Source organism: Carya illinoinensis, chromosome 7 (assembly GCF_018687715.1).
Source record: "Carya illinoinensis cultivar Pawnee chromosome 7, C.illinoinensisPawnee_v1, whole genome shotgun sequence".
Lineage (NCBI taxonomy): Eukaryota > Viridiplantae > Streptophyta > Magnoliopsida > Fagales > Juglandaceae > Carya > Carya illinoinensis.
In genome coordinates, this window is record NC_056758.1 from 27,830,431 (window position 1) to 27,897,966 (window position 67,536).

The 67,536-nt window shown below is 35.4% G+C and overlaps 3 protein-coding genes, 1 non-coding gene and 1 pseudogene across 8 annotated transcripts in view; 3 read left to right on the forward strand and 2 right to left on the reverse strand.

Annotated features, from left to right (window-relative positions):
* The window catches only part of LOC122316536 (U1 small nuclear ribonucleoprotein C-like), a 5,699-nt gene extending 1,919 nt beyond the window's left edge, over positions 1-3,780 (forward strand). Inside the window, exons 4-6 of one of the 2 annotated variants that reach the window (XR_006244266.1) lie at positions 782-1,037; positions 1,875-2,172; positions 3,278-3,780. Coding sequence is in view for 1 of the 2 variants with exons in the window: in XM_043133136.1 (XP_042989070.1) it covers positions 782-1,037; positions 1,875-2,119 (501 nt within the window). In the remaining variant the exon portion in view is untranslated. The remainder of the gene's footprint in view (positions 1-781; positions 1,038-1,874; positions 2,173-3,277) is intronic. The other variant, XM_043133136.1, reaches the window with a different exon arrangement.
* A 15,630-nt stretch (positions 3,781-19,410) lies between these two features.
* LOC122317607 lies at positions 19,411-19,518 on the reverse strand. Its single transcript, XR_006244535.1, has one exon. It is a non-coding gene; the product is annotated as a small nucleolar RNA R71 (small nucleolar RNA).
* A 15,605-nt stretch (positions 19,519-35,123) lies between these two features.
* Positions 35,124-39,863, forward strand: LOC122314744 (short-chain dehydrogenase reductase 3a). Of its 2 annotated transcripts, none has more exons than XM_043130314.1 (3): positions 35,124-35,467; positions 35,941-36,015; positions 38,788-39,863. In XM_043130314.1, exons 1-3 carry the CDS (start codon positions 35,448-35,450, stop codon positions 39,590-39,592), a joined length of 900 nt encoding a protein of 299 aa, XP_042986248.1. In that variant the 5' UTR covers positions 35,124-35,447; the 3' UTR covers positions 39,593-39,863. The 2 variants fall into 2 exon arrangements, with proteins under 2 accessions (XP_042986248.1, XP_042986249.1); XM_043130315.1 differs by having other exon boundaries at positions 35,125-35,467; positions 35,944-36,015.
* On the forward strand, positions 35,953-38,032 carry LOC122314746 (annotated as a pseudogene).
* Positions 39,864-41,525: 1,662 nt separating the features above from the next.
* On the reverse strand, positions 41,526-47,845 carry LOC122314743 (bifunctional 3-dehydroquinate dehydratase/shikimate dehydrogenase, chloroplastic-like). 3 transcript variants are annotated; one of them, XM_043130311.1, is made up of 10 exons: positions 47,449-47,838; positions 45,569-45,677; positions 44,890-45,111; positions 44,303-44,643; positions 43,883-43,946; positions 43,178-43,286; positions 42,564-42,713; positions 42,327-42,475; positions 42,072-42,234; positions 41,526-41,975 (listed from the first exon to the last, which is right to left on the reverse strand). In XM_043130311.1, exons 1-10 carry the CDS (start codon positions 47,820-47,822, stop codon positions 41,803-41,805), a joined length of 1,854 nt encoding a protein of 617 aa, XP_042986245.1. In that variant the 5' UTR covers positions 47,823-47,838; the 3' UTR covers positions 41,526-41,802. The 3 variants fall into 3 exon arrangements, with proteins under 3 accessions (XP_042986245.1, XP_042986246.1, XP_042986247.1); XM_043130312.1 differs by having other exon boundaries at positions 41,526-41,932; positions 47,449-47,833; XM_043130313.1 differs by lacking the exons at positions 41,526-41,975; positions 42,072-42,234 and having other exon boundaries at positions 42,327-42,471; positions 47,449-47,845.
* Between the last annotated feature and the right edge of the window lie 19,691 nt (positions 47,846-67,536).

The window sequence follows — 67,536 nt, forward strand, 5'->3', positions numbered from 1 at the left end:
AAGTCCTCTGCATTCATCTTCCCAAAAGAACCAGCAACTGCTATCTTGATTCTTCTACCATTTAAGTCAAGCACACGCACCGATCTGCCTTGTGCTGCATGATCTATGATTCCAGCATCATGGAAAAGCTCTTTTATCTTCTATGCCATCACTCTCATCCTCAAGACCACCTCCCAGTGTGTCCAAAGCCTCGTGGTTGCCTTCTAGTATCTCCATATGGGTTTCTCACTGGTTCTTGTCACCGAATAGCTTGTACAGCTTGCAACAAATATTCAAGCATACACCTAATCTCATCCATTTTGGACTGCTGGCCTTGATTTCATCTACCCTGCAGCCTTTGTAATTAGCACGAATATGGTAAAGAGGAGTAGATGGACTGAACTATGAAGAATAAAATAAATTTTTTCTAGGCCTGAAATTAATCTGTTTTGTTATGACTAATAACTCATCCTTTATCTGAAATTTCATCTATTAGAATCATATACTTTATTAATTCTAGAATCCTAGCTCTTCATCTTTCGTAACACAAAAAAATCTTAACCAACCAACTTCATATGCCACATGCTAACCAAATGACCTTTAAAAAGAATACTGAAGACAATAGTATTTAAAAAACTACTGATATGATAATACTTATAAAAAAAAATACTGATATAATAATATAACAATGTAACAATAAAAGACTGATCTTGTAATAGCTAATGGGCTGGATAAATAGACTAGGGGGGCCTTCTTTGATTTGGACTCAAATGCTCTTGCATCACCGTTGAAATAAATTCAGGCAAATGTTAGAACATACTATCAGCAATTTGAGGAACAACAGACCCAAAGCTTGATTGATCAGAGGATTAAGGAACATCTTGGACAAGCTGCCGCATTCCAGCAGGTTGGTGCTGCTTACAATCAACATCTACTGGGTCAGAGGCCCCGGCTTCCTGTTCTACCTACACCTTTAATGCCACAGTTACCTGGAAATTCACCATTAATCCCAGGGATTAGGCCACCTGTTTTGCCCAGACCAGTTCCTGGAGCTCCAGGTAAGGAACATCAGTATATTTTCTTTTTAATGGCACCTCACTTGTTGTACATGCATTGATTCAGGGGTCTGTGCATTTGCATATTAACTCTCATATTTTGCAGTGTTTGGCTTTGTATGTGCCTGCTATCCTTTCTTTTAGTTCAAACCGTTTATCATTTATCTGAGTTGATGGCTTTGCCACTGCTAGTTGATATTATTGTGCATATATGTTCTCTTCCTTCTATTAATTTTCTGCTGCTGTGTAAACTTATTAAAAAAAAAAAATTTCTGCTGCTGTAGGTCATGCAACTTTCATTAGGTTTTACATAGTAAATAAATGCTAGATGGATAAGAACATTGGTGATTACCTCATTATGTGTCTGCATGTTTTTCTAAGAAATCACCAACCCTTAGGGGTTAGCTCTAGTGGTAAGGACCTTGGTCTTGGTGGTATGCTCCATTCATGTCTAAGGTTTGAATACTCTTGGATGCAAACAATTTCTAGGGGCCATCAGACTGGGGGAGTTTCCCCTTGAATTACCTAATGTGCACTTGCAGGAAAACTCCTTGTCGAGTGCTTGTGCACCCCAGGGATTTGTTAGGGGTTTTTTCTCGGACACCCGGTGCCAATTAAAAAAAAAAAAAGAGATCACCAGATTGTTCTCAATCAACAAACATTTTTCTGTCATGGTCTCCCAGGTTTATGCAATACAATTCTGAAGCTAGTAACCTCCATATTTGTGGTTAATGGTTATATCTTCATGCCACCGCCTTTGATCCATTTGCAAGACATGCACTCTTTTTTTTTTTGTAATTAACGATGTCATATATTCAATATTTCTCTTCCGTTTGGTAGGGTACGGACCTTCTCCAACAATGGCACCTATGATGGCTCCACCTGGTGCTCCTTCCTTACCTGGTCAGCTAAATGCTATTCCAAGGCCAACCACAACAGTTCCTGGAAGCACACCAGCACCTGCTTCCAATGGTGCCCCACCTATGGTCAACCTGCCAATGTATCAGGCCAATCCAGTGGCATCAACAAGTGGAGGCTACGATATTCTCAATGCCAACGCTCAAACTTCTGAGGCTAACCATTAGGCTTGACAAACTGGTTGGCTTTGCTTCTATACCTAATGTCTAAATGAAATGAGGTATTTAATGTAATTCTAGCATACAATGGGGTCTATGGGGCATGAAGCATGTTGAAAATTTATCTGATACAAAGAAATGATCAAAATTTTCTGCATGCTGTACATATAACTCATATTTACCAATGGATAGGGTGGGGCGGTGCTTGATATTTTTATTAATACCCTTGAGAACCAAATGTAGAGGGATTTCAACAGCACTTTGGTCCTAGGCCATTACCAGAACTCTAGGAATGAAGTTTATTCATGTAGCAGAAATCACTGAACAAAGATAAGTGTGAGGACGAAGATTAAGACCCCATTTGGATGTTGATCTGAGTTGAGATGAATTGAGTTTTTTATGAATAATAGTGAGTTGAGATGGTAGAGTGAGTTTTGTGGGGCTCACCTAAGATGAGCTTTGATGTGTTTGAATGTTAAGATGAGTTTGTGTTTGAATATTAAAATGAGTTTAGATGTATTTATGGAAAGTTGAGAAAGGTTGTAAGTCTTGCGTGTAAAGAGGTGTTGAGTTGAAAAGGATGTGAGCCCACATGTAAAGAGGTTTTGAGTTGAGTGATGTAGTGATTTGGGAGTTGGGTGTTTGAATGCTAGACTCAGCTTAAAATTAGACTGAACTGAATTGATCTCAGTATCTTGCAACATTCAAATGGGGCCTAAAAGAGGACAGGGTTTTCACATATAAAAAAATTATTGTGGTAGAAAAGGCAGAATGAAGAGATGAATACAGGAGGGACTCTAAGGCAGCGTCAAATGAAGTTTCCACATTGTTTTGTTTTTCCTCACGGTAACTGATCCATGTTTATTTACTTGCAAAACATAATTACTCCATGTTTTTAAGTAAATTTTTTTTTATTCTTGTTTTTGTTGTTTTGTTTTGTTTTGATAAGTACAACTAATTTACCTTGTTTTGATCTTTTTCTTTTTCTCGCTAGTTGTGTATCCTTTTGCATACTTCTTGGGTACTACAGTTGCATCCCTCTGTGCATTCAATAAATTGCAGTAATTCATTATTTTTCCTTGAGAAAAAAGGTACATCTGTATGATGCCTCGAGTATTATACCCTATATATGTGATCGTGACATCAGTGATATGGTTCTTGACACAGGCTAACAAAGGGAGCCAAGAAATTATCGTGATTCTCACTATGTAATGCCCGTCAAGAGCTTTTCACCTGATGCTGAACGTAGAAATAGGCGTGCAGTCTCATTTTTGTGTACATTAAAAATCCAGTGTTCGCTGCCCGGAATTCTTATCAAATTTAACTGGCTCTTATTCCATGGCAGAGAGAGTATTGCATGAAATATGTATTTGGAAACCAATTTAGAAGCAAGTGCTAGATGAAGGATGAGACAGGTAGTTTTTGGCCAATCCATATTATTGGAGTGTTCGGATTTGGTTTGCGTAACTTTCCTTTTCTTCTCTCTCCAGTCTCCACAATGATTTACTGGCTCATCCTCTTTGTTATTTAGGGATCTATAATAGATTGGAAGAACCGATATAAGCAAGGCTGGGGTTTTTAAACTCTCTGAACTTTCTTATATTTATTACTGCTCTGTCAATTGAGCTTTATTTGTGGCTCCCTTATCAATTTAGAACTAATTTTGAGAACTTGTGGCGAATTGGCATAAATTACGCATGAGTCTTTGTCGTGAAAAGTTGTGACCTGACTTCAAGAATAGAAAAAATGGCTACTTTAGTCAACACCTGCTAGTCCTGGTCGCCCATTTGGGGAAGATGACAAATATTTTAGGACAAACCAAAAGTATTTGGGTTCAAGAAATGGTCTAACCATTCAGCTGAAAATAGGATCATTAAACCGACTGTTTGTTTAGTTAATATGATATGCCTGCAGAGCAACTCCTCTAGACTACAGAAAATTATGGCTGAACAAGAATCTGATTCCAAATTTGACTCTACTTCGGCTCCGGTCCAACTCCAACAAAACGGAGTCGAAGGTGGTGTTGGATCAACTTTGATTTTGACTTTGTCCTTGGGCTCCGAATTTGACTCCGATGTTATATAAATATTATAAAAATATTTATTTATTTATATATTTATCATATATATTAGTATAGTTATATAACTAGAATTTAGTTAAACTCAATAATATAGTAGTACGAGCTAATTATTATAAAATAATATACTCATATTATAATATAAATAGATTAATGATAGTTTAGTCTATGCAAATATCATAGTATTACTACCATATATAATCAAGTATAGAAAAAAGTTAGACACTAATATTTAAATAAGTTTAATATAATAAGTTAATAACACATATACTAATTTATTAAAATATAATAATACGTAATTAGACACTAGAAATAAATCTAGTTGAGAAATAAGTTACAAATAAGTTAGATATTAGTATAATATTATATACTATAGCATAATAATATGAAATTAAACACTAAAAATAATATGTAATATTATAGTATGATAACATGTAATTACACACTAATATATAACTCTAGTATAAAAATAAGTTAGATATTAGTATAGAAGAAAATAAGCATTGAATGATTTAGTTTTTATTTTTAATTTTTTGGAAAAATTAAAATTTGAAAGTCCACAAAAAAATATTTTTTAAAATGGACTAAATATGAAGTTAAAAAAAGGCCTAAAACTAAAAGTCCAAATCCGACTCTGCTCCAATAAGTCGGATTTTTTTTGTTTAAAAAATCAAACCAAATAATTTTAAATATAAAAAATGTTTTCTATTTTAATTTTTTAACTTTTATCTAATCAACTATTTAAAAGATGATTTTTAAGTGAAAGATATTTTATATTAAAAAAAATAAGCCTTCACGATGTTAGAGCACTAGTAGTGAGCTCAACAAATTTTAGCTAAAATTTAGTCATAAAATTTACTTTTACAAATTTTAGCAAATCACTTTTTACAATACCAAATAATAGGTTTAACAAATCTTTCACTATTCTATTAAAATATTGATTTTGAAATTTTTATATATTTTAATTCTAATTGTAATTTGAATATGATTATATTAAATATTATGGTTGCATTACAGTTTATTGTTGTATTAAAATTTATGGTTGTATTATTGTTGTATTAAAGTTTATGGTTGTATTATTATTGTATTAAAGTTGATGGTTATATTATTTTTATATTAAAGTTTATGGTTGTATTATTGTTGTATTAAAATTTATGGTTGTATTATTGTTATATTAACGTTGATGGTTATATTTTTTCAACGGTCATATTTTTTCAATAATCATATCATATGAGTTGGATATATTTTTTTAGTCTTATTTTTTCCAACAACTATATTTTTAACAACTATATTTCTCCAATGGATAATTTTTTTAACGGCTATATATTTTAACGGTTATATTTTACCAACGGTTATATTTTTTAACGGCTATAATTCTCCAACGGTTGTATACTTTCACTATAAAATATAACATTTCCTCAACAATTTTATTCACTTCAACTCAAGTATCTCTTTGAAACTTTTTTTTTTTTCCATTTTCTCTTAATGGATCGTTCGCTTTTTCACAAAATGACACTTAATGATTCAAATTCTGACGAATAGTTTGAGATAGCGAGGCAACTTGCTTTGGAAGAAGAAGGATCAAGCTCACGTGGTTCTTCTAAAAATGCACATAGATTCATAAGGCGCGATCAATTGCAAGCCCACTAAAATCTATTTCGGGACTATTTTGCTGATTCTCCAATGTATCCTTACAAATATTTTCGAAGGGGGTTTCGGATGAATCGTTCTCTATTTCTTCGTATCCAAGCTGTAGTAGAAGCCCATGAACCTTATTTTGTCCAAAGAAGAGATAATTCTGAAAGACTTGGTTTTTCTTTCCTTCAAAAAATAACAGCTGCTCTAAGGATGCTTGCATATGGTGTCACGGCTGATTTTATGGATGAATATTTGAAGATTGAAGAGACTACCGCCTTAAGAAGCCTAAAAATGTTTGTCAAAGTAGTTGTTTCAATTTGTTTTTTCTGAAGAGTACTTAAGAAAACCCAACAATGATGACATTGTTAAATTACTCGCAGTTGGTAAGAAACGTGGATTTCCAGGTATGTTAGGGAGCATCGATTGTATGCACTGGAAGTGGAAGAACTGTCCAACTGCTTGGCATGGTATGTATTCTGGTCATATCCACGAACCAACAATTATTTTAGAAGTAGTGGCTTCTTATGATCTATAGATTTGGCATGCTTTTTTTGGGTTACTGGGGTCTCATAATGATATAAATGTGCTTGATAGATCATTTATGTTTTCTGACCTTGCTCAAGGGCATACTTCGACTGTTAATTACACTATTAATGATCATTTCTTTTCTCTTTCGTTTCTCTTTTTCTGCTTTACGACCTATTGGTTGTTCCAAATTTGAAGATGCAACATGAAAATCCTCATCTTCGCCTAGATTTATTGAATTTGGTGTCGAATCATTCGAACTTGGTTTCTTCTTTGGCTTCACTATGTCCATATGTTCCACCCACTTTGGATGGAATCTTAACACTCGCTAACAATGATCAAAGTTAAAAGACTTATTCTCTAACTCCAGGAACATAACCTTTGCCTTGCCAATCTACATACATAAAACACCATGGTTCTAAATAAGTAAGATGTTAAAAAAAAAATAAAAATAGCATGTTAAAAAATAAGCTGAAAATGTGCAAAATAAGTAGCATGTTGAAAAAATAAGCTTAAAAGGTGCAAATATACCTTGTCTTGCTCGTTAAACCCACTTGGATGCATTCATTTGACTTGGGCCAAGTAACCACAAAACTTATGCGTAGCTTGTTGAATCGTCGACCACCTATTCATTAGAGATGTGTAGTTGCGTACAGAGTCAAATTTCTTGTTTTTCTAAAAATATTTATGAATTCTTTTCCATAACATCGTGTGCTTTTGATCTTTTCCTTGTATTGCATCTAAGGAAGTTTCAAGCCATCCCTCCACAAGCAACAAATTTTCCTCATTACTAAAATTATTACCTCGTTGTGTTTTTCGTCCACTTGGTTCAACTTCAATAACCTCAACTTGGGGTGGAGAGAGTTCTTGTTCATTTGTAGCACTCATCAAAAAGTCATTGTTATTTAGAAGATTTGTGAAGTAGGCATCATGGTGAGTGGATGGATCCATTCCTAACAATAGATGTGGGACAAGGAACTAGATACCATCCATCACAAGAGAGTGGAGGTCTTTTACAATTGGAATGTGGTCCACATGAATCACCAAGAAAATGAAAAAAATAAACTGACCAAGAGAGTCAAAGAATAAAATGAAAAGAGTCAAAGGAATCACCAAGTGAAGGTCTTTTATTCAATACATTATCTGAATAAACCCACTAATAACATATTCTGTCAAATGAACTTCATATAACAAAAAGGATGGCCTGGGAGAATTTGGATGGCCCACACGTGAGAGACGATAGCCTCTGAACTTCATATAACAAAAACGTGTAGTCCAGTAAATTATAAAGGAGTGTTTACGGTATAATTGGCCTAGGATGCAATCGGCTACAGTTCTCTCCCCAACGTCTCTCCCTCTCCGACGTGAAAAGTAGCAAAGAAAAGAATTAACAACTAGAAATATCCTCTCCCCATCTCCCTCTCGGTTCGGTTTCAGTACAAAACCTCCACAACAAAGAAACACAGCAAGATGTTTTTCATCTTTGATTTTATCATTCTCAATCACACCAAAATCACATCAAGAAATTCAATCAAAGGTTGAGAATGATGCATCAAGAATTTCTGAATTTATGAATTGCATCAAACAGAGAAGAACATCTAGAAATTCACATCTAGAGAAGAAAAATCGCATCAATTAGAGAAGAAAAATGCATAAAGAAAAAATTGCATAAAAAAAAAAACAGAAGAATCAAACAGTGATAAAAAATGGAGAAGAATCCAACAAAGCCTATTTTCTAAGGAAAAAAAAAAAGAAACCAAATAGACAGAAAAATGGAGTTCGGTGTGGCTTACGGTGCTCGTTAAACCCACTCGGAGTGGCGTCGCCATTCGGTGCGATGGTGGGAGACGATGGACTGTTGTCGTTTGGTGCGATGGTGGGAGATGATGTGTTGCTCTGATTCGGTGCGTGGGTTTTGCTCAAAGTGAGGGAGAGGAAAGGGCAAAGGTAGAACGTTTTTCTTCGGCTACGTGTGAGAGAATGAGGCAGCGAGAAGTAATTTTTTAGTCCAAAAATAATATTTGGCCAACCCCTTTTACTCAATAAATTTGGCCAGCCATATAGTTGATGGTTAAATTTACTGTTCATATGTTGAGCCTATTGTAGCACTTTATTTTACATTTTAGCTATTCTTTGGCTATAATTTAATTTTGTTAAGCCCATTACTAGTGCTCTTAAAATCCCATAAGATTTCCACAAATTCTGAAAACTTAAAAAACCATCTCCAAATAATTTTCTAGTTTTGAAATAACAAAACATATATCGCAACAGCCACACGTGGTTACTAATTTTTAACTTTGCATTTACTTTTGCACTGCATTTAATGCAATAAGCATGGAATTTAAAAAATTACTATGACCATGAATCTTTGTAAATTATAGTCTATAGATTGTATCCTTCCTCGACTAGCAAGAGAAGTTGGTAGAAGCAAAATGTAAAGGATGAATAAGGAGGAGACAAATGAGCGAGAACCTATGTAAGTTTACACTCAGTTCAGTTCGATTCTCTTCTCTCTCTCTCTCTCTCTTCCCTGTTCTTGGAGAGTGACAATCTCGAATTCAATCATTGAAGAGCCCATTAAAGTTGGTATCAGTAGTCATGATAGAAGGTACTCAATCCTTTGCACAGCTCAACGAGGCAATGATTCACCTGAGGCAACAATAATGAAAACAAGATAAATAGATTGAAGATGTAACAACCATCTTGATATATGGCAAGCATCTGCTTGTGTTTATACGAAAAACCAAGATAAAAGATTTACATAAGTCTTATAGCAAATTTCTAGTATATTGATCAATGTTTTAATGGGTAATGGAGATACAACGAGAAATGGTAATGATACTTAAAATTTTGGAAGAAATGCTAAGTTGCATGAAGGAATTGGGGAAGTACATCATGGAGAAACATTTGATAGGGGTATAAAGTTGGAATCTCCAAGGTTTAATGGCAAGAAGCCTTCAGCTTGGGTGTATAATCAACATTTTCTATACCACAAAGTCCCACTTGATCAAAGAATTTTCATAGCCTCTTTTAATATGGATAAAGAGGCCATGATATGGTTTCAAGATGCTAATGAGGTATGAGCTTTTCACTATTAAGAAGAATTTGTATAGGTTGTCCAAGTCAGATTTGGATCATCTCCCTATGATGATCCAATGAAGGCTTTAATGAGATTGAAACAGGTTGGTATTGTCACTACCTATAAAACTGAGTTTGAATTGCTTTCAAATAGAATGAGTAGCATTTTTAGAAGAACAAGGTTAGTTGTTTCTTAAGCAGGTTAAAAGATGAAGTAAGACTCCATGTTAGGATGTTGAATCCTACAAATATGAATGATGCATTTGAATTGGCAAAAATTCAGGAGCAATATGTGTGGAGCACAAGGAGGGAATGGAAGAATGCATCCTTTGATGCTAGCCATCAAGGATCAGTGTTGAACATGTATAAACCTGGTTAAATTGGATCTATATTGGGTACCTCCTAAAGCACAACCTATTTCTAAAATGCCCTATCAAAGGGTTACTGAAGCCCAAATGCAAGAACGTAGAGAAAATTATCTTTGTTATTTTTGTCAAGAAAAATGGTATCAAGGCCATAAGTGCCTTAAACCAAAGTTGTATATTTTTTTGGAAGGGATGAAATTACTTGGGAATGATACCAATGAAAAAAAAATTGAAAATTGAACAAGTGACAGATTATGCAGAAGGTGTAATGGAAGATTATGCTGAAATTGCCTCAATTTCAATTTAGGCAATAATTGGGACACCAAGCCCTAAACCTATGAGTGGTTGGGAAATTGAAGAAAAGAAAGGTGATTATACTTGTAGACACTGGTAGTACCAATAATTTTGTGGATACGACAAAGGCTTTGAAGTGTAGATTGTTAGTACAAAAATCTAATCCTATGCAAGTTAGAATTGCCAATGGAGATGTGGTGAGTAGTGAAGGAAAATACAATGTAGTAGCTATACAAATATAAGATACAACCCCCAAGTGAGGGCTATCAATAAAATTGGAGTACCGTTTTAATATATATATATATATATATATATATAATAAGGTACTACCTTCGTTTCGATCTATTTACACTATAGTTGGGTGGTTGTGATGTTGTATTGGGGGTACAGTAGCTATTGCCACTAAGTCCTATTCTTTGGGATTTTGGAGAATTAAAGATGCAGTTTACTTACAAGTATAGTTTTACATGTTTGAAGGGATTGTCTTCCTCATGTAGTATCCTGATTGATGATGTAGAGTGTGATGCCCCCAACCCCCACTTGGGATGGAACAAAACTTGAAGCATTGGAACATACTACACATGGTTACATACCCTCGTTTATGATAGTTAATATGCGATGCATTCTACTATGCAACTAGTATTATGCAATAATCACAGTGTAAAAAATGTGACTATTTAAAACTTTGTGCCAGAATATACTACATGTCCTAACATATAATTTAACCATAGATAGTGCTTTACTTAAAAGAGATTCAAATAGTAAGACATAAGTCAAACATAAAAATCTCCTTATTATAGATAAGGTTCATAAAAAGGTGGCTCAAATAATCTCTTTGATACGCTTCATGGTGAGAATGACCATCTCTAAGAGCATTACTATGAACTCCATCTTTCAGCTGGGATCAGGCTTATTCTCAATCATCTAGAGCTAAGGGGTGGAGTTTGTGACCATCCTGATTGTCAAAGGTTAGTCCTGACACAACTTCTATCATTCTAGGAAATGACAGTGGGACTACCATAATGAGAGCCCTTGAAATCTCAGTAAGTTAAAGAACCAACTGTACAGAGATAAAATATGCATGATTAATGATAAATATGAGATATATGCATAATATGCAAAAAACTATATTTTCCTTTCATCCAAATCCCTTAGCATATTTTTCAAAGAGAGTTTTGATGCACATTTTCTTACAAAGAATATTATCTTAAAAACATACATCTTGTTATTAGAGCCATTATCACATAATATATGATATCATCACAGTTCTCCATTTGCACTGTGAGTAACTGCTGATGCATAACTCATGTTGAGATTATGTTGTATGCAGCCCTATTTCTCAATGCATTGATATTAAACACTTTATCATTATAACATATATCATCATCATACATATACATTCACTAGAATTAGGTGCTATATACAAGTTCACTCCAGGTATTCTTAAAAGAGAATCTATTTGAAATCCGTTGACTGCTTGTTGTCAATCCAGGGACTACCATTCCATTTTTCTTCACTCTAGAGTGGATAAAGGAGTTCTATTAGAATATTATCCCATCTTAGCACTGGGTCGTGATAAAACATTGTCATGTTATGCTTCGTGACAAAATATTTCATGACATGTGTTCATTTCATAACATGCAATAAGCTTTATGCAAAAATGATGTTTTTATGCAATGTACTAAAAACAATATTCTTTCATGTTTTGTGCAAAAAGTAACATAACACATGCACCATCTATGCAAGTAGTCGATGCTTAATGATGTATTATATGACAATTCATGATCGAAATGACATTTATAACATAAATGTGGTGTTTATACAAGAATTATAAATAAATTATTTAAGAGTAAATTAGAAGCTAATTTACAAAATTTCGGAGTTCTTTGGATCGCCGCTTGCTTAAATAAATATGTATAAGAGTTAAATTCTAGGACCAAAAATAGTATTTGCAAATCTTCCCCCTAGTTTCCCGAAATTGATATTTTGGCCCAAAACTTTTAGTATTTATAAATTGGTCTCAAATTTCACCAAATTTTTCAAACCTTATATTTTCCATGTTTTAAATCCATATATAATCTTATAATTACAAGAATGAAAGATCCACTAAGTGAAACCTACACAACCCATGGCATGCATTATGCTAGTTTTCACTATATGTGATTTCCAGCCTATAATCTCCATCAATGCATGCGTGATTGAAAATTATCATGTAACTAATTATGGATCTGATCTTAAGAACATGCTAGCAACTTAGATTCAGGTCACATGGGATTCTATCAACATTTATGTATTGATCAACATCAAAACATCATAAATTCTCCAAACTAAGTATATGCATGATGTATCTAACTTCTCTTTAACATATGAAGTCTTATAGCCCAAATAAATCATGCAATCTAACTCTTATCTTGATGAAAACATGCTTCTAGATTCTTATAACTCATGCTTTAGAATACTTAATCAAGAAATCACAAGATAACCTCCAAACAAGTGGAATCCGAAATATGCTAGATGATCAACCCAAGAGATTGATTTATAAACCTATCAGGACATTTTGTTTTCTTCAAATATGAACCTTTAATTAATCAAAAAAGAAATTAGTTAAACTTACGATATCATATTAAGACAAGTCATGGCTAAATTTTCATCCAAAAACAATTTATACAAGCAAAACGCTAAAGCTGAACCGAAATATACTTCTCAAGTTCAACTTCATATAACTTAATCAAATCCTCATTCTCATGCTATAAATTAAACCCTAACATGTTAATATATCACTCAACAATAGGGATGTAAAAAAAAAAAAATGGTAAACCGGATCGGTGGGTTTGGTTCGGTATTGAGTCTGGTTCAATCCAGTACCGGTTTTATTTTTCTTAAAACTGATCAAAATCGGTCTGGTTTCGATTTTTCTTTTTCTAAAACTGGACCGGATTGGACCAATTCATATATATTTTAATTTTTTATGTTGTATATAATTTTTATATATAATATATAATTATATATAAAATAGTTTTGTATTATATGATAAATTACTAATTAATATAATATTAAATTTTAAAATCTTATATTACTATAGTTTATTGTATTAATAGTTACACTAATATTATATAGTGCATATCAATAGTTATACTAATACTATATTACTAGATATTATAATATACTATCATATATCATTCTATTATATATTATAATATACTATAATATATTATCAATATAGTATTATAGACTATAATATACTATATTATATATATTATATAATATATTAAAACAAAAAAATTGAACCAGAAACTGGTAAAACCGGACTACTGGTTTAGGAAGGTAACTGGTCCGTAATTGGTTTTGGAAAATTTAAAACCGATGCATACCGATTCGGTCCTAAATTTTCTCCAAAACTAGACTGGACTGGACCAGTTACACCCCTACTCAACAAAAAGATAAGGTAGAGTTATTCACCAAATTGTAGCCTTTGGGACACTTAAGAATCAAGAATCAATCCCCTCTAAGGTATTCACTCAAACCTCTCGATTTCACTCATCTCTCACACTAAGGGTGTTTTGCTCTCAAGAAGATTAAGGAAATGCTTGAGGAAGGTATGGGAGGAAGTGAGGGGAGGAGAATGGAATTTATAGCGTTCAATTGAAGGAGGTGGAGGTGTAAATGGATGAACGGCTACATAATTTTGTTGAAGTGAGCTGAGTGTGATTGGTGAAGCTTTCAGTAGAGTGCATGTTTGGGTTTTTAGCTTGGAATAGTTGAACAATTCACTTGATGGTCCCATAGACAATTACTAGATGAAGACCATTGGCACAGGAGTTAAATGAATTCTGAAGTTAGAACAAAAATCAAATAACTCCTCAAGAGAAACCGAGTTCATGGTTGGCAATTTTGGCTTTCCAAAACTATTCAACTTTGATCATCTCTTGCCCTATCTTTGTGGCATGTTTTGATCATTAGTAAATACTATTTGAGTAGCTTTTCCAGGTGAATATTAAGGTATGAATGGTTTCCATTTGGTTTAGCTTGAGAAAAAAATGAAGAGGAATGAGGATAGGTTTAGCCAAAATGAGAACATGGTTTACCACCAAAGTGTCCATCAGTTTTGATAGTTGTTTAGGAAAGATATTAAGGTATCATGAGGGTGATTTTATGACATGATTTTAGAGTTAGAGATGATGCTAATGGCGTGTGAAGGAGGCTAAATTTGCTCCAGAAAATGTTTTAAAAACCATTAGAGAGTTTGGCTAGCATGCTTCACTTCTGAGGTGGAATAGTTTCCTACTTGGAGTGATTATGAGAGCTGTTCTTGGCTCCACATTGAGTCTGGGTTTTCCAAGGTTAGGTGACATGATAAGGTCTGAATCATTTGAGAAAGTTGTTGAATGGCTAAAGTTTCATTGGCTTGCTCTTGGAGTGCATTGGCTACACTTAGTGTACCGATTGGTGAGTTTCAATGGGATTCATGAGCCTTTTCTTCACATGACATGGAATGAATTTGATTTAATTTTTTAGGGTTGCATCAGATTGATGAAAAAAAAGAGAAAAAAAAGATAATTACAAAACAAAAACCATGAATAAGAGAGCTAGAAGAAACTCAGCAAGTCATGATGTTCAAGTTACTATTCATGACAATGATGAGGGGTTTGGAAATTTAAACCTAAAATCAAATTAAAGGGCTGACCATGGTTGGAGAATAGCCCTAGAGACATGTGGGAGGGTTGCAAGAGAGAGAAAATCATTTGCTTGATAGTAGTTTGCCCTATTTGCATAGTGATGAGAGTCCTAAACTTTTTCTCCAAGCGTGAAATCTCACTAGGCCACATATTTTTTAAGGATTTAAACCTTTATGTGGGCCTTGAAACTGGCATTTCCTTGAGCCTTATGACCAGTTTCCATGCTAGGCCTACTTTGGGCCTCTAAAGTTACTAAGTTGGGTCTTGACTCACTTTGTCCTTGTTCCTTATCGAACTTGGGCCCTAAACTTAACCAACTCTTGGGCCTCATTTTTATTCTCCAAAACTTAACCAAGTTACTTAGCCTACCAAGGTGGCAAGTCTCCGTAAGCCACTTGTCATCCTACTATTGGCCTTTTTGTACCTATTTTCTCAAAAATTGCTCTAACATTATCTAAAAATACCAACTAAACAATGGTGGAAGTTATTTTGCCAAATTATGATCCAAAGTTCTCTTTTCTTAAGGATCATAACTTTTACTTGACTAAGGTCATGGGTTACTATTATCAAATCCTAAGTTGTCTTAAATGGAGTGTTACATGGAGATTTCCAGAATCTATAGAATGGAACACAAGAGTCTATTTTTGTAGATGAATTCAATTCAATCCCAAAAGGTTGTGAGTAATGAACCTTAGGCTATCTCTAATTTGCTGGGTCGGTTTCATAAGATTTTTGATGAACCTAATGGTCTACCTCCATAAAGGTCCCATGATCATCAAATACCCTTGAAACAAGAGGATGTGCCAGTGAGTGTGAGGCCATATTGATATCCACATTATCAAAAGACTAAAATTGAAAAAAAATCATGAAAGAGTTGTTGGAATATGGAGTCATTAGACCAAGCTAGTCTCCTTTTCTTCTATTATATTTTTAGTGAGGAAAGGGGATGTTTCATGGAGAATGTGCATCGATTATAGGATACTAAATGAAGCTACAATGAAATATAAGTATCCCATACCTGTAGTAGATGAATTACTAGATAAACTTTTTGGTTCAACAACCTTTTCTAAACTTGATCTAAGATCATGCTATCACCAAATTAGAATGAAGGAAGAAGACATCTCCAAAACAACATTTAGAACACATAAAAGACGTTATGAGTTCCTCGTAATGCCCTTACGACTCACTAATGCGCCTTCAACACTTCAATACCTCATGAATGATGTGTTCAGACCCTTTCTGAGAAAACTTGTAATTGTTTTCTTCGATGACATCTTTTTTACACCAAGGATTTGGAGTCACATTTGGTGCATTTAGCTACTATTTACATACTTTGGAGATACATTAGTTATATGCCAAGAGATCTAAATGTCATTTTGCATGTGCTGAAATTAAGCATTTGGGGCACTTAATATCTAAATAAGGGGTTAGGGTAGATCCAAAGAAGTTAGACTTCATAATTAACTGGCCAATAACAAATAGTATGAAGGTATTGAGGGGTTTTTTAGGACTAACAAGCCATTATAGAAAGTTCATTCAAAATTATGGCTTGGTAGCTGCTCCCTTGACAACTTTGTTGAGGAAAGATGCCATTGTGTGGACTGCTGATGCAACAAGGGCATTTAATCAGCTCAAGGAAGCTGTAAAAATCTCACCAATTTTATCTTCACCTGATTTTACTAAATGTTTTTTTAACTGAATGTGATACTTGTGGTAATGGTGTAGGGGCTATGTTGATACAGGGGCAAAGACCTTTGGCCTTCCTAGGCCAGGCTTTAAAAGTGAGGAATCTATATCTGTTCACATATGATAAAGAGCTTTCGGCCTTGGTAATTGCTGTAAAGAAGTTAAAGCCTTACTTACTTGGATGATCTTTCATAGTTAGAATCATAGTTTAAAACACTTGATAGAGAAGAAACTTGGCACACCAGCTCAACAAAATTGGCTATCAAAGTTATTGGGATATGAGTTTTGTTTTGAATATAAAAAATGGGTAGAGAACAAGGTGGCAAATGCCTTGTCTAGAAGAGATATTGCTGAATACTTATCTATCTCTCAATGTTATCACTATCCCGAATCCAATTTGACTTGAAGAAATATGGAATGCCTACAAAGAAGATCCACTAGTACAACAATAGTTGGCTTGTCACTACAAGAAGACCCTCCCCCCTGTCCAACCTTCTCTCTCAAACATGAAATCTTGTTTAAAAAGGGGAAGATCTATATTCCAAATTATGTAGAGCTGAAATTGAAAATACTGCACTTTATCTATGCTAGTCCTTTTGCTAGTCACTCAGGTCTTTACAAGTCTCTACATAGAGGTAGAACAGATCTTTACTGGGCTAGTGATAAAGTATTAGAAATGCATAATTAAGTTGCTTAAGTTAGTGATTTATTTCATTAGAGAAAAGTTAAGCACTTAATTATGTACCAAATTCTAGTATTGCATGCCAAATTAATTGATGCCAATATTTTGCACACAAAAATTTCATATTTACCCTTAAAATGATAAACGCTTATATTATGCCGATAGGCTGCAGGGCATTTTTGAAAAAAGGAAAAAAAGTCATGCGGTTCACCCTCTCGACAAATCACCATGGGAAAAACAAAGAGATGGTTCCAATTGGAGAAGTGCTTAGGGACGTGCTTATCTCTGACGCTAGGCGATGCTAGGGGTAGTGAAATGCTGGGATGTGCTACGAGTGTTCGGCTTGGACAAAGAAGTAGAAGAGAGGAAAGGCCACAGGAACTAACGAAAAAGCATGGTTGGTTGGAGAAAAGCAGCACATCAGGACCACGAGCTGTGAAGGAAGATACGGACGAACCAAATGAGCACGTACATGCATGAAAAAATGGTCTTTACAGTCAACCATGTGGAAGGGAGCACGTACAGGCTACACGCTGGGCTTGTTGGCTGGAATCAATGGGTAGTGCACTGGGTAGGCCATCAACAGCGACACACGGAGTAGACCAAGAGATACAAAAGGAAAAGAAAAAAAATCACACGGGGATTTTTCATCATATTTCTTGGGAGGTTTTCTCACAGACTAATTTTTGGCTTTTCATTCATTTTTTTTTTGGGCTTCGTCTTCATTTTTTATTGTTTTTATCTTTCATTTTATTTTTCCTTCACCTTGATGACGGTTGCTTCTTGAGTTTTTGAAGGTTTCTTTTCCTCTTCAATTTGGTATTTCAGAGGCTATTTTGCACTCTAGGGTTCATCCCATTTGGGTCTCAGATTTTATCATGGCTCAACTTAGATTAATTTTTGCTACTAGAAATATTATATGTAGCTAATTTCTGAAGCTTGGGTTACAAATTGAGACTTGATTTGTTTTGGATTCTAGTTTAATGCACTATTTTGTTGATAAATGTTGATTTCACTCTGTTACTAGTAAGATTCGAATTGAAAATAAATTGTAGTTCTTATTCTTAATTTGTTGTTGACGTAAGGCACAACAAAAATTTGAAAATTATCAATGCATTTCTTAATTGATTGTTAATGTGTGTTTGGCTAGTAAAGTAGTGAATACCTTACGAAAATATTGTAAAAACCTGATCATAACCTTTTTTATCGTCTATTTATCAATGCATTAACTGGATTGTTAATTGAGAAAATTATCTAGGAACCAAAACCAAGAGAGTTCCATACCAATTCATATTTTTTCTTAATTCATCTTCAAGAATTTTCACGTGTTAAGTTACTAAAAGGGAATTTCACCATTTCAGTTTCAGTTTAAGTTTAGTTTTGCATGACATATTTTATTTTTATACCAAAAAAAAAAAAAGCGTAAAAAGATTCTTCATATTGCATTTCGTTTTATTTTCATCTACCATAGTCAATATATTTTTTTACAACAAAACTTTATAAATGCTTTGATAATCCATTGTTCATGTGAAATTGATATTGGGACTTTCAATAAATTTCAACAAGACACCTTCTACACTTGGGAGGTAGTTTCCAGAATGAAGCAAATTCTTGGCGCTGTTGCCGGGGACAACTGGTGTTTATTATAGTAATCATTTACCGTTGAGAGGATGTTTGTGGAGCTGTGAACCTCTTCACAGCTTGGATGATATTTTATCTTTTTCCCTTTCTCTATTTATTTTTTATTGTCTTTTATTTTCTGCCCTTGTTTATATGACTAGTTGGACTAGAGACCACATATTCTAGCTAATTAGGACAGAATCATTGACATCTTTTAACTTTACGTCCCTTTATCTTGAATCATCATTTGACACTCATAACATCATGGCTGAAAATGAGCATCATTATAAGGAAATGGTAAATCAAAATAGGACACTTAGAGTATTTTCAGCTTGTTAGGACTAGCACACATTCTTGCATCATTTTGCCTCTTAATGCAAATACTTTTAACTTCAAACCTAGATTGATACCTTTAATACCCCATTTTCATGACATGGAATCTGAAATTCCATATTTGCATATAAAAGAGTTTGAGGAAGTTTGTTAGACTGTCATGGATCAAACTTGCATTGAAGAAGTGGTTAGATTGAAATTGTTCCTTTTTTTTTTAAAGACAAAGCTAAAACTTGGTTGAACTCTTTAAGGCCTAGAACTATAGGAACTTGGCAAGAAATGCAAACCGAGTTCCTGAAAAAGTTTTTTCCTATGCATAGAACTAATACCTTAAAGAGATAGATCACGAGTTTTGCTAAAAAAGATGTTGAAACCTTCTATCAGTGGTGGGAGAGATTCAAAGACTTGTTAGATGTATTTCCTCACCATGATTATGAAAAGTGGTGTGTTATTAGTTTCTTCTATGAAGATTTGCAATAAAAAATGAGACAATTTGTGAAGACCATGTGTAATGGAGGAATTTTTTAACAAAAGACATGAGAAAACTTTTGAGTATTTTGATTATCTAGCTAAAAATGCATAATCATGGGATACATCTATTGTTTATGATAGGTCTGGAAATGCAAGGATAGTTTCAGGGGTTAGGAAATATAATTTGAGGGAAATAGATGATTTGAATGCTAGGTTAGCTATGATGGCTACGGAGTTAGAAACCATAGAATTGAAGAAAATGAATGAGGTACAAGTTGTACCTCAGACCATGAGCTATAATATTTGTGAAGACTGAGGACATTCAACTAATGATTGCCCAAATAGTATAGCCTTTAAAGAGGTTCTTTTGGATCAATCTAATGTTATTAATATGGTTGCTAAACCTTTTTTATGTCCTTATTCCAATATCTACACTCCGAGATGGAGAAATCATCTTAATTTCAGTTGGAGGGGTGAACAAGCTGTTGTACCTATGCCCAACATAGTTGGTCCTTCAAAATTTGCACCCTATACAGCCCCAAGAGGTTCCAGCTCAAAAAAAGAACCTTGAAGACATTGTCCAGCGGCTTTCCACCAATTTTCAACAATTCATGCAAAGCCAAGCTGCCATCAACAATCAACATTCACTAGCCATCGCTAATATCCGAGATTCAATCACAAGGTTGACCACAACTTTGAGTGCTCAAGAGAAATGGAAGTTCTCTGCACAATCTCAGCCTAATCCACAAGGCCAAAACCAGCAAATTTAAAGTGCGGTTGTAGATTCTAATGTCAAGCAAGTCAAGATTATTACAATCTTGAGAAGTGGTAAGGTAATTGACATTCCAGCTCAAGGGGCAAGAAAGAATGGTAGTACTTCTAACCCTCCTTCTGAAAATGAGGCATAAGACTCTTTAGAATCTGAAAATATTCCAAGCATTACACTCACACATTTTCCTCAAATGCTAGCTCCTTTGCATAAAGACAAGTATCAGGCTGAAATTCTTGAGATTTTTAAACAAGTTAGATTCTATTCATCAGGTTCCTACCTATGCTAAATTCTTAAATGATTTATGCACTGTAAAAATAAAATTGAATCTGTAAAAAAAAGTTTTTATTATTGAGTTGGTTAGTGCCACTACCCAGACCAACACCCCTTCCAAATACAAAGACCCAAGGTCCCCTACCACAGCTTGCATGATAGGGAGCTCAAAAATAGGCCAAGCACTGTTAGATTTAAGTTCAAATGTGAACTTATTGCCTTATAATGTTTATGTTCAGTTTGAGTTGGGTGAGTTGAAATCTACTACTATCACTTTGCAACTGGCCGATAGTCTATTAAGATTGCTAGAGGTATTGTGGAAGATGTTTTAGTTCAAATAGATAAATTCTACTATCCAGTAGACTTTGTGGTACTTCACATGCAATTGACTGCTTATTCTACATTTTAAGTACATGTTATCTTAGGAAGACTCTTCTTAGCCAGCTCGAATGCTCTCATAAATTATAGAAGTGGAGTTTTAAAATTGTGTTTTGAAAATATGATTTTGGAGCAAAATATTTTCAATCTTTGCAAGCAAAGCAAGAAGTTGAGGAAGTTCATGAAGTGAATTTGCTGGAAAATTTCATTGATAAAAATTTTACACCTTACTTTCAATTTACTGATTCTTTAGAGGAATTTGAAGAATATTTGAATATATTTGATAATGTTAATGTCTCATCTCTTGTTTCCTCAATAGGTCAGCAAGTTATACCACCATGAAGGCTAAAATTTGAGCAACTTGCACCCTTGATATAAACTCTCAAGCCTTCAGAGGAGCAATCCCCAACTTTAGACCTCAAACCTCTTCCATTGGAGCTGAAATATGCTTTCTTAGGACCATAAAGCACATTCTCTGTGGTAATTTTTCTCACTTAACTAGCGAACAAGAAGATAAATTATTAAATGTCCTTAGGAAGCATAAAAAGTCCATTGGGTGGACATTGACTGATATAAAAGGTATAAGCCCCTTGGTGTGTACCCATAAGACTTATCTAGAAGAGGATGCAAAGCCTTCTAGTGAAATACAAAAAAGGTTGAATCCCACAATGAAGGAAGTAGTTAAAAATGAGGTGCTGAAATTGCTTTATGTGGGTATTATTTACCCCATCTCGGATAGCAAATGGGTTAGTCCTATTCAGGTAGTGCCAAAGAAATCTGGGATGACCGTGGTGAAAAATGAGGAAGGTGAGTTAGTGCCTACACATGTGACCACAGGTTGGAGGATGTGCATAGACTATAGGAAACTTAATTCAGCCACACGAAAAGAGCATCTTCCATTGCCCTCCCTTAATCAAATATTAGAAAAAGTCGCTAGACATGCTTTTTATTGTTTCTTAGATAGGTTCTCCGGTTACTATCAATTGGAAATAGTACCAGAGGATCAAGAAAAGACTACATTTACTTGTCCTTTTGGTACATTTGCTTTTAGGAGAATACCTTTTGACTTATGCAATGCACCAATAACTTTTCAAAGATACATGCTTAGCATTTTTAGTGACATGATTGAGAACATCTTAGAAGCATTTATGGATGGTTTTTCTATATTTGGTGATTCATTTTAGAGTTTTTTAATCAATTAACAAGCATTTTTGGCTAGGTGTGAAGAGAAGCAATTGTTGCTTAATTGGAAGAAGTGCAACATTATCATCAAGGACAAGAAAGGAGTGGAGAATGTGGTAGCTAACCATTTGTCTAGGCTCACAATTGCTGAAACTGAACAACCAACACATGTTCTTGATTCTTTTCCTGATAAGCAGCTTATGTTAATTGAGAATTTGCTTTAGTTTACTGATGTAGTTAATTACTTGGTGACAGGACAAGCCCCACCTCATTGGAGTACTCAAGACATACGGAAGTTCATTCATGAGGTGAGATCGTTTTTCTATGATTATCCTTATTGGTTTAAATACTATTATGATCAGATCATTAGAAAATGTGTGCTTAACCATGAAATACAAGTTGTCCTTTCTTTTTGCCATAGTGAGGCGTGTGAGGGTCATTTTTCTGCCTACAAAAAAATTGCAAAAATATTATAAAGTGATTTTTATTGGCATCATATGTTTAAAGATGTATATAGTTTCTACAAAACTTGTGAGTCATGTCAGAAATTAGGTACTATCACTAAGAGAAACATGATGCCTTTACAACCATTTGAATCATTGAGATTTTTGATTGTTGGGAAATTAATTTTATGGGGCCATTTCTTTCTTCTTTTCGTTGTTTGTACATCTTAGTGGCAGTTGATTATGTTTCTAAATGGGTTGAAACCATACCATGAAAAACAAAATGACCATAGAGTGGTGTTTAAATTTTTGAAGAAAAATATTTTTGCTAGATTTGGCGTGCCCAAAGCTATCATAAGTGATAATGGCACCCATTTTTGCAATACACCCTTTACTACCCTCTTACATAAGTATGACATTCGCCATAAAGTTTCTACCCCATATCACCCTCAGACGAATGGCCAAGTTGAATTTGCTAATAGAAAAATTAAGATAATTTTGAAAAAAACTGAGTCCTAACCGAAATGATTGGTCTCTAAAATTAACCGATGCATTATGGGCATATAGGATTGCATATAAAACTGTTTTGGGTATGTCTCCTTATTAGTTAGTCTATGGTAAGGCTTGTCACCTCTCTGTTGAGCTTGAACACTGTGCATTTTGAGCCATCAAAAAGTTTAATTTTGGTCTTGATCAATCTGGATCATTGAGAAAATTACATCTTTCTGAATTAGAGGAAATTAGGATGGATGCTTATGATAATTCTAAACTATCCAAAGAACGCATGAAGTCTTTCCATGATAAGCATATTCAAAGAAAATCATTTGAACCTAATCAACAAGTTTTACTCTACAACTCTTGACTTTATTTGTTCTCTGGCAAGTTAAGATCTAGATGGAGTAGCCCCTATTTGGTTAAAACAGTTTTTCCTTAAGGTGCTATTGAGGTTGTCAATCCTCAAAATGCAAATACTTTTAAGGTAAATGGCCAAAGACTAAAACATTTTCTGAAAATTTTTTCACCTAAGGACACCAACATTCCTCTACAAGAGCCCATCTCTTTTGCTGCCATTTAGTACTTCTCTTTGCTTTAATTTCTTTTTTTGTTTTGCCTAGTTTCTTTTGTTTTGTAGATTTTTGTTTTATCTTGCTTTTCCTTTTTATTTTCATGATCCTATATCTCATTCAGGTAACCCTCTTACATTTTTTTTGTCTGATTACTTCAGCTTTTACTCATTGAGGACAATGATCATTTCAAGTTAGAGGGTATAAGAAGTCTCTTTTTTATGTTTTTTCTGGTACTAGCGTGCTTGATGTTAAAATCATTTTTATTGCACCTCCAAGAATTTTTGAAAGTAACTAATTTTTATGGTTCAACAAGTTTTAGAATGATTGTTTTTCAACTTTTTTATACTTGTGAAAATATTTGTTGGAATTATGAGCTACTTTAGCACTTAAGTAGCTCCAATGCTCTAAAACCAACGAATCTAATCTATGGTATAGATTTTTGAATTGAGTGATTTTGAAGTAAAGTTGAATTTATTTGTCTTCGTGATCATTTTATTTGCTAGAGACTAGTAAAAAACTAGTTGGGGGTGTGATAAAGTGTTAAAAATGCATAATTAAGTTGCTTAAGTGAGTAATTTATTTCATCAAAGAAGAGTTAAGTACTTAATTATGTATCAAATTCTAGTACTAGATGCCAAATTAATTGACGCCAATATTTTGCATAAAAAAATTCCACATTTAACCTTAAAATGATAACACTTATATTATGCTAATAGGCTAAAGGACATTTTTGGAAAAAGGAAAAAAAGTCATGCGGCTTACCCTCCAGACGACATCACTATGGGAAAAACAAAGAGGTGGTCCCAATTGGAGAAGTGCTCTGGGATGTGCTTCTCTCTAATGTAAGGCACTGCCAGGGGCTGTGAAAAGGTCGGATGTGCTACAGGTGTTGGGCTTGGACGAAGAAGCAACAGAGAGGAAAGGCCACGAGAACGAAAAAAGACACGATTGGCTAGAGAAAAGTAGCACATCAGGACCACTAGCTGCGCAGGAAGATATGAAAGAAATGGTCTTCACAGTTAGTCATGCAAAAAGGAGCACGTACGAGCTACACGTTGGGCTTGTTAGTTGGAATCAAGGGATAGGGCACTGGGCATGCCATCAACAACGACACACAGAGCGGACTAGGAGATATAAAAGGAAAAGAAAAAAAATTGCACAGGGATTTTTCATCATAATTCCTTGGAGGTTTTCTAGTGTACTGATTTTTGGCTTTCCGTTCATTTTTTTTTTTTTTTGGGCTGCCTCTTCAGTTTTTTTTTGGGCTTCCTCTTCAGTTTTTATTCTTTTTTATCTTGCATTTTATTTTTCATTCACCTTGAAGACGGTTGCTTCTTGAGTTTTTGAAGGTTTCTTTTCATCTTCAATTCGATATTTCAGAAGTTGTGTTGCACTTTAGGGTTCATCCCATTTGGATATTTTCTCTCAAATTTTATCATGGCTCAACTTAAATTAATTTTTGCTGCTAGAAATATTATGTGTAGCTAATTTCTGAAGCTTGAGTTGCAGATTGAGACTTGATTTGTTTTGGATTCTAGTTTAATGCAATATTTTGTTGATAAATGTTGATTTCACTCTGTTACTAGTCAGATTCGAATTGAAAATAGATTGTAGTTCCTGTTCTTGATTTGTTGTTGACATAAGGCACAACAAAAGTTTAAAAATTGTCAAAGCTTCACTCAGTTGATTGTTAATGTGTGTTTGGCTAGTAAAGTAGTGAATACCTTAAGAAAATATTGCAAAAACTTGAGTATAACCTTTTTTATCTTTTATTTATCAATGCCTTGATTGGACTGTTAATCAAGAAAATTATTTAGGAATCGAAATAAAGAGAGTTCCATATACAACCCAAGTATTTGTTAATTTGCCTTTTTGGTTAAAAACTTTAATTCCATTTTCGACTTAATTTTGCTTAAATTAAATTCATACCTTTTCTTAATTTATCTTCAAGAATCTTCATGTGTTAAGTTACTAAAAGTAAATTTCACCATTTTGATTTTAGTTTAAGTTTAGTTTTGCATTGCATATTATGTTTTTATACAACCAAAAAAAAAAAAAAAAGCGCAAAAAGATTCTTCACATTATATTTCATTTTATTTTAATCTCTCATAGTCAAGACATTTTTTTTACAACAAAATTTTATAAATGTTTTGATAATCCTTTGTCCTTGTGAAATCGACCTTGGGATTTTCACTATAATTTAATAAGACACCTTCTACACTTGGGAGGTAGTTTCTAGAAGGAACCGCCTAGATTGAAAGCTAAAGTTAAGACATTTATCAAATAATGTGAAATTTGTCAGAGAAATAAGGTTGAAAATGTGCATCTAGTTGGCTTATTACAACCCTTAGCAATTCTTCAACAAATGTGGACAAACATTTCAATAGACTTTGGGGAGGGGTTGCCTGTGTTAAAAGGCTATTCTGTAGTCATGGTGGTGGTTGACAAATTGTTTAAATATGCTCACTTCTTGGCCTTAAAACATCCATTCATGACAGCCAAAAGTCTAAAAAATTTGTTTAGGTTTTGTGGTATGCCTAAAAGTATTTTGTCAGATAGAGGGTCCACATTCATTAGTTCTTTTTAGAGGGAGTTCTTCAAGCTATAGGGTGTGAATTTGTCTTATTCTTTAGCTTACCATCCTCAAAGTGATGGTCAAGCTGAAGTTATGAATTCATATTTGGAACACTTTTTGAGGTGTTTTTCAAGTGATAAGTTGAGATTGTGGTTTGAGTGGTTGCCCTTGGGTGAATGGTGGTACAATACCGCATTTCATTCTTCTACCAGGCTCACATCATATGAAGTAGTTTATGGTGTTCTACCTACGAGATTACAAGCAAACATACTTGGGTTATCACCCAATCAAGCATTTGAGGAGTTATTAAAAACTCAAGAGTAGATCATGATTGCCTTGAAGAATAATTTGGTGGTCGCACAGGAAAGGATGAAATGACAGTTTGATAAGCATCACACTGAAATGGAATTTTTCGTGGAAGATTGGATTTATCTAAGGCTTGAGTTTTATAGATATAGTTCATTGGCAGTCAGGCAAAATTTGAAATTATCACCCAGATTTCTTAGTCCATCCCAAATAATGAACATGATTGGTCCAATCACTTATAAATCTCATCTCCTATCCTAGTCCCAATTACATCTTGTGTTCCATGTATCATGTTTAAAAGAGAAGGTTGGACATCTTGTATCTCTACTCTCTACACTACCACAAGTATATGTCCACATTGAACTTATTCTTGAGCCTCAACAAATTATATAGTGTCGCAACTAGAAAGTCAACAATAGAGCCTTGGTTGAGGTCTTAGTACAATGGCAAGGGACTGATATTGAAGAGGCCACTTGAGAACCTTGTTGGCAGCTTCGACAAAAATTTCCTCACTTTGTGGGGTAATGTGCTTTGAAGGAGAGGGGTATGTTTGTTAAGATATAAAATAAATAATAAAATATATATCTTTTTATTAGTTTAAACTTTTGGGATAGGTGGTGATTTCACATGATATCGGAATAGAGTTCCTGAGTTTGAACCCTGACTTTACACTCTACCCCATTTAATTAAATATTCCACGTGTTAGGTTACGTATTAAGGAGGAGTCTAGCTCACATGTGAGAGGGGGTGTTAAGATATAAAATAAATAATAAAATCTACCTCTTTCCATCAGCTTAAGCTTTTGGGACAAGTGATGATTTCACAATGTTGTGTAGCAAAAGCTAGTCCATAAGGGTATATTGTGAGTGGGGAACTGAGTTAGAAAAGCCATTCCAATGAAGGGTAACAACGTAGAAATAGGAGGAGGAAGAAGATGGTAGTTAAAATTTGTTAGTTGTGTAGAGGCCTTGACGTTGTTTTGTGTGAATAGAACCTTTTCTTTTTATTTGTCTTATTCACAAGTCTGTGTAACTAGAGTGCATCGTTTTGAAACAAAGTTGGCTGCTACTGCTATGGAAAGAATTCGAATAAGGGTGGATTTTGACGGTTGTTTTGTTGTACCGAGTGAAGGGAGGAGTGGAGGTTTGGCTCTTATGTGGAAGAATGAGGTTAGTTTGAGTATTGAAAGCTACTATTTCTTTCATATTGATGCAAAGCTAGAGGACTCGAGTAAAGGAATTAAGTGGAAGTTTATGGAATTATATGGACATCCAGAAACTGAAAAAAGAGGAGTCTTGGGATTTACTTAGACTTTTAAGGGAGCCTGAAGATATCCCATGGTTTATTTGTGGTGATTTCAATGAGTTGTTGAGCAACCATGAGAAGTTAGGTGGAAGACCAAGGTAAGAGAGGTTGATGCATGCCTATAGAGTTACTCTTGATGATTGTCATCTGCTAAACTTGGGGTTTCAAGGCACTAAATACACGTAGTCTAATAGGAGACATAATCGATAGGTGATAAGTGAAAGGCTTGACAGTTTTGTTGCTAATATAAAATGGCAGGAATGCTTTCCACAAGCTCGAGTTTTTCATTGTTCTGCTGCATATTCTGATCATCTACTGATATCACTTTCTCTAAGTGATGTATCGGCTACAAGTAGAACTAAACTATTTTGGCTCGAGGCCATGTGGATAGAAGATGATGAATGTGAAGAAGTTATTTCAAGACATTGGCAAGAATTGCTGGAGGCAATAATTTAATGGCAATATCCCAAAAGATCAATGGTTATAGCAGAGGTCTAGAAGTCTGGAATGAGAAGAAATTTGGGCAAAGTGCATCAGAATCTGAGAAGAGTAGGAGCTACTCTTCATAGACTGCAAATGACAGATTCTAGACAAGTCTCAAAGGAGGAATTGACACAAGCAAGGAGTAATTTGCAAGTTTGGTTAGAAAGAGAGGAAATCCTTTGGCACCAGAGAGCTAAAGTTTTGTGGCTTAAGGGGGTGATATGAACTCAAAATTTTTCCATCATAAGGCTTCACAAAGGAAGAAAAAGAACTATATTAAAGGACTAAAGGATGAGCAGGGCATATGGAGATTTGAAGAGGAGCGAGACCATCATATTGTAAGCTATTTCCAGTCCTTGTTTCACTTTGATATTAGTAATGGTAACTTGGAATTTTTCGAAGGATTAAGTGGTCTGGTGTCTAAACAAATGAATGCTGAATTATTGAAAGAATTTCATTGTGATGAGGTCAAGGTAGCTTTGGATCAAATGGCCCCAACAAAATCTCCTGGACCTGATGGAATGGCGCTTGTCTTCTTTCAACAATAGTGGCATATTGTGGGTAATGAGGTTACAAATGCAGTGCTGTCCTCCCTTAGAATTGGTACTCTTCATTCCTCTCTTAATCATACTTTCATAGTTTTGATTCCAAAAAAGAATAAGTCTGAGAAAATTTCTGAATTTAGGCATATTAGTTTATGCAATGTTTTATATAAATTAGTGGCTAAAGTTCTTGAAAATAGGCTTAAGAGTGTGCTTGATGTAATTATCTCAAAAACTCAACATGCTTTTGTACCGTAAAGGATCATTATTGATAATATTCTAGTGGCATATGAGGTGATGCATTGTCTGAGAAATAAGAGACAAGGCAAGAATGGTTCTACGTCCATTAAGTTGGATATTAGCAAAGCTTATGACCATGTTGAATGGCTATATTTACAAGCAGTTATGAAGGCAATGATATTTAATGCTCGATGGATCCATCTCATTATGATTTGTGTCAAAACTGTTTCATTTTCAATTCTGGTTAATGGTGAGCCACAAGGTCCATTTGCTCCTTCTAGAGGTTTGAGACAAGGTGACCATTTTCCCCTTACTTATTCTTACTATGTACTGAAGGTTTGATTTCATTGATCAAACATGCTGAGAGAAGAGGGAAAATTTCAGCTGTGAAGATTTGTAGAGGTGCTCCCAAGATCTCTCATCTACTTTTTGCATATGATAGTCTTTTATTTTGTAAGGTTAATATGAAAGAAAATCAGAAAATTCAATCCATTCTCAACTGCTACGAAGCATCTTCTGGTCAAATGATAAGTAGAAGCAAAATAGGCCTTGTGTTAAGTTCAAATGTGCAACCACCAACTAATGATGCAATTCTGGAATTTTGGGGAGTGCAACAAAGTGAGGAGTATGAAAAATATTTAGGACTCCCATCATTTGTTGGGAGGTCTAAATCTAGAGTTTTTTATGAAATAAAGCATCGAGTTTGGAGAAAGTTGCGATGATGGAAAGAAAAGGTACTCTTAGTTGGTGGAAAGGAAGTTTTGATTAAAGCTGTAGCCCAAGCTATTCCTACCTATTCTTTGAGCTGTTTTAAGCTACCATCTTCCTTGTGTCATAATCTTGAATAAATCATGGCAAAATTCTGGTGGGGGCAGAGAAATGAAGAGAAGAAAATTCATTGGATGAGTTGGTCAAAGATGTGTGCAACAAAAAAGGAAGGTGGGATGGGAGTCCAGGATTTGAGGATCTTTAATGATGCTCTTTTGGCCAAGCAGGGATGGCGAATAATGTCAAATACAGACTTGTTACTATATAGTTTGTTTAAGGCTAAATATTTTTCAAAGAGCCATTTTCTATATGCTGGTTTGGGAAGCAATCCTTCCTATGTATAGAGAGGAATTTGGGGCACAATTTCAAAGCTGAATGATGGGTGCATATGGAGAATTGGTTCGGGGAACATAGTGAAGTATGGACTAATGTATGATACCAGGGTTTAAAAGGATTGCTTATATGAACTCTATGCCTGTTATAGGTGTAGAGGAAGCTACTGTGAATACATTATTTGCCCCTGAGCAGATAGAATGGGATGTTAACAAAATTACAACCATGTTCCCTCCTGCAGTGGCATTACAGATCGTTAAGATTGTACTTAGTTAAGGAAATTCAAATGTGATTTGCTGGATGCTTGAAGCTCATGGGAGATACACAGTCAAGAGTGGCTATAGACTTTTCAGATCAGCAAATATAGTGACACAAAGTGGTGAAACATCAAATACTGCTCTTATAAGGAAATTGTGAAAATCTATATGGGCTATGAAACTCCCTTCTAAAGTAAGAGTGTTTGCATGGAAGGCTGTTAAAAGAGTATTACCTACTAAACATAACCTTCAGAAGAAACATGTTAATATTGCAAAAAATTGTGTTTTCTATGATGCTAGTAGAGAAGATACTTTGCATGTATTACTCTCCTGCCCATCAATTAGAGAAGTCTAGATTAAAAACTTCCTAAAATAGTTAAAATTAATGAGTCCAACTTGTTTATTGATGTTGCTCTTAAACTGCTACATTATCATTGTGCAGAGTTGTTGGAGTTGTTCTTTTTAATATGCTGGAGCTGCTGGTATAGAAGAAACATGAAGATTTTTGAGGAAAAAGATGTACATGCTGATGCTATGTTGGGAAGTGCCTTGGCTATGGAGAAAGGTGGAACAAACCTCTATCTGTAATTAGGCATCATTGTGGATGAGATTCCCACCACCTGGTACTTTCAAATTGAACGTAGATGGAGCCTTTTCTCAAGATGGATCTATTGCAGGTATAGGCGCCGTATTGAGAGATTCAAAGGGTGAAGTTATAATGTCGGCAATAATAAGAGAAAGGGCAAGTCTAAATGTAATCGAGCTTGAAGGCCTTGCAATCCTTAGGGGGCTACAGCTGTGTCTACATCTTGGTATCCATCATATGTCAATTGAATCAGATTTTGTCTTGGTTGTAAATGAGTTCAATCGAAACGGACAGTCTATGGCCACCATGGGGAACATTGTTAGTGAAGTTAGGAAGTTAATGCATCGATTTCAAACATGTGTTCTAAACCGTCCAAACAGAAGCTGCAATACAGTAGCTCATACTTTTGCTAATCTCGGTTTGAGCGTGATATCTCGTTTTTACGTGTAGTTTTTTATTAAAAGGAGTATTTTAATTTAATTAAAATATTTGTTCTTTTGTTTTAAATTCACCGGATTTTAGTTCGATTTATTTAGTTGTGAAATTTATTTTGAGGTATTTTCTTATTATTAATTATTGTTTTGTGTTTAAAATGCTCTTTAATTTAATTTAGTTTATTTTTAGATTTTAGATTTTATTGTTAGTTTTTACTAATTATTTATTTTATTCTACCTAGATATTGTGTTTAAATTATTTTATTTTATTTATTGCTTTTAAAATTATTTTCGTTGGATCAGTTTATTGTTAGTTCGATTAAACCTCATTTCTTTTACCCATCTTTTCTTTTTCTCTTTTCCTTTTTCCTTTTTCCTTTTTTTTTTAAAAAATTCTTTCTTCTTTTTCTTTCCTTTTCCTCCCGGTTTCTCTCTCCCTACGCGACTCTCTCTCTCTCTCTCTCTCTCTCTCTCTCTCTCTCTCTCTCTCTCTCTCTCTCTCTCTTGTCTGTTTCTTCGTCTCGCTGTAGTGCTGCCATCAGCTGGCCGTGAGTCTCACCACCCCCACCGTTTGACTCTCATTTGGCCGGTGAACACCCCCACCAAATCTCAGCCCCAACCGAGTTACCTTAGCCGCCGTGAGCTCCTCCAAGTCGCACTGTTTTTCCTCCATTCCATCACCGTAGTTCCACCTCCGGCCACCATCTCTTCACTACTTCATCACTGACATCTTGCCGACCTAACCCACCCATTTCCAGCTCCGATCCATTGTTGGAAAAACCCCCACAAGCTCAACTCCGTTTTGGCCATTTTTTCACTTCCACTGCCGTTTTCGCCGCCACCTACGGCCAACCACCACTTCCACTAGTTTTACTAACATCTCTAAATCATTCCCTATCAATTCTAAGTCTTAGTTTGTTCCCATTCAAAAGTGGGTATTTTATAACCTACGGCCACAATGTATTTTACACTGTTATGTTTCTTTTTCGCCACATTTTGCAGCCCCTTAATCATTCGAAAAATATTATATAGCGCTGTAAGTATTTTCCAAACTTCTTTTAAGATTTAAATGTATTTTTGTTTTAACAATAATTTGTGATTGATTGGTTATGCCGGATTGAGTCCGAGAAGTCGAGGGTCGGATGAATTTGAGGATGGAGTTATTTATGTTTGGATGATGTTTGTGTCATACATTGCATAGTGCACATATGTTCATGTGTTGGAAATAAAAACTGAGTTTTTGTGTAATTGCATGTATGTTCATGTGCATATTTGGAAACTGGATTTTTAAATATGTTTGAAATGAACTGATTGAACGGTTTGATAGAGAGTCACTGTCAGGATGATGGTAAGCAGGGATGGTGGTAGAGTCTCGCCTACGGTGCATGCGTAGGGATGGTGGTAAGCAAGGATGGTGATAGATTCCTGCCTGCGATTCCTGCCTATAGACAGACTTGTAGGGACGGTGGTAGAATCCCGCCTGTGATTCCCGCCTACGGTGCACGCGTAAGAATGGTGGTAAGCAGGGATGGTGGTAGAGTCCCGTCTGTGATTCCCGCCTACAGTGCTCTGATGGTTGGTTACTGGGTCATTTTCTGGAAAATTGGTGAGACTTGGATATGTAGTCCATTTTCTAGGAAAATGGCAGTTGTTTTAATGAATTGGATTTTTGGGCCAAAATGAGATTTTGGCGTGCATTGGAAAAAAGATTATTTTCGAAAAATGATAATTTTCGGGACACATGCATATGGCATCATGTTCATGCATTTGGTTATTGCATGAATGTATTTTTATCTTGAGGTTTGTTTAGTTTGTTACTTACCTGCAATACCGTCTTTGGTACCGTAGATTTTGATGCAGAGGACAATGAGGCTGAACCCGATGAGGCAGCTTCACCATAGGAGTGATCAGGGATCACTCGTGGATTGTGATTTATTCCCTATTTTGTTTATTGTTTTTGATTTGTGTTATATTTATGCTGGTTAATTGTAATATTTTTGGTACGCTTGTTTTAAGCGAGTTTGTATTTAAATAAAGTTTTAGTACTTAGTTGAAAGACTTTTATTGCCTGCTGCGTTGTTTAGTTGTACACGTGTTGTATGTATACACACTTGACACATAGCGATGGGATGCGTGACCCGTGTTGTCATTATCTCGAATCCTCGATTTTCACGTGTCCATACGTGGGAGTTGAGGGCGTCACATTGAGTGTCTTGAATGTTAGTTTATGGTAAGGTTCTTATCCGGATGTAATTGCTAATTTCCTTTGGATTGATTCTTCTTTGTAATTTGTTTAAAAAAAAAACAAAAACCTGAATGCAGGAGGGAAGATAAGATAAATTGAAACGGTGCGTTTCAAAGGGTTAGGGTGTGCGTAATTTTGTATACAAACTCACATGTACCCTATTTGTTTTTAGAGAAAACCTTCTGACTTGTTGGGCTTATAACCCACTAAAAACAGCCTACTAATAATATTTGGACACGTACGCATTACATCTTTGTTTTCATGTGACCGCACCTCACCTGATTAATATGTAGAATGCTCGCCTGACATGAAATTTAAATATTAAAAAAAATAATATTTTGAATGTTACCGTCTTCTTCTTTTCTCTTACCCATTTTTGTTCCTCTTCCAAATATGGAAGCTGCAGACTGATTTTTTTTTGTTTTTGAAAAATCCAGTATAAACATTTTTTACTTGGGTTGGTCTCCTTAAAGACAAACGCGAATGCTATTAGCTTGGATTTAGATGCAGCTTTGATATGCTTGCAGGGATCTGTAAACACTAAACTGTAATAAAGCAGCCGGAAAATTTGCTAGACCCCATAGGAGGGAATTACAAAAGTGCGTACATGGGCTTCTGAAATGACAACTTTTTAAGTGTTTTCCTATACTTGCAAAGAAGTTTAGCCTGATTTCATCTTTTTTTAAGTTTAAAGATTTTTTTTTTTTTAATCCAAAGAAGTTTCGGCCACAAATAATTAGACGGATTTTCTTTTTTAAAAATATAAACATTTTTTTTTGTTTAAAAGATGTTTAAATTTGAAAGTTTTGGAACCCAAACAATTATTTGGTTTGATTCTTTCGATTTCATAAGAATGACAACTTCATTCTTACACTCCAGCTGCACATTGGTGAAGAAACCGTAGAAGAAGAAACTATGTAAACTGTTTAAAGAATTAAACAATAGTTGATCTGGGTTTAAACTTCCTCAAGTAGGGGGTATATTCTTACTTGAGTTCCCTTAAGAGGAGATCTTGGAATGATAAATAGAGTACTTGCACAGAATGAAAAATGGATCTGCAAGAAAAGAGTCTCATTTACGTTTGTTCCTTTTCTGTATGCGATTTGCTTGTGTCTCGGTGAGATGAATTTTGAAAGGGGCAAGGTAATTTTGTGCGATTCGAACGGCAGGGACGAAGAGAATCTGAAAGGGGAAAGAATGATCTTGTGTGGCTGAAACTATTTTTCTTAAGGTGTAAATTCTGACGTGGCTGATTCAAATCAGAGGACTGTTTACTAGAGATAAACGCCCGGACCGCTTGGAAGCGGACATGTTGTTTTTAATATGCCAATGAAGATTGGTTTTTTTAAAATGAATAAATAAATAAATTTAAATAAATAAATAAATAAAAAGGGTTGCAGGTAAAGGATGAATAAAAAGGAGCAGACAACCAGGGAAGTTTACACTGATTCTCATCTCCCTTCTCTCTCCTTCTCTGTCTTCCTGGTTCTTGACGATCGCGAATTTGAAGGACCATTACAAAAGAGCCTCTAATTCCATCCACAAAAAATTGGTGGGAGCTTGGAACGGAGCACGTTGCTGTCCTTGTTTACCCCTCTCCCACTGTTGTTCTTTTTCACTGGTCGTTTGAACTCAGCCAGAAGCTCAAAACACATCACAAACTTCTCTCTCTCTGGACACAACCTTTTACAAGAACTGAAGAAACTATGTTCGGGGGTGGGCTAAGGTTGGATTTTTTGTATTTCTCGAAGATTCAGCTTTTATTTTTATTTTTTTGGGAGACAGTCTGAGAGAGACTGCGTGGGCAATATAAGGCATATGTGATTTCAAATTCCCATTTTGATGCTTTTCCCTCTTTCAATGTGAGGGGAGGACTCGGTTCTCGATAATGGATTATCAAAATGGTCATTTTTTTTTTTTTTCTGGCAATTTGCAATTTGATCAAGATGGGGAGCACCCCATTTATGAAGCCTTGATTTGAGGAATTTTCTTTTGACTTTGTTTGTTTATTTGTTTGTTTGTTTGTTTGGTTGTTTTTTTATTTTATTTTATTTTATTTATTATTTATTATTTTTATTTTTATTATTATTTTTATTATTTTTATTTTTTAAGGTAGGGGTGATGAATTTGCTTTTGGTTGCTTTGTTACTTATGCATGCGAGGCTGAATACATCTCATAACTAGTTCCTATTGTTATAGCAGCAAAACTGTCTCCATGTCAAGAACTTCGCTTGTTCGCGGCTTCTACAGGTTATTTTCGATCCGGACTGGAAGGTTTGTCGAGTTTCTTTTCTTTTAATATCTTTTTAAACTTTACTTTTGTATGTTACTCTTTCTTTTTTTTCATTGCATTCCTTTTAATATATTGGTAGCTTGGATATGACGGCATAAACTACATTCTCATCTTTCTTTCTTTACGATGCACGTGATAATAATTAGTTTTTTTTAATTCTGTTTATAATCTAATTATGAAGTTTTATGGATGTGAGATTTTTAGATTACTAAGCGTAATAAATTATATATATATACACAGAAGAAAATATGAAGCATTATGGAGGGAAGAACACAAATTGTTTGGCTTTTAATAATTGCAAAAGGAAAATACTTAATGCAGTCGGGCTGCGTAACAACGGGTCCGAGTCGTTGCCCCCCGAATGAAACGATTTGTTTTGATTAATGGTAAGATGGTGCGTTTCACATTCGCCATCCCTCCCTTCGTCTTCCTCATTGAAATCGAGTCACTTCTTCAGACCAACTCTTCAGCTACCGAGTCTCCCTCATTTAGTCTTCCCCAGGAAATCGAAGACCCAAATGAAATTGAAGACCCATGATAGAGTTCTCTGGTTTTCAGCATCTAGAAATAGCTCTAATTCGAAGACCCACACAAAATCGAAGTCCCATGAAACCTACCAAGTCATGCATAGAAGAATCAACTTTCTTTAATTTCTTCAATTTCATTTCAACTTTCTTCCCATGAAAGAATCAACTTCGGAGAGTGATGAATGTGATGAACCAAGTCATGCCATCCTTGGAGTGGCGAAACCTACCAGCACTACCAAAGACCTCAGGTGGCGACAATCCAAAAAAAGATGGGTGAAGAGGAAGTCAAGGGAGGACCAGTGGTTCCGGAGTCGGTATTGAAGAAGCAGAAAAGGAATGAGGAATGGGCCTTGGCAAAGAAGCAGGAGCTCGAAGCTGCAAAGAAAAAAAGAGTTGAAAGCCTTAAGCTGATTTATTGCAGAGCTAAACTCTATGCAAAGGAGTATGATGAGCAGCAAAAAGAGCTTATTCGATTGAAGCGTGAGGCAAAACTTAAGGGAGGGACCCACAAGCTAAGCTCTTGTTCATTATCAGGATCCGTGGTATCAATGCGATGCACCCAAAGACTAGGAAGATTTTGCAGCTTTTGCTTTTGAGACAGATATTCAATGGTGTCTTTCTGAAAGTAAACAAAGCAACAGTGAATATGTTGCACAGAGTTGAGCCTTATGTGACCTACGGGTATCCGAATTTGAAGAGTGTCAAAGAATTGATTTACAAAAGGGGATATGGAAAACTCAACAAGCAGAGAATTGCTTTGACTGATAATTCCATCGTTGAACAGGCTTTGGGTAAGCAAGGAATCATTTGCATGGAAGATCTTACCCATGAGATTATGACTGTTGGACCCCACTTCAAGGAGGCAAACAATTTCTTATGGCCATTCAAGCTTAAGGCACCCCTGGGTGGTTTGAAGAAGAAGAGAAATCACTATGTTGAAGGAGGTGATGCTGGAAATGGTGAAGATTACATCAATGAGCCCCTGCATTTCCTTTCCTCTCTCTCCTCCCCCCTCCCCCCCCCCCCCCCCCCCCTTCTCCCAGGGCCCCGCCCCGCCCCCCGCGGGGGTTCTCTTAATCTGGCAGAGGGTCTTGAGCTAGCTTCCTTGAAGAGGCTTGATGGGAAAGAGAGGTGAAAAAAGAGAACTTAAGGAAGGTCTCTCTATACCTCACATGCTCTTGGATTCCATGGCTAAGGCTTACTTTGGCTGAAATGGTGAGGGTGGAGTAGGATAGGAGGTGAGTGTAAGATAGAACCTTAGGATGCTAGGGAAATTGTGGCATATAAGAAGGGTGGTGCTAGGGCGACCATTTTGAAGGGGCTTGTACCTTTAACCTTTTGTTTCCTTTTTATTTTATTTCAAGCAATGGGGCTTTTTGTTTGGGAGCATTCCACTCCTCTTCTACCTCTGATTATACTGATTTTTCTAAATAATGATCTCTAGAAGAATGAGAATAACTATTCTAACCAAGCTCTTGTGGGGTAATTTAACATTTTTATTGGAAAAATACAGATTCTACCCTCCAACTAAACAAGTGTTTTATGCTTCACACCTGAAACTATAAAAACTGATAAATTGCTCCATCAAATTACCAAAAAATGAAAAAATAACTCCCATCTAATTCTAACCAACGAGATGGATGAAAAATAAGTGATGTGGTACAATGTCGATAATCTTATTCTTGACAAGGGGTTTACATTTTAACTCTTTAGGGGTTTGAGGGTGTTATGTGTCGGTTTTAGTAGTTTAAGATTCAAAATGTAAAAAGCCTATTAAATGAAGGGTGAAAATTGTATTGCCCCTTTTTTTATTGTCATCTGGCAAATTCTTCGCACTTTCTCCTCGCACCAGTTTTGGTGTTGGTATTTCTAACAGAGTTGTGTAGGATAAGAGAGTGCATATTTAATCACAGAATTGTTGTTGATGACTATAAATAGGGTTTTGTTGGAGGTGTCTCCATACAAATAATTAATTGGGCAGTTGTGCATCCACTGCCATCCCTATAGGCTCATTAGATTCAAACAATTCCTATTTCAGTCTGCTTTAAGTTCTACAGAGTTATGCTAACCATACATCCTCACCAAAAAACAAAACTGAATTGGACTATAAAAGTCTCATCATTTCGTATTTATCTAAAATGACCCTCTCAAATTGCTCTGATTTTTTATCCCACCCAAGTTGGGATCAGTTTTGATTTGAAAATCCCTTCTTATGTTGTCACATAGCAAGCTAGAAGGCAAGGTAGCATTAATAACTGGAGCCGCAAGTGGCATTGGAAAGGCAACTGCAATCAAATTTATCAACAATGGTGCCAAAGTTGTTGTTGCTGATATCCAACACCAACTTGGCCAAGAAACTGCAGAAGAGCTTGGACCCTATGCTACTTTTGTTTCCTGTGATGTCACTAAAGAGTCAGACATATCAAATGCAGTTGATTTTACGATCTCTAAGCACAAGCAACTTGATATCATGCACTGCAATGCAGGGGTGCCCTGCAAAACTCCCCCCAGCATTGTAGAACTTGACCTGGAAATGTTCGATAAAGTCATGGATATCAACGTGCGGGGAATCATGGCCGGGATCAAGCATGCATCACGTGTCATGATCCCCCGGCAAACTGGCTCAATTCTTTGCACAGCTAGTATCACCGGACTAATGGGTGGGCTATCGCAGCACACATATTCTGTGTCCAAGTCTGCTGTCATAGGCATTGTTAAATCTGTGGCTGCAGAGCTATGCAAGTATGGAATCCGAGTCAATTGCATATCCCCATTTGCCATTCCAACTCCATTCACAATGGATGATATGAGACAGCTTTTTCCTGGTGTTGATGATCAACGGCTTGTGAAAATGGTTCATAATGCTGGTGTCTTTGAGGGTGCATATTGTGAACCCAGGGATGTCGCTAATGCTGCGCTCTATCTCGTGTCTGATGATGCCAAATATGTTAATGGGCATAATTTGGTGGTAGATGGAGGTTTTACTTCTTTTAAAAGTTTGTCTTTCCCTGCACCTGATGAACTTAAGTAAAAGCTGATATGAGACAGTATAATTTGGAAAGAGGAAAGAGCCACAAAACCAAGTTTTACGAGTTTGGATAATATGTTGTTAGCCCCAAAAGTTTCACATGGATGTGAAGTAACACCTTAGATGTTGTACTAGGCTCTATTGCTAATTCTAGAGAAGTCTAATTGCAATTTCAACTACTTCTGTCGGGTTGTAACACATATACCTAGTGTTCCCAAAGTCACGACAATTGATTTGGCACACGTATAATATTATGTCCTTGTTTGTTTTTATAGATGAGTTGAAATTAAAGTTAAAAGTTACATAAAATATTGTTAGAATATATTCTTTTAATATTATTTTTGTTTTGGGTTTTGAAAAAGTTGAATTGTTTATTTTATTTTTATTTTGGGATTTGAAAAAGTTAAATTGTTTGTATGGAGATTTGGAAAAATTGTGATGATGAAATGAGTTGAGATGAGTTGAGATGGTTTGTGAAAACAAACCAAGGGCTGAGAGATGCAATGGTTCTCCAATGATATCCAAACCCTGCTCCTCTACCTATCTAAAAAAATTTATAGAAGAAAATTAATCATGAACCCTAAAATTATTTGAAATAACTTCTTTAATACCCAAAAACCAGTTAATACTAGCAGTAGCATTGGATTGGCTATACATTATGTAAACTTTACCTAACATCAAACTTTTTGGCCTTTTGCCTATCTATTCAAAAACCAGTTAATACTAGCAGTAGCATTGGATTGGCTATACATTATGTAAACTTTACCTAACATCAAACTTTTTTGCCTTTTGCCTATCTATTCAAAACTTAATCCCACATCAGATTATCCCTCTAAACTCTTTATAATGATAGAATATTATTTCATTTTAACTTTTTATTATTTTTAAAAAATCTTTTGGTCATAATTTACACATCTAGTGTATTTTATTTCTTTTGAAACATAATTGTTATATAATTCATTCTAATTAAATTATTGTTTTTTACTTATATTTTCAGTGATTATTATTTGCAAGTGAGAATGTAACGGTAAATATCTAAAATTCTAAGAAGTTTGTTAATTTAATATTGTACAAACTTTTCTTGTAAGTTGTAAGTTGTACTGTTCAACAGGGGGGAAATAAGAGTAAAAATTAAGATTGCCTTTTACAGTTGAAGTCAATTGCTGTAACTAAAAGCTACGATAAGTTCATTTTGGCTAATACAGTGCAAGTCAATATTGATTTCCATTAGCCATTTGGAATGACAGTGGTCTTATATGAAAAAAGTAAAAATTAGAGTGGATCCCAATTTTGGGATTTTGTGAAAGTGGCAGACCTATAGAAAGTATTTAAGAAATTTTCTAAGATAGTTTTTATTGGAGTTTGAAAAAGGTGGAGGGTCTATTGAAAATGTTGGGTTAATTACAAAATCAGTTCTAGAGTTTTCATAATTTTTTTAAAAAAATCTGAAACTTTAATTTTTTGCATGTGTCATAAATAAGTTTTGAAAAATAGAAATGATATTTGTAGTTAGAGAGTGCGTAAGTGTTGCACACTTCTTTTGAAAAAAATGTGTAAATATAAAATCAACATGAAAAGATTAATTTTTTTAATTATGAACTCCACATTTTTTCAAAAGGAGTGTGCATCGCTTGCATAACCCAATATTGTATCTAACATTACTTGATCCCCCACAATGAGGCTAGATGTTCTGATGTTCATGGTTTTTGTACGTGTTTCATAAAGTGACTCGTATGAAATGTGGAGGCTGAGTTGGTGATCTGCTTAGGTTCACAGAAAATGTATGGATCAAGCTGTAGGGGCATGTCATATGCATGTACATTTGTGATCATTCCACACTCGGACTCTACTAAACGTTGAACGGGGGAATCCCTTCTTGTTCTCAGCAAAGAAAATTAAAAGGGGGATAATCCTTCTTGCACTAGGACGAGAGAACTTTCAAGGAACATGACTGAACCTCTTTGAAGCAATTGTTGCTCAGTAAAAGTGACACAGAAATCTTGGACCACCTTGCTAACTCAACCAAACACATAGCTAAACTCAACTAAGCACATACCCATCTATAATCTTATGAGCCTCGTACTAGCATTCTATTTTACAAAAGAGGCCCCCCCGCGGGGCGGGGGGGAGGAGGAGGGGAGGAGAGGCTCTTGGGATTGACAAGCCGGTCTAAGTGTAGTATAACCTTATACATACCATAAAAGCTGAGGTATTCATAGATTTATTACTTTGGTACCGAAGATGAAACTGAAGGAATTTACATTAACCAATTTGATCTTGGCATGTTGGTGTATATGAATCAGAATTGTTCCAGAACCAGCTTGCGCATGAAATCCTCTGGAGCTGCAAAGCAGTACAACCGAAGTGTTACCAACTACCAAGTTTCCTGCCGTTAGAGGAGATTTGAACCAATGATATATTGCTCAAATATAGCATTTAAGTATGATAGAGTGATTGCTCGTCTTTGGAGGAAGATTGGTACCTAAGCCACCAGTGAACAGTCTGAATTGCCCAAGGGCCTGCCTGATAAACATCTCAACTCCACTCACCACAGTGGCCCCTATCTCTGCAGCCTCTTGCAAGAGCCGTGTATTTCTAGGCGTATAAACCGCATCAAAAACTAGTCCATATGCTCTCAGGGCATCCTAAACAAGCATGAAATGCGATCAATCTATTGATCAGTATGTGGTACTTTGAGCAATATGTGCTCTTTCATGTATAAGGAGAGAGACAGAACCTTTGAAACAGGAGTTTGATCTGAATTAGGTTCCATTCCTATCGCAGAAGCATTGGCAAGGATCATGTCCTTCTCTGGGCTGAATCTTTCTAGACATTCATATGGCAAAGCTTCTCCTGAAACCGCATCTGCAAGAGCCTTTGCTCTTTCTTTTCACAAAAGAATGTCATGGTTAGAGAGGATAAAGCTGTATACTTTTCTTTAATGTTATGGTAAAGAGAACATATGGCCTATTACCATAATTCCTGTTGAATATGACAACCCTAGCTCCTCTACTTTTAGCTCCAAATGCAAGTGCTCTTCCTGCACCCCCTGCTCCAACCACAACAAAAGTTTTCCCAGCTATAGGAGAAGTATTTGATGCTTCCCCGTTGAGAAATCGTCTATCTGCTCACACAAATGAGAAATTAATAATTTTACCCAGACTATCACCTGATTGATCAATCTATAATGTTACCTACACTATCATTATACATGGTCTTCCATCAAGGAATCATCCTTTTCAGATTGCTTGTAGTTCTGTTTAAGAAAATCTTCATATTAATAATGGTATTGGAAACAACATAAGTATAGCTCATGGACCATTCTATGCATAATTCAATAAAGTAAACTAGTATGAAACTTTGAGAGATTCCATCAGAAAGAAAGTAAGTACTTTAATCTCCCGAGAACAATACCCATTTCAGCCAGTAGGCTCTCTCAACACCACCTTGAAAATAGAAAAACCACCAAATCATGTTCTTAGCCACAGTACTTAACCAGGTTTTAGGGTATGGTAGATTAGAAAGGCGGATGGAGGCATACAGCCAGATTCCAAATACTTAACAAAGTCAAACTTGGTATTTTAGTACCTCTTAGTGCATCCTCAATTGCAGTGATAGAAGCCTCACAATCTGTATTATAACCAATCAGCTTCCCATCAATAGGCCTTCTTACTATAGTGTTTACAGCTCCTATGGACTGATTGAGAAAGCACAGCACAATTTAGAAGATATTGTAAACACGATCCCACAATTAACACAGCAAGTGAAACAAAGTAGTGTGCCTTAGAACTGAAATTATCAAATTTGATAATTGATGTCTAGTATCTAAGTCTCATGGATGTTTGTAAATGTCAAACTGATGGATTTGAGCAAATCGCAATTACTGAGCTGAGGCCTATATATCTTCTACACCTTCATACCAGGACTTGTACCAGATTCCTCAGCTCAGGATGGAATTTGGCTTCATAAGATTATAGAGAGCAGGTAACAGTACAACACCGGATAATAATGAGTTCATTAAACATAACCTCAATTTGTCTGAGTGGGGATTATACCCAAAAGAAAACCGACCCAACCAAGAACCAAGCTGGAATACATAGTTTGACCCCTGATGTGTCATCCAACACGACTTTTCCAAGCAAACCATGAGGGAGTGTGTGCTTAATTAGCTAACTTTTGGCAGTTTCTTTTCTTGTTCCCGTAGTAATTTGTTTACCAAAAGAGAGAAACTAATTAGTCAACATTAATTTTAGTTTAGAAGAAAACGCAACCCGCATTACCAAGTCTACAGACCTTAGCCAATGGATGTACTTCATCACAGCATCGAACTGCTGCTTCCTTGTGTGGGATTCCAACACTACAATTTTTGTCAAATAGAGGGAAAAACATTCATATGAGAACAAAGAATCGAGAGCACTACAATTTATACATACTGAACTGTGCAAATTCTTTTTAAGTTACTGACCTGTGCAAAAATGTGGAGCACTACATTGAAAAAGCAAATGCCTAATAAGCTACATTGGATTCTGACAACCAACGAACTAAATTGCGAAAACTGAACCCTGTTATGGATTGTGAACAGAAGGTTTGGGTAATAATAGAAGTATCTAACAACCTAGGTGGTAAAATTATCAAGAAGTTTAGAAAAGGAACCAAGTTGAAAAGACATAAACCTAGCTCGACAAGCTCCTCTGTCTTCTATCATAAGCATACCTGAAACCTGCAAAGTCGGTGCCCGTATAGGTTTGAAAGAAGTCCTTGATATCATCGACGAGCATGGGCACGTAAATTCCATTATATCCAGTGTGTCTAAATGCGGGGTTGTGCAGAATAGGACCCTTGCTATGGCCTACCGGGTTTGAAATGAGACCAAAAACTTTCGTATCTGCGTTCAGGTGTTCAAGCTTATAAATGTGTTTAATGCTGAGTATAGTTGGCAACCCAGGTATTGATTTGCATTCCAGAGATCCATAGACTAGAAAACCACCAAACTTAGGACCCAATAGTTGGCTTATCAGACCTCTACTGCCCGCTGCAATAACAATTAATGGAACCTAGATAGACATAACAGCAAAATGTTAAATGCCTTATGTAGTTTAAACAAATAGATTAAATGAAATCAAAATACTCCACAAAGGAAAGGAGAAAGAAGAATACAAGCTTTGTTCTGCACCAGAGAAGCTATTCATTTTTCGAAAACAAAGGAAACACTAGAGAAGTTTAGAGTTTGTGGCGTGATAATGAAAGACATGCATAAACATCATATATATGAATCATCCTGATGAATTTTCGGAAAATACCTGGCAGTGAGTGAGCATCTGAAAAACCGGTGCTAGATCAGTGATATAATCCACGTCAATTACAAGCTTGATAACATCTGCCCCAGTAGATTGCATGCATGCAATCAGATGACCCAGTTTCTCTGTCGAAGGTTTCCCGCCGTTGACATAACTTGATACAATTATTCTGCTGTTCACACGCCCGTACAAGCACTCAGCCATGCCAGTAATATCCGATGCTACCTGCAGCAAAGTTCCATTTCAGCTACGTTAATGGACACAGCAACACGGCTACAAAGCAGATGTACGTGTATATCACAATTACGTGCACATATATATAATAATCAGCAAACAGCTTCATTGTCAAACTTTGCCTTTATCCCAGAAAATTGGAGAAATTTTCGTAACATGCTGATCAGAATCCAATAATATGCTAAATGTAAAGGAAAATGCATGATATTGCGAGAGCTGTACACTAAAGTTGAGAATCGCTTGGTATACACAAAAATTTTATAAAAGTAAACTTATAAACTAACATGAATTGACGCAAGACATCACATCCTAAAATCTTTTTATTGTAAAGTATATCTAACATCTCACATATAAAGCTACGTGAATTTACTTTTGTAAGATTTGTATATAGATCTTATGATGACAGTTACCAAAGGAGAAGTGGAAAAATGAACAAGTGAGGATGTACCTCATAGTCCATTTCAACGAATTCAACATCTACTTCAAGAGCCAATCTCAGTACTTGCAAGCAGAGAAACTTGTTGTCTCCTTTGCCTGAGGTCCTCGACGATTTGAGCCTGTGAAATGGCAATTTCAGTAAGTATTGGAGATTACTAGATGGATCTAATTTCTCTCTTATTATTTATTATAAATGGTCGCGTAAAAGCAGGGGAAAAAAATGTTAGATTTTAATAATATTTATAACTTGATTATAAAGTATTTTGGAAGTGTTGGCATTTTCAATTGCTAGTATCCTTGGAAGAGATTAGAATCGAGTCCAAGGGGGTGTGAAGCTAGGGAGCAGATTGATGTAGGATTATTCATTTTCATGAACTGATAACATTTGAGATTACGGAGGATTATACATGAAAAATCCTTTTTTTGCTCTCTTTTTCCCTCCTATTCTCTCTTATCCTTAAATAAGCAGTGTAATACAGTAACAAGCAACCCAATTGGGAATACAAAACAATCTATGTGTAGTTACGTTTGTTCATTCTTTGTGCATTTCGCTAATATGATTCGTTTTATTACTTTTTTTTAATATAAAATAATTGATTTGACCAATTACATTAGTGGAGTATGCAAGTAGTACACATAAATGACTTTATCTAACAGAACTCATTGAAATAATCCTATTGGATAGATCAATAAGATGAAATTCAGATATTTATGGAAATTTGGATTCCCATTGCAGCCTTTCATTTCAAGGCTAGGGAATGTGGCATTGATCTTTAGTCAATGGTCTTTTTAACTTTTATATCAACTTGTTTGTGTTTGTTTTTGGGATTTGTTTTTGGGATGCTGGTTTTCGTTCAACATATTTTTGATCAAGAAATTTTATATGAATAAATTTATATATTTTATCTTCATTTATCAATGGGACTGCACACTCAGTCCCCTACTCAGTACTACAAATAAAATTTCTTTTTTTAATTTTCTTAGTTGAAATAAAAACATAAGAAATATTCCGAAACCTTATAAAATCCAAAGATAAAACATATATAGATATTTTGGGGAAAACAAATCATTTATCAGGATTCATTGGAATAAACCAAACAAGCACTTTGAGTGGCAGGTAGGATGAGTTTGGTGGTGGTGATGAATGACAAAGAAATTAGAATTCCCCTTCCATTTTGGTTTGTCGGTCCAATATTTCATCACTTTGAGAATCATCTTCCTGTTAGTTTAGCACTCTATATTAATTGGTAATAGAGAAGTTGTTAACTGGCAATAAGTTTATCATTTTTTTAAATAAATAAATAGACATTAAATATATAGAAAAATATTCTCGTTATAAAGGAAGTATACAAAATTATATACAGCCGGATAACCAACAAAACTACCCATCACATGACGTTTTATATATTCTCGTTATTTGAGGAATATTTGCTTCTTAAGGATATCTTATAAAAATAAGGTTATGAATTGATGTATGTTTTATAATTATTTGAGGAATATTTCTTCGGAAAGATATCTTATAAAAATAAGGTTATGAATTGATGTATGTTTTGTTACGCTACATCATGTTGTAAAAGTCTTTTTACAGTAAAGTAAATATAATATTCAAGATTTCATTTAGGTGATTAGGATTAGTTTAGATAGTGAGATGAGATGAAATGATTTTAGATGAGAAAAATTAAATTATTTATTATATTTTATGTAAAAATTTAAAAAAATTATAATAATAAGAAGAGATAAAATAATAAACTAAATCTAATATGTAATATTTAATGATATAAAAAATATAAAAACAAAAAGGAAGAGGGGAATGGTAGGGAATATACTACACAGATACGGACAGAATTAAGGACGAGTAGTAGTAGTGATAGAATGGAAGTAATAGGATACCTGTAAGAGACAATAGCAGGGAGAGTTCTGCGTTGAATGAGCTTCTTAACCTCAGAAATGTGGGAGAATGACATAGAATCGACACAAAGCTCCACAAGATCTGCTCCTTCTGCCTTGGCTATCTCCATAGAACCCACCATTTCTTCCTCAGTTTCACATTCCAGCGGTGTGCAGACTAGGATGTTGTTCGTGAATGCCATTTCTCCGAGCGTGAGAGAGAGAGAGAGAGAGAGAGAGAGAGAGAGAGAGAGAGAGAGGAGGGCTGAGTTTTTCAGTAGCAACCTGCAGTCACCATTGTTCATGGCCCGTGACTTATAGCAACGATGTCGCTGTAGCAGAGAACAGTACCGAGAGCGACTGAATTTATGAATCATCGTCGTCTACTGGTTCGCTAGTCTAGAAACGGGTTAGAGAGAGAGAGAGAGAGAGAGTTCCAGCAAGAACAGGCCACGTGTTGAGAAATGTACTTAACATCACTGACAGAATCCTGAAATCTGAAATAAAATAAATTAAATAAAAATTAAATAAAATATTATTAAAATATTAAATTTTAATAATATTATTATTTTAATATTTAAAAAAATTAAATTATTTATTATATTTTATATAAAAATTTAAAAAAATTATAATAATTAAATGAGATGAGTTAAAATGATTTTTATATTCAAATCAGGTTAAAAGATAAGTATTATAGTCATAAAATTTTTTATAAATATAAATTTATAAATTGAGATTATGATTTGATACGATACGTTAGATTTATTTTATAATAAAAATAATTTTATAATTTAATATATTGCATTAAACTATAGGTTAATTCATAAATTTAATTGCAGGGGAAATCTTTATCGCTAAACATTTCTTTCTTAAAATAGTAGGCTACAATTCATAATAAAATACTATTCATAAAATTCTTTTTAACTATTCATTTGTATAAATGAAAATAAGTAATATTTTATGGTGGAGTTATATACCCAATCATTCGGTACGTCACCCCAGCCTTAATTGGAGACTCGAGGGTCCCAACTGCGGGGGACGAGTTGCGAGGAGGTTGGTTACCCTACCACTATATAGGGCATGGAGCATCCCTATCATCACATTACTTGAATACAAGAATATAAATCTAACAAGACCTACATTGTAATGTTTTTACTCGATAGGGAATTGGAAAATAAATCAATAAAAGTCATTTGATTGCATATTTAAAAACCAAACGAGCATCTATTTCCAATTATTGAAGATTGATCGAACTTGGTGAGACTAAGGTCTTGTTTGGGGAGCTTATCTCATTTTCCTTTTAAACATTACTTAAATATAAATATTTTTTTATTTTTAATTTTTTTTATCTAATCAGTACCTAATTATTATAATTTTTTCAAACAAAACATAAAAAATAATTCAATTTTTTTAAAATTAAAAAACAAAAATTATATTAAAAAACATATTCAAAAAATATTTTATTATAATGTTTTTATTAAAATTTTTTTTATTTTTTAAAATTTAATAAAATATTTGAAATCAATTATTTTATTATTATTTACAAATAATTTTATTATTAATAATAAATTTTTCTTATCATCTCATTTTTTAAAGAAGACCTAAAAAGTATAAAACAAAACAGCTCTTGAAAATCCATTATTGAAAATCCATTATTTAGCATGTGGTGCTCGTTTTTTTAAAAAAAAGTAATTTTTTTAAAAAAAGTAGAATAAAATGTGGTGAATGAACTTTCTTTTCTTTTCTACACCAGCCCGGCAGCTCCACTGCCTCGTGGCTAGCTACCACTCCCATTTTCTTTCCGCATCTCTCTCTCTCTCTAATTATTATGGGTTTAGCTGGCACTGCACTTTCTGGGGAGACACCATGAATTACTGTGGCGATAAATGTGTTTCTCTAGTTACCAACCCAACTCGTATCATTAATCCAATAATTCCAGGGCAAATTTGGTTGGTTGGTTGGACCACATCAAGATTTGATTGCATGCGTACGTACAGAATGCATTTATTTTTCCGGGCTCACTAGGATAAAAACTTGGATTCCAATTGGTTCATATTCTCGAATATCTATAATGATTTATAAATATGAGCTGTAACTTCGTTCGGCAAATAATATGAATTAATTCATAAAATGCATTAGCGAGCCCAGCGGCCGGCGTAGACCCATCCAATAATTAATGATATGACTGTATAAGGAAAAGAAAATGTGCAGTTTTTACAATAAATTTATCCTTTAAAAAAAAATTATTTATTTACTATCAATTATTTTCAATAAAATAATTATTTTTAGTTAAAATAAATATATTTTTATCATAATTAATACATTTCATTGCAAAAAATTAATCATAATTTTTATTTTTATTTATTTATTTATTTTGTGTAGTGCGTGGAACAATTGTCCCTAGCCATCCCTACTTCACCATGTGTTTTTCTTTTATTTATTAGATTGTAACCAGGAAAAAAGGTGGGACGCAGCACGTTCTGAATGTCTCGAACCTGGATGCCCTACAAATCTTACAAAATCGAATGGGCGACTATCTTGACATAAATAGGTGCTAGCTGGTGCAACACCTCTCATGCCAATGTCACTGTCACTGTCAATGTTTGCCCCCCGCTATTTGTGGGTATAACTGTTATTCCATTCTAAGTACAGTATTTATTATACTAGTAACGTTAGATATAATTATGTAGGGCGTAAATTTTATATAATTATTTTAAAAAAAAAATTAAAATTTTATTAAAAAATTATTATTATTTATGTAGATTCTATATTTATTTATTTTTTTAAAAGTAATTATATAGCATTTGAATAATCACGATTATAATTATCAATTTTCTTATTTTAGAGCCAAGTAAAAATTCGTAAATTTTATTTTGAATATGACTCCATTCTGGCTCTATTTTGATTCCGACAAAATGAAATTGAAGTCAGTTTTTTTTTTTTATATAAATATATTTTAGATTTTTCAGTCAAGTCAGAATGTTTATTCAATGTATTGTAGATATCATCTACATGCAATTCATAAATCATGCTATTTTAATCAATTACCAAGGTGGTAGTGGTACTAGTATTCACAATCATGCTATTTTGAATATGACTCCGGGTTTGTTGGTTGGTCCTCTCCTACGAAAGGGTGAGGTTTTTGTCTTTGCTTAGAGCAAAGGGCGAGAATTCACGTTAACAGACCAAGAGAAACAATGAGTCACAATGACAAAAGAAGAGCTTCAATGTGCAGTTAGTGCAAAGAAATTCTGCTTAATGTTACTATTGGTATCTGAACGAATAGTTAACAAGGAGGCTTTTCGCACCATGATGTCCAAGGTATGGGGACCGGAGGGATGGGTTCAGTTCAAAGATATGGGAAACAACCGTTTTTTGGTGGAGTTCCAACGTGAACAAGACAAAGCCAGGGTTCTATAGGGGAAATCATGGACATTCGACAGGTACCTGGTCTGTATGGAAGACATGGACTGGTTGATTTCCCCAAACGAAATAAACTTTGTTTATGAATCTTTCTGGATTCAGATCTTTAACATGCCACTAGGGAGTATGACCTCGGCTATAGGCAACTTGGTTGGTAAGGGCCTGGGAGAGATAATAGAGATTGACACCGATAGTTCAGGATGTGCATGGGGCCAATTCCTATGCATGAAGGTTAAGATAAACATCACCAATCCCCTGATCCGAGGTAGGCTCCTAAACTTCAACGACAAACTCCTATGGCTTCCAGTAAAATATGAGCGCCTTCTATCCTTTTGTTTCCATTGTGGTACCATAAATCATAAGGAAGGTGGACGCACCAAAGCCAAACGAGGCAACTTAGAGACCTACAAGCCAGAATATGGGCCTTGGCTTCGAGCCACCCCCCCAAAACTTGGTAGCCTCTCACCCAAGAGATTTGAGGGTGGTGATAGGAGTGGAACAGACCAACCATGGCGGAAGGAGGGTCTTGTCGAAGGGGAAGCAGTTGGTAGGATAGAGTTGAGGCCTGACTTGTCAGGCTTTTCCCTTAATCAAGCTGCAAATGGGGAGGATAACAAGGAGAACTGCCCCATAAGGAAAGTTGACTTACCTAACCAAAAGCCTAGGCTAGGCTAGAAAGAGTATGGGCAGAAAGTTGATTTACCACAGAGGGAAGACCTACCTACTACCATAACACAAAATGAGGTACCTCCCAACCCCACCAGCCTGCCCACCACTGTGTTTCAAGGCTTCAACAAAGGCAGCTCTATACTCGCTGGAAAAGACAAGTCAAAGAGGACCCAACTAAACAAGGCCCAACGTGGCAGTACCCTTCTGGGTGACCTAGGCTCATCACTAGGACTGTTCATCCGGGTTCCAACCCAGAAACCCGGGTACACCCGGATCGCAACCCGGGTCTCAAATCTGGGCCAGAACCCGGACCGGGTTAAGCCGGGTCAGATCCGGTCCGGAACCCGGATGTATCCGGATTTTGAAAAAATCGGATTCTGGGTTTCGGATTGAACCCGGTTTTTTTTTTTTGTCCTGTTAGCAAATTGCAAGCACAACAGAGCCATAATCTTCACTCTTCAGTGCCAACATTTTTTTTTTTACTCGAATGTAAACATCTTTGAAAAATGCGTGAAGCAGTGCTGCCACAATAATGACATTATACGAACTTCTGCAATTGTTCCTGTAGCTTTTGTGGATAAACATAAGGGGGTGATCAACATTTGAGTTAACCATCTTTACCAGAGAGAAGCATTTCTAAATTGCATTATCTGTTTGGATGCTTCCACTGTTAAATTGGTAAGTTAAATCATACTCTCCCCATCACCTATAAGTACATAGAGGTTAAAGGGGTAAATTTTAAACCCCCCTTCCCACAAAAAAAAAAAAAAAAAAAAAAAAAAAAGAAAAAGAAAAAAATGGATCTAAAACTATCAGCTATTAGCTCAAATCAAGTAACTCAAATTAAGCCAAAAACCTGTGCTACTTGCTTACTCCTTACAATCATAAACTACCAAAAAATACAAGAAAGAAAAGGTCAATGCCACCATTGGCCCACAAAACTGCTGCTATTGGCGCTTCGCAGATAGTGTAAGCTCACTCTTTTTTCTGGGTTGTCTTGCACCCAGAGCAGGGGAAGTACTAAATCCCATCTAACCTCTCAACATGAGAACATGAGCTTCTTTTTCATCAACATGCTTTTCCTTTCTTAGTACTTAATTCGACTAACAGATAAGACTTCAAGTCTCTGCAATCACATATACAGAATACATTATATCACCAACCATACCAAAAAAGGAAAAAAAAAAAAAAAACTAAAAATTACCCCTTTAAAGTCAACGCCATCACCACATTAGTGTTAATTGGCCAATGAACAAAATTTGCACACGTATTTTACTAATTTGTCCATACCCTAGCATCACACAAATACTCCACATATATATATTTTTTAAATGAGTGATGTTTGCAAAAGGTCAAACCCATTCCAAAAAATCTTATGTCTCCATGGCTCACTTGATTTTGCATGACCCCAATCAAAATTTCTTACAACTCAATATTAACCAACTTCAGTGGATGCATACTCAATATTAACCAACTCAATATATGCTGGCATGGGAAGTGAAAAGTGAGCAAGTATATTCCTGCAATGTAATGGTTTCTCCCTAAAGTTTTCATCTTTCATGCTTAGAAACCCAAGAAATTATCCCAAAATCAATAATCTGAAATACTTGCTAAACCCAGATTGGGAAAAAAAAAAACAATTATAATATTAAGTGAGCATAAGTTTTCATGCATGGGTCATCAATAATCTGAACTACTTATTAACCCAGATTCAAAATCACACAAATATTTAGAAAAAAGAAAATGCAGATCTGAACTAAGAAAAAAGATTTCCTTCAGATGACTCGAGACACAGATATGTTCAGATCTAAAAAAAAAATTGTTTGTTCCTGAGTGGAAAAACAGAGAGGACATCTAAAATTGTTCAGATATAAGGAAAAACAGAGGCAACATTTTGACTCCGATCTGTACCCAAAAAATAAAAAATAAAAACTGTTCGAAATTTTTAGACAGATATCTGTAGGAAATTTCGACTCAGAAAGCAAAACACTTAGACAAAAATACCCATGTAAAACAGAAACCAAAATGACTCAGATCTAAACAAAATCTCTAATTCCTGTGTACTTTCTATAAAAATGTAATGATACTATAAAATTTCCTGTGTACTTTCTAGTTCATTTGTTATAATTAGGTATGTTCTTGTATATACTTTTTGTGTACGAGGGCAACCTTTTCATTATGTTTCAACAAACTTTACTTTTACCAATTAAAAACGTAATACCATAAAACTTTTACTAATGTTTCGAGACAAAGGTAGCAAAATGCTGCCACAGCTAGCCCTGCAAACGATGAACCATGTAAAGATGCTAAAGTTATATATTGAAAATCTGATCCTGATTTCATTTTCTAAGTGATGATACAAAAACAAACCTAGAACACCTCCAGCAAATACATCTTGCCAATGGTGCCAATTGTGACGCCTCCAAATTCCGTTTGAGATCGGACAGACATTTGAAGTGTCGAGACATGCAACGCAAGGTTACCTGCCCCCGTTCATGACATATAAGATGCAATATTCCTAACATGCATCTAACAATATGTAATATTCGCAGCGGATAAATTTTTTCTTTAGCAATACTATGCACCAAATTGAAAATATCACAAATGCTTAAAACATACTTCATACATAAAAATTCATTGAACAACTAGGATCACAACACTAGTCCAAAATGGTTATGATCCAAAAAGTACTAGATATGCAACTCAATCGTACAAGTAGTAATTTACGTTAATTACTATATTAACATTTATGTCGCACCGTCGCTTAGTCAACTGTGTCCAGTTGATCAGCTCCTGATTCTCCTTCAGGTCCTGTAACAAGATCTACCATTCGGGAGGAATGGTAGTTGGGACTACCAAAGTGAGATTTGATTACAAATCTCAGCAAGTTAACAAAAAACTTCCACACAAGCTAATAATGCATGGATGACAGTAAAAGCATAAATGCATAATCAAATTTATAAATAATTAAAGTATAACTTGGCGTACAACATATCATAATTGACATAACTTAAATTGAAACATGAACTGAACTTGACTTGACATGAACTTGATCTGAAACTTGACTTAGCATGAACTTGCTTTGAAACTTGAATTAACATGAAAAATACATACTCCACAGTTGTTGTGGCCCCATGTATTCTACGTGTAAATACATACTCCACAGTTGTTGTGGCCCCATGTATTCTACACAAACTTGACTTAACATGAAAAATACATACTCCACAGTTGTTGTGGCCCCATGTATTCTACGGAAACTTATTCTTTAACTGCTTAAATATATACTCCACAGTTTTTGTGGCCCCATGTATTCTACTTGTCACAATTGCTGTGTCTCACGTAGTGTATGCGCCACAATTGCTGTGACCCCATACATAAGTAATCAAGATGAAACGTGACTGGAATACGAAATGACTGAAGCCCTGACGTAACATAACGTGACTTGAACATAACTTGAAATACATGACCAACTTGAGATAGAAACATTTCGTAACATGGCATAACATATAATAGACAACATATTTAACATGACATACTTGCAACAGTGAATATTACATGACTTGACATACATGTAATAGATGACATACTTAGCATGACGTACTTGTAAGGTACAGTAATACATGACAGAATATATTATGTAATAGATAAAAATTGATGACAAAATAAATTCTATATAATAGACAATTACGTGATAACTTGGCATGGCATGACATATATGATAACACACATACATACACTGCAGTTCCTTTACTTAGCATACATACACAATAGACTGCTAGTAAGTTAAAAACTAACTTACCTCAATCTCCGTGTTTCTTATAAAACTTCAAGTGCGACCACGAGGAACTGTAATTAGTGATTCTAAAAGTTAGAACTAAATCACTAATAATTTGAAATATGGAAAATACTAACTTAAAGAGCAAAATTTTCATTTTACTCTCTACATTTGGGAAAATGACCGTTTTACCCATAACTTAAGGATTTTGCATACTAATTCCAAAAGTTTCCAAAATTTACATTCCTCATGTAAATTTTGTCCTAAACTTAAATATCAACTCAGAAAAATTTAAAACAAAACACAACTATGAAGAACACACTATGGCTGAAACATCCATAGGCCATTTCCCTTGATTTTTGTTGCAATTCCTTCCAACTTCAAAACTCATGCTTAAACCAAAATTTTGCAACAAACATCTTCCAATCCTAAATTCAAAACCATACTTAAAACATCCATTTAGAAAAAGCTAATAATTAACACCAAACTTTTTTGTAAAAAGATCCAAGCACTTGAATCACAAGTTTTGACCTTAAATCAAAACATCTCCAAGAATTTCAAAAATCAAATCTTACTTCTAACATATTCACAATATCATCCTAACATCAACCATGCTTTAAATCATCAAACTAAAGTCACCAAAATCACAAAATAACATTTGGAGTTTTTGGTTTTACACTTAGTCCAAAAACAGAAACTTTTTCCTCAACTAGTTTTGATAAATCTCTTGATCTACGACTTATAAATATATGATCTTCAAACCAAACCATCACATGATTTAAAAAGATGTCCTAAAACATATATAAGCTTCTAATTCAATATCACATGGTTAGAAATTAACCAAAACATAAATTTAGCCAAGAATATCCACACTTTGGCTTATTTGAATATCTCTTTGCATACAATTTCATATCTTTGAAACTAACATCAAATATCTTCAAAATAATAATATAACATGTATATAAGATACTTAGGATCCTCCAATAAAATTATTAAAGTCATTAGAATAGGTTTAGACCACCAAAGAGTTAAACTTTCTCAAAACAGAAACTGTTTTTCTTCTTCCAATTTCTAAGTTTCTAAATCTAAGAAAATATTTCATCAAAACCTTTAATCATGCAAAAATCCTCAACCAATAGTCACATATACATGTTAACAATACTCCATAAAAATTTCGGACCAATATCTATCCATTAGCTTGGTCAAAAACTCCAAACTATAACATATTCTCCAATTTATCTCCCAGAATGAACTTTCTATAGTTTACACAATATTTGACTGATCAAATGATCTTCAAATGGGGCAAATAAGATATCCATGTAAACTAGACTCAAAAAGGAACAACTTATATGAAGGAAACTTTATGATAAAACACTTTCAAAAGCTTCAAAATGGGTGTGCAAAAGACCTCCTAAAAGCTGTCCGAGAGAGAGTGTTTGATATTCTTTCAATGGAAAGTGTAAATGAAGATAATTTCGTGGGGAGAGGTGGCTGGAGATACTTATGGATGAGATATGGAAGAGATGAGGCTGGAGTTGAGAGTTGAGTGTAGTTTTCTCCTACCCAAAATATCTATAAAAGATTATCTCATAATATTCTATCCAATAGTATTTACAAAAAAAACAACTTAAGATATTTTTATCTAATAATATCTATAAAAATCAATTCAAAATATTTTTACCCAATAATATTCATGAAAATTACCTCAAGATATTTCTTTTTATCCAATAATATCTACAGTTTTGAACAGACGTTTTGTCCGAAAATATGAAAAAATGTTATTGCGCCATAAGACTTTAAATAACCCTCCAAGTCTAATGGCACAAACCATAATACATTTTGACACTTCTAACTATCTCCAATAATCAAAAACACACTTCTGATACCATAGTAAATAATAACACTAACTATGTAGTTAGACAAAAACTTATACGATTAATGGATTCGTGAAAACTTATGGGGTTTTCACGAGATTCCTAAAGTTAATAGAAATTTCACAATTGAATTTCTAGCGGGCTGTTACACCAATAGTCATTTAAAAAGCAATAAAGAACAAGAACCAAACGATAAAAAAAAAAACAAAACCCACTAAGGTAGAAAAAGAGAAATCCCCAAAAAAAATCTTAAAACTCTCATTCGGCAAATCACAAAATCTATCCAAGCACAGAGAGACACAGTTCACCAAATCACTAGATCTATCATATTTAAATTCATTGTTCACAGATCGGGAGAGAGACTTACCGAGAGGGAGAGAGAGAGGGTTTTTCTGCATCGGCACTAGATTGAAGACTCTCAGATCGCGGGATCCCAAGCTCAAGCTCGACGACAGAGAGATCGTGGTCACTGGTGGGGGAGTTGGGGAGTGAAGAACGAAGGAGATTAAGAGGGCGGCTAGGGTTTCGTGTGTTAGAGAGAGAGAGAGAGAGAGAGAGAGAGAGAGAGAGAGAGAGAGAGAGAGAGAGAGAGAGAGAGAGAGAGAGAGAGGACTTGGGAAGTTGGGAGACCGGGTCACGGGAGACGAGGCTTTACGGTTTTTTGAAGCTTTTATACAAACCCGGTTAACCGGGTTCTAAAACGGAACCCGGGTTTCATACCCGGGTCTGGTCCGGATGTATCCAATTTTGCAAATGCGGAGTCCGACCCGGATTTCATCCGGGCCGAAAACCGCAACCGGAAATCCAGTTTTCCGGGTTTCGGGCCGAGTCGGATAAAAACCAGCCCGGATGAACAATCCTACTCATCACTAGCATCTTAGGTAAACTCCCTTAACCAATTTCTGGATTCACTGATAAAACAACTTGCAGCCCCTAAGAATCACAAGTGGAAGAGAAGAGCTCGTGAACAACTACTGCAATTAAGGGATGAAGACTCCACCATGGAATATGCTGATACAAAGTCAAAAAGAATGATTGAAGGTCTCTCATCCAACTTAGGCCCTACCAAGAAACAAAAACAAGAGAAGTGGCAAGAAGGAAATGTCAATCAAGAACAAATGGTGGTGGTTGTTAGGTAGCACCACCTACAAAAATGATATGCTTAAGTTAGAACTACCAAGGGCTTGAGAACCATTGGACAGTTCGAGAGCTTCACCTCTTGGTGAAATCAAAGTTCCCTAGTCTCATTTTCTTAATTGAGACTAAATGTAATAGGACCAAAGTTGAAGCAATAAAAAGGAAAATAGATATGCCTAACAGTTTTGTTGTGGACAGTAAAAAAGCTAGTGGAGGCCTAGCCTTCATATGGAATGACTCTATAAAGGTGGAATTAATCAATTATTCCCAATACCACATATCGCTTAGTATCGAGCAAGAGTCAGGAAACTTAAGCTGGACTATCACTTTTCTATGGAAACCAGTGACTGAGAAGAGAAAATCAAGCTGGCCCTCTTGAGACATTTACAACCATCAGAGGGCCATCCATGGCTTTGCTTAGGTGATTTCAATGAGGTTTTACACCATGGAGAGAAGGTTGGGGGTAGATCTAGGCCCCTTGTGCAGATGGAAGACTTCAAGAAAGCACTAATGGACACTGGATTGTATGACCTTCGGTACAAAGGTGACAAATTCACCTGGTTCAATGATAGGAAGGGCACTCACTTTACAAAAGAGAGACTTGATCGAGCATGTGCAAACTCAACTTGGCAGACTATGTTCGATGAATTCTGTCACCACCTCAGCAGTCAGTTGTTCAGACCACAGGCGTCTAGTGGTCTCAATCACCCAAGCAAACCAGTCCCATGCAAGGGGGGATAGACTTTTCAGGTATGAGGCCGGCTGGGCCTTGAGGGAAGAATGCACCAAAGTGATAGAAGAGGCTTGGATGAGACCATTACTAGGATCAAACAAACTCGAGATGACAACAAGAAGCATGGACAGATGTCGAGAAAAACTGAGCATATGGAAAAAAGACTCAGCTGATTCCACAAAAAAACAGATTCAGAACAAGTTTTAGCATCTACAAATCTTGCAATAGACTGATATGGGGGATCTCAAGGAAGAATTGCAGGCAACCAAAAAAGAAATAAACCAATTATTGGAAGAAGATGACATTTGATGGAGACAGAGCCAAACAACAATGGCTCCAAAAGGGGGATAGAAACACCAGTTTCTTCTACCAGTGTGCAACACAAAGAAGAAAAACCAATTTCATCAAAACTGTAACAGATGAGGAAGGCTCAAAAGCTTCTAGTATTGAGGGAGTCAGTGACAAATTTCAGAAGTTCTTCCAAAGCTTGTTCACAACATCCAATCCATAAGGCATCCCAGACTCTTTGAGGCATCTAGAAAGGAAAGTGACAGAACACATGAACTGTAAACTCCTGAGAAAATTCACAAGGCAAGAAGTGGAAGAGGCAATTTCAACATGAGGCTCCTCAGCTCCCCTGGACCAGATGGCTTCCCACCTGCCTTTTTTCCAAACTACTGGCCCCAAGTGGGCAATGATGCAAGTGCAGCAGCTCTACACATTCTCAATTCTCAAGGTAAGCTTGAAACTATCAACTCTACTCACATTGCTTTGATACCAAAGAAAAATAACCCCTTGAAAGTCTCTAATTTTCAACCTATAAGCCTTTACAATGTCATGTACAAAATTATCTCTAAGACCATCTCAAATAGACTGAAATCCATACTCCCAGAGATAATTTCTGCCGCACAATTTGCTTTTGTCCCAGGAAGACTAATTTCAGACAACATCATTGTAGCTTTTGAAACACTTCATACAATGCATAGTAGGTTGAGTGGAAGAGAGAGCTATATGGCTTTAAAACTCGATATGAGTAAGTCATATGACAGAATTGAGTGGCAATTCTTAAGAGAAGCAATGCTTAAATTGGGGTTTGACATAGCTTGGGTTCGACACAGCTTGGGTTCAATTAATCATGAATTGTGTAGAGACTGTGTTCTATTCCATCCTGTTGAATGGTGTTCCTCAAGAACCTTTCAAACCTACTCGAGGAATTAGGTAGGGAGATCCCCTATCTCCCTACCTGTTCATCATTTGTGCAAAGGTACTAAGCTCTTTGCTCAGTAATGCAGAATAAACAAAGGCTATCACAGGAGTCCCAATTGCAAGAAGAAGAATGAATGTAAACCGTCTGTTGTTTGCAGATAACAGTCTATTATTTTGCAAGGCCAACTCATTAGAGTGGAGTAAGCTTATCCATGTGCTAAACCAATATGAACAAGCTTTTGGTCAAAGGTTGAACAAGGACAAAACCTCCATTCACTTCAGCAGGAACACCACAAAAGAAAATCCAGACTTAATTCTGAACATAGCAGGGGTGAAATCCAGTCAATCCTATGAAAAATACCTGAGCCTACTAGCTCTAATGGGGAGATCAAGAACAAAGTTCTTCAAGCTAATCCTGGACAGAATCCAACAAAAGCTCAACAACCACAAGGTCAAGCTACTATCACAGGCAGGAAAGGAAGTCTTCATCAAAGTAATAATTCAAGCTATGCCGACATATAGCATGTCAGTTTTCAACCTCCCAGGGACCCCTTTGACTGAAATCAATAAATTGATCAAGAACTTCTGGTGGGGACATGGTGAAAGAGAGAAAAAAATCCATTGGATCTCATGGCAAACCATGGGAAAGGCAAAGGCCATAGGGGGACTTGGCTTTCGAGACCTTCATAGTTTCAATCTTGCTATGCTTGCAAAGCAAGGTTGGAGACTTTTATAATACCCCCTTTCGTTAGCTTCAAGAGTACTCAAGGCAAAATACTTTCCTAACTGCGCTTTCATGAAAGCTAAAAAGGGAAGCCAACAATCATATGTTTGGAGAAGCATAGTAACAGCAAGATCCCTCATTGAAAAAGGGACAAGATGGCGGGTTGGAAGTGGAACACATATTAACATCCTGCAGGATAAATGGGTACCAAGACCAAATTCTTTTAGAATCCATGACTGCCTGAAGGTTGTAGATCCTGAGGCTACTGTAAGCTCTTTAATTGATCAGCAAACTAGGCAATGGAGGCCCCACATAGTGGAAAATCTCTTCTCAAAGGAAGAGGCAGAACTAATCTACCAAATTCCCCTCAGCTACTCAGCAAGTGAAGACAAGTTAATATGGAATGGGACGACAAAAGGTTCTTTCTCTGTGAAGAGTGCTTACCACCTTCATAAAGAGATACAAGACAGGGAAAAGGATCAGGCATCCAACAACTCAACTAGGGAACAGTTCTGGTCAAACCTATGGAAGCTAAACATACATCCAACAGAAAAGCTATTTCTCTGGAGGGCATGCTGGGAGGCTCTACCTACAAACCTCAACTTGTTCAAGAAAAAGGTCCTAATAACACCACTATGTTCAATTTGCTTACAAGAAGAGGAGACAATCACACATGCAATCTTGTCTTGCCCAGTAGCCCAAGATGTTTAGCTCCAATGCTCTAGACATATCCAAAAACACCCCACCCATGCTACTTCTTTACCTGACCTGATGATGGCTCTAGCCTCAGGTGGAGGCTTTGAAATAGTAGAGGAGCTTGCATTGGTAGCTAAGAAAATCTGGACCAGGAGAAACATGTTTATATTCCAATAGGAATTCAAGAACCCAAATTCAGTAGCTGAAGAGGCAAAGACTACTTTACAAGACTTGAGCTACCTATTGTCTCAGAGAACAACAAAGCCTTGGGAGCTAGAACAATTGATATCAAACTAGACACCTCCCCAGCACAAACTTACAAGCTCAATTGGGACAGTGCAATAGACAAAACCAGGTGCAAGATTGGAATTGGAGTAATAGTACGAGACTCAGCTGGAGCAATGGTGGCCACTACCAGACAGACAAGATTTCTCTACCCAGATCCCCTCCTAGCAGAAGCTGTTGGAGCACTGGAAGCATCACGTTTGGGCCTCCAATTAGGACTAAATCAGATTATTCTGGAAGGGGATTCCCTACAAGTGATCCAAGCTATCAAAGGCAAGGGTGATAACGTTTCAATTATTGGTATGATTATTGAGGATGTCAAAGTGCAACTATCTTCCTTTGAAAGTTGGTTAGCATCACACATTCGTAGAGAGGGTAATCAGGTAGCTCATGTGCTAGCCAAGGACGCTTTATTGTTTCCTATCTCTTCTATTGATATATGAAACATCCACTCTTGTATTACGAATCTCATTTAAAAGTTTATATGAATGAAATTTTCCTTAAAAAAAAAAAAAAAAAAGAGAATATGACTGTTCTTTTTTCAATGTTTGTGCAAACCTTTTGTTGAAGGTCCCTGCTACAGTTACAGAAAAAGTCATTGAACAAGATTTTTATTTGTTTTTTTTAGTTGACTTTTCATTACACATTTTTTTATATCTTTAAATATTTTTAAAAATATTATAATATTATTTAAAAATATTTTCTTAATCACTAAATAAATAAATAAATAAAAGAATCGGTAACTTTTCTCCGTGAATAAAGCATTATCCTTGGTTAAGATAGATCTAACTCTTTAATCATTCCTCGTGCTTTTATTCAAATAGTTTTGTACCAAACTTATATGTAATAAACTTATATCTGTTATAAACTATCTTGAATTATATGACCACATTTAGCTAGCCGTCAAATGCATAGTGCTAGTCATCAAATGCATAGTGCATAGTGCTAGCATAGTGAACTAGCCATCAAAAGCATAGTCCCCTTTGTACTCCTATATATATCGTTGAATCCTTTAAAGAATTCATAAGTTTGATACAGATCAATAAGAGAATCTCCTCCCTCGCTCTCTCTCAATCTCTTAAAACTCTATCTCCTTTTTATTGAGTTCATAACACGTTATCAGCACGATTCTCGTTGCAATCCATGAGTATCTATCTACAATAAATCTTGCATCTCCGTGCTCTACCGTTGTGTGCTCGGTTTCACACGGCAAGAGAATACAAAACAAGCTCAAGGTTTTCCAGCAACCCAACAATCAACACCAATATCTGAAAAGTACCATGTCTCCAAGCACAACACATCGCCGATGCAGTCGACAATTTTAGAAACTCCCAGTGTCCAGTTGCCATATGATCAGAAGCCGAAGTCCTCAAAAATGGGTTTGGGGACTGGATTGGTTGTGGGCGCGGTCGCGGTCGCTGGAGCTTTTCTGGAGAAGCACGTGCGGCTCATGTTCACGCCGTCGGTGCTACCATGCCTGCTGATGTGGCAAGTCCTGCTTTGAGTAACCGACTGTCCGGATCCGGTTGTCGTGGTCCGACTCCTATACGTGGTGGAGGAGGACGATATGGTAATCTACTAATCTGGAGGCAGGTCTTCAATTTCCTAGATACGGAAGGCTCAACAAGAGACATATGCTGTTGCTGTACAACCCTGTTCAAAGATTCCTGTGCTTGTTTTAGCGGCAGACCTATAGCCGAGTACGACGTCATCCTTCAATACATCGAAGTACACCGGCGCATCCCTCAAACTCGATCGACGTTGCAGCCAATAAATCCAGGAAACTAGCAGCTGGAAAGCATGGCTTAACAAGCCCTTTGGCAAGAACATATTATCTCATTAAACCTCTACGTTTTGTCATAATTGGAGGATCTACTCTCTTACGAGAGGCTCTAGTTTCAAGAGCGTTTTATGTGCGATCATGCACCAGAATCTTCTGGTACCAGGGCGTCTATGCCAAGATCGGAGTCCCCAACTGCAAGCTGGCACGCAAAAGTGAAAATGACCACCTGCCATTATTGTCCAGACCCACCTTGGACTATTGAAACTTGGCGTGCCAGGTAAAGTCAAAAAATGGCTTGAGGTACTTACGTTTCTTTCATCTCAGGCACTATGAAATTTGTTGAAATATTGCTATGTATTATTGTTTTTATTCCTTGTGTTCTAAAACTTTGGGAAGTTCAACACGTTACGCATGCTTTTAACACATGTGGGGGCATAAATTTGTTAGGCATCAATATTAAAATCAAGATGAGGACAACATAAATATTAAAGAAAGATAAAAGCAGAGACAAAACTAAAGACTTTTGAAAGTATGACATGAGAGATGACATCATCTTCTCCTATTTGTCAGCCTAGGTGTCAGATTTCTTCACAATTTATCATATGGTGGTACTATCAACTATGTTAGCCTCTGAATATGCTTGTCCATATAGGAATGATACACCTTAGTGGCAAAACACGAGCTTCAAAGCTGTGATCAGATTCATTAGTCAAATATAGTATGATAAAATTTTATATTTATTAACATAGTTTACATATTAATTATATTTGATGAATTAAAATTTTTATAATTCACATTTTAATGTGATTAATTTTATTCATATTGTTTAGATACAAGTTTTATTTATTGATGATATGATTTATCTGAGAATGGAAATGGAGCATCCCTGAAGGATCGCCCTAAATCAATAATAGCTTTTGAGTATCTTATAGTTTAAATGATTGATACTTGTACCAAAAGCTCATTATGATTTATGCACCTGAAGTTGCATAATTGAAATTGTGGAAAGAATATATATTTGAATGAACGTCTCGAATATACTCTTGAAGTAGCAATATCGAGTATGCTCCTGAAGTAGCAATACGAAATGCAAACGTTTACAATATATTCTAAATTTATATATGTTCTTTCAATGACTGAGCAAAATAATGAGCTTTTGATAAGAATCATTAGTCACGTCTTACTAGATCTACATCATTCCCTGAAGTGAATGATAATGAATTTATATCATTCTATTCCCTGAAGTGAAAAGAATGATGCGTTTTATTCAAAGAAACTAAGAGATTAGACGTGATAATGAATATCTTTTCGGGCCAGAAGCTCGTATTGGAAAAGCTGTAAGCTTTCTCTTTGAGATGATATTATACAAATTATTGAATCAAATATTATGATGCATCAAAAGGTGATATGATTCAAAATGTTTGTATCTTTTCATGGTTATCTTGATAATCCAAAATCAATTACGATAAGTCGAATGATTTTCATATGGACGTCCATAAAAGAACCAGAAGATTCTTTTACTATAAAGTCTTACCACCAGAAGTGGAAAGAAAAATTTGCCAGAAGCAAATAAGATGAAATAATTTGACGTTATCTTGATTATCATATGTGAACCAGAAGTTCAGATGATAATTAAATTTTAGATGCAATAAGATAAAAATGTCTCATATTCTAGCTGCTAAAATCCCAGCGAGAATTGAAGTCCTTGTAGGACAATTAAGAAATTTAGCAGTCTAAAGACATGTTTAAAGGCATGTGAGACGTATTGATACAAAAGATAGAGCATCTCAAAAGAGAAATGCACAAATAATTTGGTGCTCCTGAAGAGGCCTTACCCACAAAACAAGCAATAAAGTCCATCCAAATTCTCTGTATAAAATTCTCCTATATAAACTCTTGAAGAGTGCCTCCTGAAGAGGTTTTTCATGAAAATGTCTTCCCTTGAAGAGGGACAGGTACCTGAAAATAACGAGATCTCGATACATTTCATGAATAATGGAGAAATTATAGATAGAAATAAAATTGTTGTCGACAATGTATTTCCATATGAGATGGCAATTGACATTATCAGAAGTAATGATGAAAGTGAATCAAGAATCATCGAAGAATACGACGTAAAATATTGGCCAAATTTGAAAAAAACAATTCTTGCAGAATTGATTCACTAGTAAAATATGATGCATCGGGACTTATAGTCCAAACACCTAAAGATGTGATGCTTGTTGAATGTCATTGGGTATTTATAGAAAGGAAATAAAAATGTGATATATAAATCACGAATCAGTTTCTCAATTCCTGCAGAATTGATATCACAAAGTAAAATGTGATAAATATGGACTTGAAGTCCAAACACCTAAAGAGGTGATTTTTGTTAAATATCAGTGGATATTTATATACATGATATAAAAAGCCTGAAACTTTTAATATGAAAATGTGATATATAAATCACAAGTGAGTTTCTCGAAGAAACAATATTGATATGATTTTAAAGTGGTTGAAATCATATTGAAATTTTTATTAGCTTGAAAGTTACCAAGAGTTTGGATATACATGATTAACTGCATATTTATATGGATCATTGGATCATGATATATATATATGAAAATCCCTGAAGGATAGAAAATGCTTGAAACTTCTAATTTGAATACATCTAGAAATATGTATTCTATCAAGTTTCAAAGATCCTTATATGATCTAAAGCAATCCAAACGTAAATGGAAATAAGCTATTATTGCAGTTTATATATATGATTTAATGTCATTAAAGCTCCAGAAGAGCTCATGAAAACTGAAACCCTTGCTGCTTCAAGGGGAAGATGGATGATGTTATTAGTCATGAAATACCATCTTTTAAAACAGTTAGTATTTCAGATTCATATTATGGGTTTGATATGAAGTGTGCATTATTAAAGAAGAAATAAAAGGGAGCACACAGAACATCTACCAAAAGATAGAAACACAAATATAAATATTTGTGAAATATTATTATCTTGAAGCAAGAATTACAGAAATTTGAGGCACTTTGCCTCATTCTTCAAACGCTCTTATTCTTCAAGAATCTGCATGACATCCCTATCTAAAGGGGTGGGTAATCGAAAAGAAGATTTAAGCAAGGATTTTAAATTCTTATTCTCTTGCTTTATTGCTCCTATCTTCATGTTGGACTCCAGAAGAAGTCGCTGACGGATAGCAATATTCTCGTGGAGTTTGTCAACTCCACAAGTTCTAGATTGCAGTCGCTAAGAAAATGCAACAATGGATGTTGAGTATCGGGTACCGAGACTCACAAGCTCATAAATAGCTTCATTATCTGACTTATGAGTCAGATCATTATATTGCATGATAGCTCCTGTGGTAGAAGCAGGAACAGCTGATGAACGAGGTGCAGAATACCTCATATATTGACCTTGAGAAGATTGCTGAGCCATTGCAGAAAGAGATTGCAGGATAAGAATGCAGAAAGAGATTGCAGAGTAAAAATGCAGTATGATTACAGAAAAGTGAAGAAGATGAGATGCGAATGAAGATGAGCTGAATATATCTTTTATAGAGAAAATTATGATACAACATCTCTCGTGAAACAAGAGAAAAGAGACGAAATATAGCTTCATAGCTCTGTGGTGCCTGACAGCACGCCTGACAGCTGCGGCACCTGACAGCATGCCTGACACCTACAGAGGAGTTGAAAATCCGCGATGCTTGTCTGATCTTAAAAGGCTGGCCACCGTTTTTATTAAAATATGAGGTTAGCGGTTTAATGTTGATGAATTCTTCACTAACTGTGTTA

Coding starts and splice junctions, on each gene's coding strand:
- LOC122314744 (XM_043130314.1), top strand. CDS start 35,448: ATGTTCGGGGGTGGGCTAAG. Junction 35,468..35,940: donor ATGTTCGGGGGTGGGCTAAG/GTTGGATTTTTT, acceptor CTATTGTTATAG/CAGCAAAACTGTCTCCATGT. Junction 36,016..38,787: donor TTTTCGATCCGGACTGGAAG/GTTTGTCGAGTT, acceptor GTTGTCACATAG/CAAGCTAGAAGGCAAGGTAG.
- LOC122314743 (XM_043130311.1), bottom strand. CDS start 47,822: ATGATTCATAAATTCAGTCGCTCTCGGTACTGTTCTCTGCTACAGCGA. Junction 45,678..47,448: donor CCTGCTATTGTCTCTTACAG/GTATCCTATTAC, acceptor GCCATTTCACAG/GCTCAAATCGTCGAGGACCT. Junction 42,476..42,563: donor CATATTCAACAGGAATTATG/GTAATAGGCCAT, acceptor TTTTGTGAAAAG/AAAGAGCAAAGGCTCTTGCA.